The sequence below is a fragment of the Bos mutus genome, chromosome 12, assembly GCF_027580195.1.
Source record: "Bos mutus isolate GX-2022 chromosome 12, NWIPB_WYAK_1.1, whole genome shotgun sequence".
Lineage (NCBI taxonomy): Eukaryota > Metazoa > Chordata > Mammalia > Artiodactyla > Bovidae > Bos > Bos mutus.
Window position 1 is genome coordinate 45,563,980 of NC_091628.1, and position 72,089 is coordinate 45,636,068.

Below are 72,089 nucleotides of genomic sequence, written 5' to 3' on the forward strand. Positions count from 1 at the left end.
TTTGGTTAGCCAGTAGTTATCAGAAGGAAAAGAAAAGCTTGTATGAGATTTGTTTCTTTTGGAAACAAAATAATAAAGGTATAATAGAGATCAGATTTTTGCAATTTTTCAGGAATGGGGGAAAAATGCTTCCAGATGCTAAACAATGAAATATTAAGTTGTATCTTAGTCCTTTCAGGTGACTATAACAGAAAACCACACACTGGGCATCTCTTGAAGAGCAGAAATTCATCTCTCACAGTTCTGAGGCTGGGACGTCCAATACTAAGGTGCCAGCAGATTCAGTGTCTGGTGAGGACCTTCTTCCTGGTTTGTTGATGGTTCTCTTCTCATTATAGCCTTACATGGAAGAAGTAAGGAAGCTCTCTGGGATCTCTTTTATATTGGCACTCCATCCATGGGGGATCCATGGATGGGGCTCCATTCTCATGATCTAATCACCTCTTGAAAGCCCTACTTCCTAATACAATTAGACTGAGAGTAGGATTTCAACTGGTCTCATCACTTCATGGGAAATAGATGGGGAAACAGTGGAAACAGTGTCAGACTTTATTTTTCTGGGCTCCAAAATCACTGCAGATGGTGATTGCAGCCATGAAAGTAAAAGACGCTTACTCCTTGGAAGAAAAGTTATGACCAACCTAGATAGCATATTCAAAAGCAGAGACATTACTTTGCCAACAAAGGTCCATCTAGTCAAGGCTATGGTTTTTCCAGTGGTCATGTGTGGATGTGAGAGTTGGACTGTGAAGAAGAGTCCGGCTGAGTGCCGAAGAATTGATGCTTTTGAACTGTGGTGTTGGAGAAGACTCTTGAGAGTCCCTCGGACTGCAAGGAGATCCAACCAGTCCATTCTGAAGGAGATCAGCCTTGGGTGTTCCTTGGAGGGAATGATGCTAAAGCTGAAGCTCCAGTACTTTGGCCAGTTCATGCGAAGAGTTGACTCATTGGAAAAGACTCTGACGCTGGGAGGGATTGGGGGCAAGAGGAGAAGGGGACGACAGAGGATGAGATGGCTGGATGGCATCACCGACTCGATGGACGTGAGATTGAATGAACTCCAGGAGTTGGTGATGGACAGGGAGGCCTGGCGTGCTGCAATTCACGGGGTCGCAAAGAGTCGGACACGACTGAGCGACTGAACTGAACTGAACTGAGGATTTCAACACATGAATTTCAGAGAAACATAACATTTAGTAGACCCCATCAAATTTATGTTATTCTCACATGCAAGACACATTCAGTGCATGCCAATAGCCTGCAAAGAACTCTAAAGCCTAAAATCCAAAGTCTCACTGAAATATCATCCAAATCAAAAATGTGTGAGACTCGAGGTAGGGGTCATCTTGAGGCAAATTGCTCTCCAGCTATGAACCTATGAAATCAAACAAGTTGTGTGCTTTGAAACTACAATAGTCAGACAGGCATAAGATAGACATTCTCATTTCAAAAGAGGATATAAGAAAGAAATAAGGGGACCAGGTCCCAAGTAAGTTCAAGCTACAGGGCAAACTCCACATGAGATCTTAAGGCACCTAAATAATTCTCTTTGGCTTAATACTCTACCCTACCACCTAGGTCAAGATCCTGCTTGTGGGACACACTGGAGGAGATTGGAGGAGATTTTCTCCCATTCTGGACCTAGTGGGTTAGGTATCTTTCTCCTTCAGTTTTCAAGCAAGGATTGCCAACCAAGGCCCTGAGCTGCCTCACCCCTATGGCTTAGGGCAGAACGCATCTAACCTATTGAAAAAAAGGCAATCATCCTCCCATTTTAAAACTGAAGTGGTAGTCCCAGTCACTTTTGGGTCATTCTTCCCTTATCTGGAATGGAACTTGGCTTCTGTTGAAATGGCTGTTTGGGACTGTGATTCACACCCACATTAATATTCTTAACAAATGGTTGCCTGGCTGTACCCAACTCTTCAGCACAGAATACCATAGATTGGGTGACTTATAAACAACACAAGTTTATTTCTCATACTTCTGGAGGCTGGGAAGTCTAAGACAAAGGAACAAGCAGATCTTGTGTCTGGTGAGAGTCCACTTCCTGGTTAATAAATAACTATCCTCTTGTTGTATATTCAAATGACAGAAGGAGCAAGGAAGCTCTCTGCTGCTGCTTTTATAAGATAACTAATTCTATCATGTGAGATTTGTAACTACTAACTTAATTTATTTACTTGTTACAAATGTATTCAGATTTTCAATTTCTTCTTGAGTCAGTTTTGGAAGTTGGTTCTTTCTAGTAATTTTTATGTTTCATCTAAATTGTCTAATTTATTGACAAAAACTTTTTCTTATCATTTCCCTATAATTATTTTCATGTCTTTAGAGTTAATAGTGATGACCCTTCTTTCAATCTTGATTTTCATATTTTGTGTCTTCATTTTAGATATTTCTGGTGTGTTTTTTTCAATATTTGTACTTTTAATACCAGAATTCCCACTGGCTTCTTTTCTAAAATTTCTTTTTATTGATATTCACTCTTTGATGAGTCATTGTTATATTCCCTTTAATTCTTTAAATGCTTTCCTTTAGTTCCCTGAATATATTATAGTAGCTTCCCTAACATCTTTGTGAAGTCTAATATCTGGACTTGTATAAATAATAGTTAATATTGATTTTTTTTTCGTATGTATGTGTCACATATCCCTGTTTCTTCACATGCCTCACAATCTATTGTTGAAGGCTCAACATTTTAATATGTTGTAGCAACTCTGGATTCTGGTGCTCCTCCCTACTGAATCTGTAGTTTCTTGTTATTTGTTTATATTTGTATCCACTTTCCTCAACTAATTCTATAGAATTTGCCTGTTCTGAAGTGTGTAGTCAATGATCTCCCTTTTTAGTGTATCTATTTGTTTATTTTTTTATTATTATTGAGATCCTAGTGATCACAAGAAATGACTGGCTAGAGATAGTGCTTAAACACCTTGATTCAGTAAAATTTCCACTCTTTGTGACTCTTTTGTGTAAAGATTAAGTTGTACATTCATATTTCAGGCAGTTTACAAATATGTCCCAGCTTTTACCTTTTGCTGGGTCTTGTCAGGTCTTTTATGCACTTGCACATAGTCTCATGTTCATCCAGAAACATAATAAGGCCCTCTCCAGCTTCTCCTAAGTTTCTGTGTATCCTTGTGAATACATATGCACACCCTTTGAGACCACCTACGATATGTGGTAGCTTATCAAGCCCACTATGACAGTCTCATTCTCCCGAATCTCCTGGATAAACTCCTAGGGTTATCTTACCTGTTGCTTGGTCCAACCAGTATCCCAAATTCAGGTAGGGATTGATGAGTAGCAAGATCAATAAGGCTTTCAGCAATGATCATGGTTATGGAGTTTTTATGTGCTCTGCTACTAATCAAGTTGGTGCTGCCTGGCAATAAAATTGATAGTTTCTATGGCTTTCTCAATTCCAAGAAAGCTATTTCTGATAGTTTAGGAGCAGGGTTAGGATCTGTTTTATGCCAAAACCCCATAGATCACCACTATTCTTACATAAGTTATAGCAATTTTTCTTAATAATTAAATGTTTCACAATTTGTTGTATTTTTTTACTTTGGAGAACTGATGGTTATTGAAGAATTTGTTCTGTTTAATAGCTTTATGGAGAGATATTTTCCAGATCTCCCATTCTATAAATGCTATTTCTCATTTATAGGGTTTATGACAGCATGTCACCTTGCACCAAGGAACTTCCTTCACAATGAAGTTAAAATGGTAGTGTACTTCCAACCATGAGATCCACTGGTCTCACTATCCAGATTATCTTTCAGATACTTTCTAAAGAACAGTAGACTAACCTAAAAAAGATGAAGAAATAAAACAGTGCCAAGAAAGAGGGCTAATCTTCAGAATGAGGTATAATCCTTAAAATAGAAGCATCATGTGTCACTGTAGCCCCCATAGATAGAATATGCATGTGGAACACACATTGTAAAAGCAAATGTGGCCCCATGATAGGGTTGCCATAACAAATACTTCAATTTGGGTGACTTGAATAATGGACAGTTATTTTTCACAGTTCTTGATGCTAGAAACCCAAAATAAAGGTGCTAGTCGGATTGATTTCTTATAAGGTCTCTGTTCTTGGCTTGTAGGTGGCCACCTTCTTGCCAGTTCCTCAAATAGGTGTTTCTTAGGGCATGCACATCCTCAGTATCTCTTTTCGGGTCAGAATTTCCTCTTTTATAAAACTGCTAGTAAGATTAGATTAACACCCCCCCCCATAGCATCAAAATTGCCTTATTAAAGTCTTTATCCTGAAAACAGCCACATTATGAAGCACTGGGTCTTAACACTGCTTGAGTAACACATATGGGTCTTCAGCCCATAAGACCCCACTTACCTATACCATTCACTTGATGAATTCATGAATCTCTTCCTTGAAACTCTAGGATCTGTGAGTCCAGAGGTCTTCATTCTCAGAAGAATGATCCTTCCAACGAGGGATATAGTAAAACTGAATCTGGGATTGATACAGGGTCTCTTTTGGCTTCATATGCCAGTATACAGTCTGTCAGAGATAATTGACCCTGATTCTTATTGAAAGGTAGGACTGTTGCTTTTGCAAATAAGGGAGGAAGAAGTGCATTTGATATTCATATGACAAGTGAGGCAGCTGGTGGTACTCACATGACCAATTTTACCTGTAAATTAGCAATTGCAGCATCTGCATCTGATCATACATGATAACCTGAGGCACAGATAGCAAAAGTCTACAAAATTGGAGTCTGAGTCAACCTATTTTGCCAGTCTCTAGTCCAGCAGAGGTTTTATCCAAGAGCGAGGGGGATCTGGAAGGGGTAGGGGGAAAAAAACAAACGAAGCGAAGGTGTTAGTTACAACCCTGGTACTAACTGCAGTATCCATGCCAGAGGCCGTAATTTTCCCAGTAACTTTACTACTGTCAATTGTCTCAAGAATTTTGGCAAGAAAATTTTAGGAAAGCTGTGCCTGAACAATGTCCCAGCCGATTCCCCTTTCTAATTTGGTGTACATGATTCGTTTTTAGCTGCTTTGTTTTCTGCTACAAAATAGTAGACACCATTCCTTCTATGGAAAATTGTCCTGCCTGATTGGAGTTACCTTACAGCAGAAGTTATACACACCTGGCCAGACTCAGGGGAAACCCACACAGCCAGTGACTTCCTGATTTGGTGTCTTAAATGCTGAACCTCTTTCTTTAAATGTGGAGAGTGCAGCAGAGCTGTTTGTTTTCTGAACATCTCCCTTCCACCAAATAGGTGAGACAAAGATTAGACTTGATCCAAATCCACATTCTTACATGGCACTTTCCCTTCCTTAATCTGGTCTATCCCCTTTCTGAAAATTTTCTTGAAAAGTTCTCCCTCAGTGGATTATGTGCACTCAGACTGCTGTCTCAGGTTTTGCTTCTTAGGAGCTTAATCTAAGACATTTACATTTGAGATGAAGGCAGCAGATCAGGTGAAATAAAGGATTTGTGCTTCTCTGTCCATGGGATTTTCCAGGCAAGAGTACTGGAATGGGTTGCCATTGCCTTCTCCATTAATGATAAGAGGAACATCAAATCATATATGGGCTCAGGTGAATAAAGCTTGTACACACAGAGCCTCAGTCAGGAGATGAGACACTATACAACATGAGTTGAGATGAAATTTACCTGAAATTTGAGGAAAATAAAGTTGGAAAGGTTATTCTTTATTTCCATGATAAGAGATTATGCTAATAGTATAATGAAATATTTTTAAATAGAAAATTCCTTAAGACTTTTCATTATCTAATTTTCCATGAAACTCTATTTAAACAATGTTGTAACCTGTCTATACTTTTTTTTGCTTATTATATCAAATATAATGCTGATCAGAAATCATTAAAGCCACCATCTGGCTGAAAGTAGAACTACTATTAAGGCAAAATATTCAATACCTCTTGATAGTTCTTAAGACTGCATATCTTATCACATCATCTGTATGGATAGAAACTGTCTAATACATATATCAAAGCAGCTAAGAGTGAGTCATATATCTTTATTATGCAGAGTAAAAAGACCAGAGTGTTAGAATGCAGAGCAACAAAATGTGGAGTTGCTAAAGTCCATGAACAATCAGGAAATTAGTAGATGGGCCAATGTTGACACTTCAGCTCTTAATTATCCTAATTAGAGACCATCAGAACAGCAAAATAATGTTTATTGAGTCTGGCAAAGTGAAACATTTTCATTGGGCTTATTGCTTGTTTTGGCAGCCATGTTACGTTGTTGACTCACATGCTGAGTAGTTAACAAAATCTCATAAGCCATTTTATATGAACTGTAGTTAAGTTGGTCTTTCTCTTCCTGTCCTTGGGAAATTGTTGTTTTGAACACAACCATAAGAATTTACATTTCTATCTACTCTTTATCTTATTAATTTTGGCTTGTTTTTAAAGCACATGGTCAAGTTCATCTCTTTCATGTCATTATAATTATAAATAGCATTTCTTCTTTAAATAATAGCACAGGATACATTTCTTGTCTTCAAGGTTTTCACAGCCTAGAGGGAGAAGGTAACATTTAGACAGATTATGATAAAGTCATGTGTTACATAGGTTATAATGAAGTATGGGCAGAATTTTATGGGACAAGGTGATATTTAAACTGAATCTTGAAGGGTGAGAAAAATATCTGTAGAACAAAAGGAAAAAGAAGGAAAAGTCATTTCAGGCTGACAGATTGAGGGAATGAACAGTCTATGTAACGCATTCTAGGACAAAAAAAAAGCATTCTAAAAATCATTGGGGTTTTTTGGTTATTTTCTCTATTTTTAAAAACCAATTCAACTAAATTATTTGCTTCAACATTCCACACTGCATTATGGATTTTTCAGTTTCTTATTACATCAATATGATGATTGAAAAGAAAAAATATAATAAAAAATAACTCATCATTACAACCTTAGTAAGGTATATTAAGAAGTAAAACTTACTCTTTCTTCCCATGGAATAATTGATTAGGTAAACTTTATAGGTAAAGGCAAATGGGTAATGCATTATTTTGGATAAAGATTGTACTTTATAATGACAAAGACTCAAAATAGAGAGACTAAAATACTAAAAGTTTTCTTCCTCTCTCCTCAGGTTTCAGAAATATAATTAGATATGTTCAGAAATATTTCAGAAATATAATTAGATATGTTCATTTTTTTTTCCCCCTTAATCTTGCCTGGAACTATATCTGCACATTTAAGCTAAGAAACAAGAAACCCTTCTTTGGGGGCAACGTTCTTCTTTATTGTGTTGATGTGAAATCTCCAAATTTGTCACCTCTGCTCCCCAAAGTTGATCAGGGACTTAGTTTCCTTTCCAATTCACCTGTGCATTGAGTTTTCCAGGTGAAAGAAGTTTAAGGAAGAGCATGTGATGAACAAAGCACGCATAAACATCTAAGATCACAGACCTTGTACATTTCACATCTGTTCCTATCTCACTGTCAAGAGCCTAGTCATAGGCTTCTGCTAACTGAGTGGTGGGGAAGTATGCTATCACTGAGCAGTCCTGGACCCACACAGAAACTCCATGCCATGGGACAAGCCAGGAGTCTCTACCACAAGTGGGGAGATCCCCTCAGTTGTTTTTTGTTTTCCTTATGAAAACATGCAGTCTTCTAGAAATATAGCTCTTTCTAAATCCATAAACATTGGTCCATGTATTTTAAATGTCAGTTTAAAAGAAATGGCCATGTGGTTCTCATTTTTGGTAGGTAATTTATTTTGTCTGATAATAAGCTTCTAGAATTTTATTTTTATTGCTAGTTCATACATTTATTTATTGTACAGTATTTTTATACTGTTTATTAATTATTTTGTTCTCTAGTCTTTCCCATTGAATTTTTATTATTCAATTGTAAGACTCTGGATTTTTCTTTCATATGTATATATATATATGTATGTATATATTACTCTCAATCATATTAAGTAATCCTTTGGACTTTTGTTTTGACTGGTCAAGTACTCCCTTAGGTTTTATTATTGTTGTTATTATTTTTTTTATTTTTTGAAGGTTTTTCATCATTTATTCATTGGGGTCAGAGGTGCATCATTCCTAGGGACCTCTGTGTTCCCCAAGCTTTTAGGCATACAGTAGCATTGAACAAAAAAGTTCCATCCCACCATAAAGATTCTTTCTTACAATTTATATTACATTATGATACTATAAACAACAAATAAGAAAAATACATTTCATGACAGATAATATTAAGTGCTATGTGCTATGCTTAGTCATGTCTGACTCTTTGTGACCCCATGGACTGTAGTCCCTCGGGCTCCTCTATCTGTGGGGATTCTCCAGGCAAGAATACTGGAGGGGGTTGCTAGGCTGTCCTCCAGGGGATCTTCTCGACCCAGGGATCGAACCCAGGTCTCTTGCCTTGCAGGCAGATTCTTTACTGTCTGAGCCACCAGGGAAGCAGACATATTAATTAAAAGAGGGAAAGAAGTATGGAGAGAGAGCCAGTTGCTACTACAGGGCAGTCAACAAAGGCCTGATTGTAAAGGTGATATTAGATCAAAGACTTGTATTAGGTGAGGGTGCAACTCTTGTGGATTTTGGAAAAGCAAGTAAAGCATTCTCAAGTGGCACAGTGGTAAAGAATCTGCCTGCCAGTGAAGGAGACAGAAGATACTGGTGTCTGATTCCTGGGTCGAGAGTAGGAAATGACAACTCACTCCAATATTCTTACTGGGAAAATTCCATGGACAGAGGAGCTTGGTGGGCTGTATTCCATGGGGTCAAAAAGAGTCAAACACAACTGATCACACACAGAACACACACAAGTAAAAGCAAACACCAAAGACCTAAAGGCAGGAGCAGCCTAAAGCCTCAATCAGAGTAGCTTAAGAACCAGAATAAGCAAGAAGGGAGGGTAGAAGGGTGATGGTTAGATAAGTAATGGGGACCAGGTCGTGAGGGGTCTTGTAGGACTCACTAAGAATTGAATTTACTGAGTGTGGTAAAAGCCACTGAACATTTTGAAGACAGCTGTGATGTGATCTGCTTGATGTTTAAAATGGATCACTCTTAGGTGATGTTGAGAACAGTAGATTGTGGAGAGAACATAAGGGAAAGCAAAGAGGCATATTAGCAGATATGTTAATATCAGATTAAAGAATGTGTTGCCTAGTTCAAGATATTAGCAGTGGATGCAATAGTGAGTGGTTAAACTCTATATATTTGGAAGGCAATGCCAAGTGGATTTGCTGAATAATTGTGTATAAAATGTGAAAGACAAAGAGAAGTACTCAAGCATTAAGATATAGCAACTGGATGTACTCAAGCATTAAGATACAGCAACTGGAAAGTATGGATAGCCAATTGGTAGTTGGGGAAGAATTTAGCCATTCCCCTCCCCCTCCCAGATGGAATCTATTTTATTTTCCATCTTGATTTCTTTATGTTTTGTAATCATACTTTGGATTATCTGACCAACAGATGAGTCAATAAGTGGTGAAGGGTAGGAAGATTTTATTTGTTTTATTTTATTTTATTTTTTTCCTCCAACCTGTCAAATAAGCTAGAATTCTGGTTCTTTTATATTTTGGAGTGATTGCATGTTAGAATTCTGGGTCAGTGTTTTCCAAATTGCAGTTTCTCAATCTCCAGCCTCAATCCAACCTAGGAATTTGCCAAAAAATTCAAATTCAAAGGACTGCTCTCAGGCCTAGTTTATCAGAAAGTCTGGGGATGAAGACCAACAATCTTTATATGATCAACAACAAGTCATTTTGTATTTGCTCAAGTTTGGGAAAATTTTCTCTATCTCTCTGCTACTCAAAGTGTGGTTCATAGAATTGCAACAGCATTACTTGAGAGCTCGCTGGAGAGGCAAAAGTATGCACCACTCCAGACATATTGAATTAGAATACACTTTTCAACAACATCCTTTGGTGATTTGTATGTAGATTAATATTGAAAGGTACTGCCTAGGTTTTCGGTCTTCTCCAGATTTGATCAAATATGCTTCAACAGCTACAGAAAAAAGATAGTACTTCAGTGAATAATGCAGCCTCTGTCAGCAGAAGCAAGGGCTCTTCATTAAAAAAGCTGGCACCATGGTCCTTTCTTTTTTTTTTCCATAACTCAGAGATCAACTGTGGGAGAGGTTGCCTCATTCCTTTAGAAGGCATACGTTTCCATGTTTGATGGTTGAATCACTCAGACAAGGAATTATGTATTAGCCACAGATAGACAGCAAGATAAACAATGTATCCTTTTAGTTCTTATTGCTGAAATTTTCAGCGAATTCTATCATGTACTTGAGAAAATCTACTTGATTCTATAGTTTATCTTGAAAACAAAAGAACTAGTCTAGCCAATACAAGACTAAAAAAATAAAACAGACTGGAGAACCCTCATAAGCTAATTTCAAGACTGACTTTAAACATATTTCAATAAGAACAACATGGCAGCAGTGAAAGGACAAAGATCAATGAAACAGAACAGAGGTCCAGAAAAATATCCACAACAGTCACACAAATATAGTCAACTCAACTTTGACAAAGGAGAAAAGACAGTTAAATGAAGAATGCTTTGTCTTTTCAACAAGTGGTAGTTGCTTTCAATCACTGGAAGCTCACATACAAAAATTAATTTTACAACTTACAAAAAAGTTATTTAAAATGAATCATGGGCTTAACTTTTAAATGAAATATCACCAAACTTCTGGAAGAAAACATAGGAAAACTTCTAGGTGGCCATAAGACTTGTAAAGAGTTTTAGAGCCTGTTACGGGTAAAAAATACACGACCCATGAACTTCCAGATGTTCAAGGTGGTTTCAGAAAAGGCAGAGGAACCAGAGATCAAACTGCCAACATCTGCTGGATTATTGAAAAGCAAGACAGTTCCAGAAAAACATCTATTTTTGCTTTATTGACTATGTCAAAGCCTTTGACTGTGTGGATCACAATACACTGTGGAAAATTCTGAAAGAGATGGGAATACCAGACCACCTGATCTGCCTCTTGAGAAATCTGTATGCAGGTCAGGAAGCAACAGTTAGATCTGGACATGAAACAACAGACTGGTTCCAAATAGAAAAAGGGGTACGTCAAGGCTGTATATTGCCACCCTGCTTATTTAACTTATACGCAGAGTACATCATGAGAAACGCTGGGCTGGAAGAAGCACAAGCTGGAATCAAGATTGCTGGGAGAAATATCAATAACCTTAGATATGCAGATGACAGCACCCTTATGGCAGAAAGCAAAGAAGAACTAAAAAGCCTCTTGTTGAAAGTGAAAGAGGAGAGTGAAAAAGTTGGCTTAAAGCTCAACATTCAGAAAACTAAGATCATGGCATCTGGTCCCATCACTTCATGGCAGATAGATGGGGAAACAGTGGAAACAGTGTCAGACTTTATTTTTTGGGCCTCCAAAATCACGGCAGATGGTGATTGCAGCCATGAAATTAAAAAATGCTTACTCCTGGGAAGGAAAGTTATGTCCAACCTAGATAGCATATTCAAAAGCAGAGACATTACTTTGCCAACAAGGTCTGTCTAGTCAAGGCTACGGTTTTTCCAGTGGTCATGTATAGATGTGAGAGTTGGACTGTGAAGAAAGCTGAGCACCAAAGAATTGATGCTTTTGAACTGTGGTGTTGGAGAAGACTCTTGAGAGTCCCTTGGATTGCAAGGAGATCCAACCAGTCCATTCTGAAGGAGATCAGTCCTGGGTGTTCTTTGGAAGGAATGATGGTAAAGCTGAGACTCCTGTACTTTGGCCACCTCATGCAAAGAGTTGACTCATTGGAAAAGACCTTGATGCTGGGAGGGATTGGGAGCAGGAAGAGAAGGGGATAACAGAGGATGAGACGGCTGGATGGCATCACCAGCTCTATGGACGTAAGTTTGGGTAAACTCTGGGAGTTGGTGATGGAGAGGGACGCCTGGTGTGCTGTGATTCATGGGGTCACAGTTGGACACGACTGAGCGACTGAACTGAACTAAATTAATGGGTAAATAATAATAATAATAGGCTTTCCTGGTAGCACAGAAATAAAGATTTGCCTGCAATGTAGGAGATCTGGGTTCTGTCCATGGGTTGAGAAGATTCACTGGAGAAGGGAATGGCTACCCACTCCAGTATTCTTGCCTGGGAAATCTCATGGACAGAGGATCCTGGTGGGCTACAGTCCATCATGTTGCACAGAGTCAAACATGACTGAGCAACTAACACTTTCACTTTCATGGGTAAAATTGGGTCCCTTAAAATTCATATGTTAAAGTCCTAATACCCAGTACCTCAGAATATGATCTTACTTGGAAATAAGGTTGTGCAAAACGTAATTGTTAAGTAAATGTGAAGCCTTTCTGGAGTAAGGTAGGTCCCTGATTTAATTTGTTGTTTAGATGCTAAGTCATGTCTGAATCTTTTTGATCCCATCACCCACCAGGACTCTCTGGGAGCCTGTCCATGGGATTTTTCCCAAACAAGAATACTGGAATGGTTTACCATTTCCTCCTCCAGGGGCTCTTCCTGATGCAGGGGTCAAACCTGTGTCTCCTGCATTGCCACTGTGTGCCTCTGAGCCACTGGGTGATTCAATATGATTGGTGTCTTTATGTGCTTAGTCATATCTGACTCTTTGCAACCCCTTGGGCTAACTTAGCTTGCCAGGCCCCTCTGTCCATGGGGATTCTCCAAGCAAGAATCCTGGAGTGGGTTGCCAAGCCCTCTTCCAGGGGATCTTCCCAACCCAGGGATCAAACCCAGGTCTCCCACATTGAAGGGCAGATTCTTTATCATTTGAGTCACCAAGGAAGCCCAGAAAGAAAATTTGGACACAGGGAGAATGCCAAGTGAAGACAAGAGTTAAGCCACCAGAAGCTAGGAGAAAGATCTGGACCAGATTGCTCCCCACTAGTTTCTGAGGGACTGTGGCCCTACTGACACATTGATCTTGATTTCTAGTCTCTAGAGCTGTGAGACAATGAATCTATTGTTAAAGTCACACTGGCTATAGTAAATTGTTAGGCAGTCCAAGCAGCATAATACAGATGTAGCACCAAAAGCATCATCTGTGAAAGAAAAAGTGGATCGCTTATATTTACTTAAATTAAAAACTTCTTTTCAGCAAAAGCCCATTAAGAAAAACAAAATACAACAACGGACTGTGAGCAAATATTTTAAAAATACATTTCATAAACGAATGTATGCAAATTATGTAAAGAACTCTTAAAACACAGCAATAAGAAAATATTTTTAAAATGAGCAAATGATCTAACAAATACCTTACCAGAGAAGATACATAGATGGCAAATATATTTATGAAAAATGTGTGATATAATTTATAATAATTGCAAATTAAAATAACAGTGACACACCCCTGTATATCTATTTCAGTGATTGAAGTGAAAGTCCCTTGGTTGTCTCCAACTCTTTGCAACCTCATGGACTATACATTCCATGGAATTCTCCAGGCCAGAATACTGAAGTGGGTAGCCTTTCCCTTCTCCAGGGGATCTTCCCAACCCAGGGACAGAACCTAGGTCTCCAGCATTGCAGGCAGTTTCTTTACCAGCTGAGCCATGAGGGAAGCCCATTTCAGCGATTAAAATCCAAGAAACTGTGACTCCAATGACCGAGAACAACGTGGTGCAAGAGCAACTCTCCTTCATTATTGGTGTCAATATAAAATATACAGCCACTTTAAAAGACAGCTTGTCAGTTTCTGAAAAAAGTAGGTATAGCCTTACCATACACTTCAACAATCACAGTTCTAGATATTTACTCAAGAGATATGATAGCTAATTTCACATGAAAATTTTCATACAAAATATAACAACTTGGTACATAATTGCTCAAAATTTTTACAATATTCAATATGTCTAAGGAGCACAGGAGCCAATCAAGAGAGCATCCTGGAGCAAATGCTGGAAAAATTTGAGCAACAAACTAAAGCAGTGTTAGATTATAAACCAAAATCTAAAATAAATATGCATGAGTCCATACAGATATAAATAAATGGTTGAATAAATAAGTGGAAGAGAAGAGATGCATCTGCCATGTAGAAGAATATCTAATAATTTATGTAGCTATTTTGCCCTCAAGGAGTTAGAGTGTAACTTTTCTATGTTTAATTGTGGGCTGTGCATAGTGAACTTCTTCCAAGATTATAGCATGGAAAAGGGAAAAAAAAAAAAAAGTCGATTTAGAGTTGAGAACTTTGACAAACACAGCCTCAGCCAGGCGATTAAGGTTAACACCAACTGTGATAAATCATGTTTATATTATGTACTCTTGATATGATGTGATTATATTAGCACTTTGCGCCAGTGATCTTCCTTCCCCAAACACATAGCTATCACCTAAGCATGAGAAAAACATGAAGCAAATCCCATTTGGGGGATATTCTACAAATACCTAACCAACATTCTTTCAAACTCTCAACATCATCAAAAACAAGGAAAATCTGAGAAACTGGCACATCCAAGAAGATACTGAATAGACATCACTATTGAATGCAATGTGGTGTCATGAATATAATCCTATAACAGAAAAAGAAAATTTTTACAAACTAAGGAAATCAGACATGACTGAACAACTTCACTTTCACTTTTCACTTCCAAGGAAATCAGAATAAATGATGGACTTTAGTTAACAATAATGTATCAGTACTAATTCATTTATTATAACAATTGCAGCAAAATAACACATGATGTTAATAATAGTGGAAGCAGAGAATGTAGAGGGTGCAGAAAATATGTACTATTTCTCCACTTTTCATGTAAGACTAAAAGGAGATCAGTGTTGGGTGCTCATTGGAAGGACTGATGCTGAAGCTGAAACTCCAACACTTTGGCCACTTCATGCGAAGAGTTGACTCATTGGAAAAGACTCTGATGCTGGGAGGGATTGGGGGCAGGAGGAGAAGGGGACGACAGAGGATGAGATGGCTGGATGGCATCACCGACTCGATGGATGTGAGTTTGAGTGAACTCCGGGAGATGGTGACAGACAGGGAGGCCCGGCGTGCTGCAATTCACGGGGTCGCAAAGAGTCGAACACGACTGAGCGACCGAACTGAACTGAACTGAATAATCCTTTAATATAAAATATTTGTTTTATAATTGCAAAATGTATGAGTCAAGAATTTTTAGAAGCATAATACGTTTTATTATCATAAGTATGGACATTTTTAGGTAAAAAGTCAAAAAGTGAAATAACACGTTTATCTCTTGAGTTTCTCCTCACATTGGTCATTTAAGATGTTCTTGGAATATTCAAAGAAATTAACCTGAAACTCAAAATCTCAAATAAAAATGCACAATAACAATAGTTAAACAGAATGGTGTACACAATGATCAACTGTTTGAGAGATATCAAATTGTGCCTGTATTCATGTTTAACTTCAAGTGCATTAAATTTTTTAATTAATAAAATTCATTTTAAAGCAATTTTAGGTTCACTAAAATAACTTTTAAATATAATTTTTGCAAGTGAAAAGAGTCAATAGCAGTTGCTTAGTTGGTTGATTATATGATAAATATTTTGTTCCCTACCATGTAACACTTACCAATAAATGCCAATAATAATTGCAACAAAATCTTTTGCTTTTAAAGCTGTGTAAAAGGCAGAAATAATCATGTAATCATCTTGTAATTATATGGTACTTACTATGCAATTACATAGTAAATACATTGTAAATTCAAAATAATTACATGGTTATTTGCATTATGCATAGTATCTAATCCAATTTTGACACATAAAACAGTGGTAGCATCCAAAGGGTTACCCAAATTTCTCCCACCTACACCAGAAGACCAGAAATAATGGAAGTAATTAAAGGCAGTCCTTGAACAAATGCATGACAGTATATTATTGGAAACTACACATTCATATTTATGACATAAGTAGAATTATAAATTAGTGTGGAATGGGATTAGCAATTAGACTATAGATTATCAATTAAAATTTACACTCAGAATGATTTTGGTGTTATGACAGCAAATGATATTTTATCAAGAGCAATTAAATGAAGACTCTTTAGAAGAAAAAAATGCTATAATGGCATTATGTGTATTATAATGGTTGATAAAGGATTGTCATTTGGCAATTTTAATTATGAAGATATTAGTTTTAAAAGAAGCATTTCAATATATTTAGTAATATTTACAAAAGCTTGTAATATACTTGAGTCCCTGAAGTGTTTATGTCTCAAATGAAAAATTTTGTTTTTTGATAATAAAAACAAAATCATTACCTTTAAAAGTAAGTTCCTTAAGAGACTGACTTCTGAAATGACAGAAGAAGGAGCACAATAGATGCTTTACTCATCAACCATTTATATACAGAGAATTTTATTTCAAAAAACAATTTAAGTCATTGTAAATTATCCTAAGGGTATACAGCAAATGGAAAAAAAGATTCATTCAACAAAATGTACTAAATCTTAGTAATAACAATGAGAGTGTGTGGCATTTGATCCACAACACATTGTCTTCCCTTACAGAAAAACCTAATCTTACAGGGTTCCCTCTTCTTGTATATCACTACAAGATGGCCAGTCTACTGTTTTTTCTCATTTTCTCCAACTCTACATTGCTGATTTTGAGGAGATACCCCACTTCCAAGGGCAAAGGAGAAGCCCCAACAAGATGGTAGGAGGGGCAAAATCATGTTTAGAATCAAACCCCATACCTGCCAGAGACACTCAGAGGGTCCAAGGTACCTTCTATGCACCAGGACCCAGAGACCCACAGAGACTGAGACAGAACTGTGTTTGAGTGTCTCCTGAGGAGGTATGGATTTTGAAGCTGAAACTCCAATACTTTGGCCACTTGATGTGAAGAGCTGACTCATTTTAAAAGACCCTGATGCTGGGAAAGATTGAAGGCAGAGGGAGAAGGGGACGATGGAGGATGATATGGTTGGATGGCATCACCGACTCAATGGACATGAGTTTGGGCAGACTCTGGGAGTTGGTGATGGACAGAGAGGCCTGGCATGCTGTGGTCCATGGGATCACAGAGTCAGACATGACTGAGCAACTGAACTGAACTGAACTGGACTGAGGAGGTATGGGTCACCAGTGGACTGCTGTAGGGGCAAGGGCTCTGGGTGCAGTAGACCTGGGTATGGCATAAGCCCTTTTGGAGGAGGTCACCATTAACCCCACCCTAGAGCCACCAGAACTTACACAGGACTGGGGAAACAGACTCTTGGAGGACACAGACAAAACCTTGTATGCAGCAAGACCCAGGAGAAAGGAACAGTAACCCCAAAAAGACTGACCCAGACTTGCCCATGAGGAACCAGGAGTCACTGGCAGAGAAGTGGGTCAACAGTGGCCTGCTGCAGGGTTGGGGTCCCTGAGTGTAAAAATGCACGCATGGGACCTCTTGAAGGAGGTCACCATTATCTTTACTACATCCACAATAGTTTGGCCTCAGGTCAAATAACAGGAAGGGAACACAGCACAGATCATCAACAGAAAGTTGGATTAAAGATTTACTATTCATGGTACATCAGAACAAGACCCAGTTTCCCCCTCAGTCAGTCTCTCCCATCGGGAGGCTTTCATAAGCCTCTTCTCCTTTTCCGTCAGACAGCATACAGACTGAAAACCAAAATCACAGAAAACTAACCAATCTGATCACATGGACCATAGCCTTGTCTAACTCAATGAAGTTATGAGCCATATTGTGTAGGGCCACCCAAGATGGATGGGTCATGGTGAAGAGTTCTGACAAAATGTTGTCCACTGGAGAAGGAAATGGCAAACCACTTCAGCATGCTTGCCTTGAGAACTCCATGAACAGTATGAAAAGGCAAAAAGGTATGAAACTGAAGGATGAACTCCCCATGTTGGTAGGTGCACAAAATGCTGCTGGAGATGAGTGGAACAATAACTCCAGGAAGAATGAAGAGATGGAGCCAAAGCAAAAACAACATCCAAATGGGGATGTGATTTGTGATGCAAGTAAAGTCTGATGCTATAAATCAGTATTGCATCAGTTCAGTTCAGTTCAGTTCACTTGCATCAGTTCAGTTCAGTCGCTCAGTCATGTCCAACTCTTTGCAACCCCATGAATCACAGCACGCCAGGCCTCCCTGTCCATCACCATCTCCCAAGTTCACTTAAACTCAAGTCCATTGAGACGGTGATGCCACCCAGCCATCTCATCCTCTGTCATCCCCTTCTCCTCCTGCCCCCAATCCCTCCCAGCATCAGAGTCTTTTCCAGTGAGTCAACTCTTCGCATGAGGTGGCCAAAGTACTGGAGTTTCAGCTTTAGCATCATTCCTTCCAAAGAACACCCAGGGCTGATCTCCTTTAGAATGGACTGGTTGGATCTCCTTGCAGTCAGAGGGTCTCTCAAGACTTCTCCAACACCATAGTTCAAAAGCATCAATTCTTCAGCGCTCAGCTTTCTTCACAGTCCATCTCTCACATCCATACATGACCACTGGAAAACCATAGCCTTGACTAGACGGACCTTTGTTGCATAGGAACCTGGAATGTTAGGTCCATGAATCAAGGCAAATTAGAAGTTGTCAAACAGGAAATGGAAAGAGTGAACATCAACATTTTAGGAATCAATGAACTAAAATGGACTGGAATGGGTGAATTTAACTCAGATGATCATTATATCTACTACTGTGGGCAAGAATCCCTTAGAATAAATGGAGTGGCCATCATAGTCAAAAAAAGGGTCCAAAATGCAGTACTTGGATACAATCTCAAAAATGGCAGTATGATCTCTGTTCATTTTCAAGGCAAACCATTCAATATTACAGTAATCCAAGTCTATGCCTCAATCAATAATGCTGAAGAAGATTAAGTGGAATGGTTCTATGAAGACCTATAATACCTTCTAAAATTAACACCCAAAAAAGATGTCCCCTTCATTATAGGGGACTGGAATGCAAAAGTAAGAAGTCAAGACATACCTGGAGCAACAGGCAAATTTGGCCATGGAGGACAGAATGAAGCAGGGCAAAGGCTAATACAGTTTTGCCAAGAGAATGCACTGGGCATAGGAAACACCCTCTTCCAACAATACAAGAGAAGACTCTTCAGATCAGTCCAGTCGCTCAGTCATGTCCGACTCTTTGCGACCCCATGAACTGCAGCACATCAAGCCTCCCTACACGTGGACAAAACCAGATGGTCTATACCAAAATCAAATTGATTATACTCTTCACAGCGAAAGATGGAGAAGCTCTATGCAGTCAGCAAAAATAAGACCAGAAGCTGAATATGGCTCATAACATGAACTCCTTGTTGCCAAATTCAGACTTAAATTGAAGAAAGTAGGGAAAACTACTAGATCATTCAGGTATGACCTAAATCAAATCCCTTACAATTATACAGTGGAAGTGAGGAATAGATTCAAGGGATTAGATCTGATAGACAGAGTGCCTGAAGAACTATGGATGGAGGTTCGTGACACTGTACAAGAGGGAGTGATCAAGGCCATCCCCAAGAAAAAGTAATGCAAAAAGGCAAAATGGGTGTCTGAGGAGGCCTTGCAAATAGCTGTGAAAAGAAGAGAAGCAAAAGGCAAAGGAGGAAAGGAAAGACATACCCATTTGAATGCAGAGTTCCAAAGACTAGCAAGGAGAGTAAGAAAGCCTTCCTCAGTGATCAGTGCAAAGAAATAGAGGAAAACAACAGAATGGGAAAGACTAGAGATCTCTTCAAGAATATTAGAGATATCAAGGGAATATTTTGTGCAAAGATGGGCACAAAAAAGGACAGAAATGGCACGGACCTAATAGAAGCAGAAGATATTAAGAAGTGGCAAGAATACACAGAAGAACTATACAAAAAAGATCTTCATGACCCAGATAATCATGATAGTGTAATCACTCAACTAGAGCCATCCTGGAAAGGAAAGTCTAGAGGGCCTTAGAAAACATCACTATGAACAAAGCTAGTGGAGGTGATGAAATTCCAGTTGAGTGATTTAAAATCCTAAAAGTTGATGCTGTGAAAGTGCTACACTCAATTCACCAGCAAATTTGGAAAACTCAGCAGTGGCCACAGGACTGAAAAAGGTCAGGTTTCATTCCAGTCCCAAAGAAAGGCGATGCCAAAGCATGCTCAAACCACCACACAACTGCACTCATCTCACATGTTAGTAAAGTAATGCTCAAAATTCTCCAAGCCTGGCTTTAACAGTACGTGAACTTAGAACTTCCAGATGTTCAAGCTGGATTTAAAAAAAGCAGAGGAACCAGAGATCAAATTGCCAACATCTGTTGGATTATCGAAAATGCAAGAGAGTTCCAGAAAAACATCTACTTTTGCTTTATTGACTATGCCAAAGTCTTTGACTGTGTGCATCACAGCAAACTGTGGAAAATTCTGTAAGAGGTGGGAATACCAGACCACCTTACCTGCCTCCTGAAAAATCTGTGTGCAGGTCAAGAAGCAATAATTAGAAATGAACATGGAACAGCAGACTGGTTCCAAATCAGGAAAGGAGTGCATAAAGGCTATATACTGTCAACCCTGCTTATTTAACTTATATGCAGAGTACATTATGTGAATTGCTGGATGAAGAATCGATGAAGTACAAGCTGGAATCAAGATTGCCGGAAGAAATATCAATAACCTCAGATAAGCTTATGATACCATCCTTATGGCAGAAAGTGAGGAACTAAAGAGCCTCTTGTTGAAAGTGAAAGAGGAGAGTGAAAAAGTTGGCTTAAAACTCAACATTCAGAGAACTAACATCATGGCATCTCATCCCATCATTTCATGGCAAATAGATGAGGAATCAATGAAAACAATAGGAGACTTTATTTGGGGGGGCTCTAAAAACACTGCAGATGGTGATTGCAGCCATGAAATTAAAAGACACTTGATCCTTGGAAGAAAAGCTATAACAAATCTAGACAGCATATTAAAAAAGCAGAGACATTACTTTGCCAACAAATGTCCATCTAGTCCAAGCTATGTTTTTTCCAGTAGTCATGTATGGATGTGAGAGTTGGACTATAAAGAAAGCTGAGTGCCTAAAATTGATGCTTTTGAACTGTGGTGTTGGAGAAGACTCTTGAGAGTGCCTTGGACTGCAAGGAGATCCAACCAGTCCATCCTAAAGGAAATCAGTCCTGAATATTCATTGGAAGGACTGATGCTGAAGCTGAAACTCCGATACTTTGGCCACCTAATGTGAAGAGCTGATTCATTGCAAAACACCCTGATGCTGGGCAGGATTGAAGGCAGGAGGAGAAGGGGACAACAAAGGATGAGATGGTTTGATGGCATCACTGATTCAATCAACATGAGTTTGAACGAGCTCTGGGAGTTGGTGATGGAAAGGGAAGCCTGGAGTGCTACAGTCCATAGGGTCACAAAGAGTTGGACATGACTGAGCGATTGAACTGAATGAACTGAAACTACACAAGAGAAATGAAAACATACGACCATGTAAAGGTTTTTTACGTGAAAGATCACAGAAATTACATTTGTAATAGCCCAAAACAATGCATATACCCATCTGCTGGTGAATGTATTAAAAAAAAAAAATGTGGTTATACCTACAATGAAATCAGATCAGATCAGATCAGATCAGTCGCTCAGTCATGTCCGACTCTTTGCGACCCCATGAATTGCAGCACGCCAGGCTTCCCTGTCCATAGCCAACTCCCGGAGTTCACTCAGACTCATGTCCATTGAGTCAGTGATGCCATCTAGCCATCTCATCCTCTGTCATGCCCTTCTCCTCTTGCCCCCAATCCCTCCCAGCATCAGAGTCTTTTCCAATGAGTCAACTCTTCGCATGAGGTGGCCAAAGTACTGGACTTTCAGCTTTAGCATCATTCCTTCCAAAGAAATCCCAGGGCTGATCTCCTTCAGAATGGACTGGATGGATCTCCTTGCAGTCCAAGGGACTCTCAAGAGTCTTCTCCAACACCACAGTTCAAAAGCATAAATTCTTCAGCACTCAGCCTTCTTCACAGTCCAACTCTCACATCCATACATGGCCACTGGAAAAACCATAGCCTTGACTAGATGAACCTTTGTTGGCAAGGTAATGTCTCTGCTTTTGAATATGCTATCTAGGTTGGTCATAACTTTCCTTCCAAGGAGTAAGCATCTTTTAATTTCATGGCTGCAGTCACTATCTGTAGCGATCTTGGAGCCCAGAAAAATAAAGTCTGACACTGTTTCCACTTTTTCCATCTATCCCAAGAAGTGATGGGACCGGATGCCATGATCTTCGTTTTCTGAATGTTGAGGTTTAAGCCAACTTTTTCACTCTCCTCTTTCACTTTCATCAAGAGGCTTTTGAGTTCCTCTTTACTTTCTGCCATAAGGGTAGTGTCATCTGCATATCTGAGGTTATTGATATTTCTCCAGGCAATCTTGATTCCAGCTTGTGCTTCTTCCAGCCCAGTGTTTCTCATGATGTACTCTGTATATAAGTTAAATAAGCAGGGTGACAATATACAGCCTTGATGTACTCCTTTTCCTATTTGGAACCAGTCTGTTGTTCCATGTCCAGTTCTAACTGTTGCTTCCTGACCTGCATACAAATTTCTCAAGAGGCAGTCAGGTGGTCTGGTATTCCCATCTCTTTCAGAATTTTCCACAGTTTATTGTGATCCACACAGTCAAAGGCTTTGCCATAATCAATAAAGCAGAAATTGATGTTTTTCTGGAACTCTCTTGCTTTTTCCATGATCCAGTGGATGATGGCAATTTGATCTCTGGTTCCTCTTCCTTTTCTAAAACCAGCTTGAACATCAGGAAGCTCACGGTTCACATATTGCTGAAGCCTAGCTTGGAGAATTTTGAGCATTACTTTACTAGCGTGTGAGATGAGTGCAATTGTGTGGTAGTTTGAGCATTCTTTGGTACTGCCTTTCTTTGGGATTAGAATGAAAAGTGACCTTTTCCAGTCCTGTGGCCACTGCTGAGTTTTCCAAATTTGCTGGCATATTGAGTGCAACACTTTCACAGTATCATCTTTCAGGATTTGGAATAGCTCAACTGGAATTCCATCACTTCCACTAGCTTTGTTCGTAGTGATGCTTTCTAAGGCCCACTTGACTTCACATTCCAGGATGTCTGGCTCTAGGTGAGTGATCACACCATTGTGATTATCTGGGTCGTGAAGATCTTTTTTGTACAGTTCTTCTGTGCATTCTTGCCATCTCTTCTTAATATCTTCTGCTTCTGTTAGTTCCATACCATTTCTGTCCTTTATCGAGCCCATCTTTGCATGAAATGTTCCTTTGGTCTCTCTGATTTTCTTGAAGAGATCCCTAGTCTTTCCCATTCTACTGTTTTCCTCTATTTCTTTACATTGATCGCTGAAGAAGGCTTTCTTATCTCTTCTTGCTATTCTTTGGAACTTTGCATTCAGATGCTTATATCTTTCCTTTTCTCCTTTGCTTTTGGCTTCTCTTCTTTTCACAGCTATTTGTAAGGCCTCCCCAGACAGCCATTTTGCTTTTTTGCATTTCTTTTCCATGGGGATGGTCTTGATCCCTGTCTCCTTTACAATGTCACGAACCTCATTCCATAGCTCATCAGGCACTCTATCTATCAGATGTAGGCCCTTAAATCTATTTCTCACTTCCACTGTATAATCATAAGGAATTTGATTTAGGTCATACCTGAATGGTCTAGTGGTTTTCCCTACTTTCTTCAATTTAAGTCTGAATTTGGTAATAAGGAGTTCCTGATCTGAGCCACAGTCAGCTCCTGGTCTTGTTTTTGCTGACTGTATAGAGCGTCTCCATCTTTGGCTGCAAAAAATATAATCCATTTGATTTCAGTGTTGACCATCTGGTAATGTCTATGTATAGAGTCTTCTCTTGTCTTGTTGGAAGAGTGTGTTTGTTATGACCAGTGCATTTTCTTGGCAAAACTCTATTAGTCTTTGCCCTGCTTCATTCTATATTCCAAGGCCAAATTTGCCTGTTACCCCAGATGTTTCTTGACTTCCTACTTTTGCATTCCAGTCCCCTATAATGAAAAGGACATCTTTTTTGGGTGTTAGTTCTAAAAGGTCTTGTAGGTCTTCATAGAACCGTTCAACTTCAGTTTCTTCAGCGTTACTGGTTGGGGCATAGACTTGAATTACTGTGATATTGAATGGTTTGCCTTGGAAACAAACAGAGATCATCCTGTGTTTTTGAGATTGCATCCAAGTACTGCATTTCGGACTCTTTTGTTGACCATGATGTCCACTCCATTTCTTCTGAGGGATTCCTGCCCGCAGTAGTAGATATTATGGTCATCTGAGTTAAATTCACCGATTCCAGTCCATTTCAGTTTGCTGATTCCTAGAATGTCGGCATTCACTCTTGCCATCTCTTGTTTGACCACTTCCAATTTGCCTTGATTCACGGACCTGACATTCCAGGTTCCTAGGCAATATTGCTCTGTACAGCATCGAACCTTGCTTCTATCACCAGTCACATCCACAGCTGGGTATTCTTTTTGCTTTGGCTCCGTCCCTTCATTCTTTCTGGAGTTATTTCTCCACTGATCTCCAGTAGCATATTGGGCCCATACTGACCTGGGGAGTTTCTCTTTCCGTATCCTATCATTTTGCCTTTTCATACTGTTCATGGGGTTCTCAAGGCAAGAATACAGAAGTGGTTTGCCATTCCCTTCTCCAGTGGACCACATTCTGTCAGATCTCTCCACCATGACCCACCCATCTTGGATTGCCCCATGGGCATGGCTTAGATTCATTGAGTTAGACAAGGCTGTGGTCCTAGTGTGATTAGATTGACTAGTTTTTTGTGAGTAGGATTTCAGAGTGTTTGCCCTCTGATGCCCTCTTGCAACACCTACTGTCTTACTTGGGTTTCTCTTACCTTGTGCATGGGGTATCTCTTCACGGCTGCTCCAGCAAAGCGCAGCCATTGCTCCTTACCTTGGACGAGGGGTATCTCCTCACCGCCACCCTTCCTGACCTTCAACATGGGATAGCTCCTCTAGGCCCTCCTGCGAATGAGTGAAATGCTGATACATGCTGCAACATGGATGAACTTTTAAAGTAATATGCTGAATGAAAGAAGCCAGCTGCAAAAGACCACGTTATGTATGATTTTATTTACGTAAAAGGGTTTTCCTCATGACTCAGCAATAAAGAATCCGCTTGTAATACAGGAGACGCTGGTTCAGTCCCTGGGTCAAGAAGATCCCTTGAGAGAGTAAATGACAACCCATTCCAGTATTCTTTTTGGGAAAATCACATGGATAGAGGAGCCTGGCAGGCTAATCGTCACAGGGTCTCAAAGAGTCCAATAGCACTGAGCAGGCATGCATGAGCATATGTATGTGAAATATCCAGAAAACCCAAATCTTTACAGATAGTAAGTATATTAGCATTTTTCTGAGACTAGAGTTGGAAATAGGAAGTGACAGCAGTGGCTAACAAGTATGTTTTTGGAATAATAGAATGCACTGAAGTCATAGCACAGAAATGTTTACACAAACAAACAACAAAGAGTAATAAAAATCATTGCTTTGTGCTCTTAAAGCAAGTGAATATATGGTACATATGTGATAATTCAATAAACTTTTTTAGTAGGTTCTTTGGTAAATAACTGTAGCTATCACATATAATTTCTCAAGTCAAAGATAATAATGCTAAATAAAGAGTTACATGGACATATATGCCCCTACTTTGTCTCCCATTTCATAGCATCTTCTCTCAATTATTTGGAGAATACTGTGTATCAGTCACCATAGGAAACTGAAATTAAGAACTGTAGTCCTATGTTCTGACCTATTCTAAGCAATAGGAACAAATCCATTTTAAGCATTAAAATACTCAAATTTTGTATTCTAGATTATTTTTCTCATAGATGTTAGGTATATTTCCAAGTAACTTGAGAACTGCTACCTTCAATTTAAGGTGCTTTTTTTAATTCTTAGAATTCTGCACCTAATTCTAGTAAGCAACGTGATCTAATATTAACTTTTTGTTGAATTTTTGCTACTCTCTCAAAAATACATCTTGTATAATGTATTATAATATGGCTTACATCAAAAGGCATAATGTTAACATCCAACCTTGTTGTTTATTCAAGTCAATCTACTTATACATACAAATCTGATATTTACCTCTTAAAATATTTAACAGGCGTAAGTGCCCATAAATCAGTTATGACAATCATTGTTAAAGCAATCAATAGTAAGGAATATGCATTAATTCAAATGATATTGATAGGCTCATGAACCAGCATCAGTCTTCTGTGAAGTAAGAAAAATGAGACATCTTCCAAAAAATCAATATTTTCCTTTTTATGTCATTCATTTGAAGATTATCAATAATACATTACTTTTTTACCTGATGTGTCAAGGTTCCAATTTTTAAATACAGGTATCTTTACATTTCAGTGTAAAATTATAATCTACAGGGGACTGAAAGGCTAAAATCTTTTAATAGAAATATTTTTGAGGTTTAATTATTGCTTAAAAACACATGTGTATATATATTTACACAGATATATATATATATATATACACTTATACATATACTGTTGATGTATTTTTGTGTGCAGTAGCATAATAAAACTCTGTTTTACTAAAATGTGCCTTCATTTCATTCTAAAGGTAGATTGCATGAAAGAAATAACAGAAATATCAACACCCATCTTTTTTAGCTCCTGTGAACTGATATGTTACACAGGTATGTACTTAGGTAAAAATACAAAATGAGAAATTACAACACCCATTCATCAAAAAAAGAAACATTTTAATTGGTTATAGGTGGAAAATATCCACTTGACAGTCAGTTTCTCACTTTTCATGTAAGTGCTTTGCTGCTTGGATGCCTAATCTTGTTTAGTGTAGGAAAAGTAATTTGACATGAAAGTACCTAGATGGCTGCCGAAAATTAATTGCCAATTAAAAAAGAAAAATGTTTGTGCTACTCTATAAACAAGCCAACATATAAACCTTTCAGTCTTGTTGCTTTATTTATGTCTTTATAGATCTGGTTTCAAGCTATTTGCATACAATTTACAAATTCATATTATAATTCTCCAGTATATTTATGATTTTATAGTTGTATATATTTTATCTCCATGAGAAATATTTATTTCTGTATGCTTCTGTTGCTTATTATTTAACAAAAACATCACATTGCATTTGATAGTTTATGTATCTTCTTTAGAATAAGACATTTTTATTTGTAAAGGGGAAAGAAAATATTTTACCACCACAAAGAGGCACAAATGAGTACATTAGAGTATGCATGCACAACACACCACTCACTCACCATGCACACTCATGCTCATGCGTACACACACACACACACACAAAGCACAGAAACTCAATCTTAGAAAAATGCTCTTTACCCTTCAGCTCTATTCTGGTCTCCAAAATATTGAGGCTAACAATTTTTTAGAGATAAAAGGAAATGCTTTTTCATATGAAGGAAACTTTATTTGAGAAGTTAACGGATTCTGATAACTTTCAGTACTTGAGTCATTATAAATTATTGATCATTTGGAAATCTAAATCCTCAAAAAAGAACATCCTTAAGATTCTTAGCTCTCTTGTCTAAAAGGATAATCTGGCACTGAGGATAAAATGTGGAGCCAAATAATAAGAGAACATAGAGAACATCAAATGAAGAGAGCAAAATACCAATGTTTTAAAAATGTTAGATGGGAAACCAGTAAAATGTTTATGTGTATTTTTATATTTGTATATGAAAGATGGATAAATATTAAAGAAATAAAGGTACTTGAGCCTAGATATGAGTCAGTTAGGTGATCTCAGCAGTATATAATATGAATGTTACATAAATTTAAAAGACAAGGCTCAATCCAGTTTTCTACAACATTGAGTTATGTGATGCACAGGAGTTCAAATTCTGTGCAACCAATTTGCTGCACTGACTTCAGAAGTCCAACTCTATCCTTGCTTGGTAAAGAATTGAAATTTCACTTTTTAAATAATCATCAAATACCATTTTATATTTGTATCATAGTTTTGTAGGACTGTGTGTGTCATTAACACTATCCTACTTACTATCTGGCACATTCTCAAACTTCCTATCTTGAAATTTCAGCAGATTTTGCTGGCTATGTAAAATTACCAGTGAGATGAAAGGGGTCATTTATTCCAGACCAAATATTCATCAAAACTATCACACTGCATCAGAGGTGGAGGATGGATGATGAAAAGAAGATACTTGTTACATTTCTGGCATCTGTCCTGGCTTTTTCTTCCCTAATAAGGTTATAGAGGTTGTGATGACTATGGTAGCTCTAATAATTCTGACTAAGGAAATGATGGCTTTGGTGCTTAAATGAGAGATGGAAGAAGTATGGGAGTTCATGGCTATGGTAGAGCTGCTTGTGTACGTTCAGATTTTCATGGTGGTCATCTTGTACACATGAGAGGATACATGTTCATTCAACTGAAAATGGTATTGTTAATTTCTTCTCAGCACTAAGTCCAATACTACTTCATACTGATATTGGAGTGGATGGCAAAACAACAGGAAAAGCAGATGTAAACTTAATGACACATGAAGTAGCAGTGGCTAGCTGTGTCTAAAGATAAGAATAACACACAGCATTAATATACTGAACTTTTCTTGAATTATAGCCCTGGAAGTGCCTTTGGAATGTGAGGATCTGAAATGGGGTGCTATGGAAGAGATGGAATGGATAAAATGGGAGATGAATGATCTGTTGGGAGAATGGGAATGTGGAATGATTTATAGTAGAGATACGGTATTCCTGATGGCTTAGGTGGCAGTTCAGGAAGTAGAGGTTACTATAGGCAAGATAATGGAAATGAGGTGGATGATCTGTGATGTATCAAAGTATAACCACCAGCATACAGAGTTCTGACCACAGTATCTGATATTGTAAGCTTTCTTCCAGATTTAATTTCTTTTGTGTTTTAGGAAGTTTATAATGACTGAAGGAATATGTTCTCAAAATATTGCTTGATAAAGCAGCAGATTGTGATGAAATGATGTTTTCTGTTTGTTTTATTTGTTGCGTTTGTTGGTGGTGTTCTTGTTCAGTCACTAAGTCAGGTCCAACTCTTTGCAACCTCATGAACTGCAGCACGTCAGGTTTCTCTGTCCTTCATCATCTCCTGGAGCTTGCTCAAATTCATGTCCACTGAGTCAGTGATGCCATTCAACGATCTCATCCTCTATTGCTCCCTTCTTCTCTTGCCTTCAATCTTTCTCAGCATCAGGGTCTTTTCCAATGAGTCAGCTCTTCACATCAGGTGGCCAAAGTATTAGAGCTTAAGCTTCAACATCACTCCTTCCAATGAATATTCAGGGTTTATTTCCTTTAGAATTGACTGGTTGGATCTCCTTGCAGTCCAAGGGACTCTCAAGAGTCTTCTCCAGCACCAAAATTGAAAGCATCAATTCTCTGGCACTCAGGTTTCTTTACAGTCCAACTCTCACATCCATACATTACTACTGGAAAAACCATAGCTTTAAACTTATGGACCTTGTTGGTAAAATGATGTCTCTGCATTTTAATACACTGTCTAGGTTTTTCATAGCTTTTCTTCCAAGGAGCAAGTGTCTTTTAATTTCATGGCTGCAGTCACCATCCACAGTGATTTGGGAGACCTAGAAGATAAAATCTGTCACTATTTCCACTTTTTTCCCATCTATTTGCCATGAATTATGTGAATACCATGATGTTAGCTTTTTGAATATTGAGTGAGTTTTAAGCCAATTTTTTCACTCTCCTCTTTTGCCCTTATCTAGAGGCTTTTTGGAGAAGGCAACGGCACCCCACTCCAGTACTCTTGCCTGGAAAATCCCATGGGCGGAGGAGCCTGGTGGGCTGCAGTCCATGTGGTCGCTAAGAGTCAGACATGACTGAGTGACTTCCCTTTCACTTTCATGCATTGGAGGAGGAAATGGCAACCCACTCCAGTGTTCTTGCCTGGAGAATCCCAGGGACGGGGAAGCCTGGTGGGCTGCCATCTATGGCGTCGCACAGAGTCGAACACGACTGAAGCGACTTAGCAGCAGCAACAGCAGCAGAGGCTTTTTAGTTCCTCTTAACTTTCTGCCATTAGAGTGGTATCATCTGCAAATTTGAGGTTGTTGATATTTCTCCTGGCAATCTTAACTTCAGTTTGTGAGTCATCCAACCCAGCATTTTGCTTGAGGTACTCTGCATATAATTTAAATAAGCTGGGTGACAATATACAGCCTTGACATATTCCTTTCCTGATTTGGAACCAGTCTGTTGTTCCATATCCGGTTCTAACTTTTGCTTCTTGTCCTGCATACAGGTTTCTTAGGAGACAGATAAGGTTGTCTGTTGAGAGTAAAATATTATATTGAAGAAATAAAATAAGTACGTGGTATGATCTGCATTAGGAGAAGGCAATGGCACCCCACTCCAGTACTCTTGCCTGGAAAATCCCATGGATGGAAGAGCCTGGTGGGCTGCAGTCCATCGGGTCTCAAGGAGTCAGACAGGACTGAGCGACTTCACTTTCACTTTTCACTTTCATGCATTGGAGAAGGAAATGGCAACCCACTCTAGCATTCTTGCCTGGAGAATCCCAAGGACGGGGGAGCCTGGTGGGCTGCCATCTATGGGGACGCACAGAGTCGGACACGACTGAAGCAACTTAGCAGTAGCAGGAGCAGCAGCATGATCTGCATTATTTCTAAACTGAACTATTGCAAAAGTAGTCAAGAATATAACTCTTAATATTTAGTATTTATTGATTTTCTAATCATATGTTCTATACTGTGAAAGGTGTCTTTACCTAGATGGCCTCATTACTTTCCTGCAAGGTAGATAGCAATATTTCTAGTAATGTGAAAAATAATGCAATAAGTCCTCTCTAAATAAAACATTACTTTGCTTTTGTATTCATGGGTCTCCAGAACAGTTTCTTATTCTATATCTCTAGTTTTAGTTACTGCAATTTTAAAAACATACTTGAAAATTATGCTGCAGATGAAATAATTGCTTATCATTCCTTAAGTCTCAGTAGAACTCCAATAGTCAATTTCACTTAAAAATTAGAAATAGGTAAATAAAAACTAATGTCTTCATCATAGTACCATATATGAATAATTAATTGTCACTATATGGTATAAAATACATTATATATTATCAGATAATGCAAAATTACATATATTACATGTGCTGTGCTGTGCTTAGTTGCTCAGCTGTGTCTGACTCTTTGCGACCCCAGGGACAGTAGCCTGCCAGGCTCCTCTGTCCATGGGGATTCTCCTGGCAAGAATACTAGAGTGGGCTGCCATTTCCTCCTCCAGGGGATCTTCCCAATCCAGGAATCAAACCCAGGTTTCCTGCATTGCCAGCGGATTCTTTACTGTCTGAGCCACGTGGGAAGCCCAATATATGGTATAAAATATATTATATATTATCAAATAATGCAACATTACATGCATTTTCAAACCAAAGAAACTTCAAATTGTTTTCCACCTTTAGTTAGCATTTTCTAGATAGATGAAGAGTTGGACATGGTTGATTGTTCACAAGACCTCTGCTTTCAGCCAGATGGAGTTGTGTGTTCCAGTTGCAGGATATATGGTATCCCAGCTCTATGACTTCGTATCTGTGCAATGGCACCTGTATTTACACAACCATGTCTGTAGCACTCACTGAGAATAGTTTCTCATCCATAGTGTTCTTTAAATATTAGCTGAATGAATGAATGCATGGATGGAAAATGATTATTTGATTAATATTGGTGTTCCTTACTAGACTAAGATTCTTGAATGGAAGAGAAGAGCTTCTTGTAATGCTAACGGTTTTTCTGCATATCGAGGATTCAGTTGAACTTGGCATATCAGGCATCATGTAAGTATATATACACAAGCACACATTCACAGAGAAACACCTAGGTTTTTATCTCTTTCACTCTGTTCATTTTTTTTGCTTTTAGTACTATTTCTAACATATGTTAAAAGAGAATATTTGTTAAAAGGCTGCACGTTATCTTACTCCCTGTATACGGTTTATCAACCACTAACAAAATTACCATCCAAGTAGGAAGCCTATTGTACATTTGTTTGACCTCACTGTGCCCTGAAGAATAGATATTTGAGGATGCTGATTGATCTAAATGTAAAATAAGCTCATCGTCAATTTGAATTATCTAGAATAATTTTCACATGCTTGGCATTTAACAAAATTATGATATACATTAAATCTTGATGAAATACATGTTCTCAGTCTTTTCACAAGAGCACATGTAAAAGAAAGAAGTCTGTAATTAATACTTAAAACTTTTATCTACATTTTGAATCTATTACCACATACTGTGTGTTCATGTGAGAATCACTAAAATTCTTTCATTCTGCTTCTGCTGTTGAACTTGTAGAATATAATATTTCACCTACCAATGTATCTGTTTTGTTGTGAGGAAGAAATGAGATTATGTGTGGTAAAATGTCTTGTGAATTATAAAGCACAATGTCCATATGCTATTCTGTTACTTGGTGGTTTCTGTCTAGGCATGTTCCAGACAGAAAGCTTGTTGTCAATTATTCTAATAAATTTGAAAAGTTGAGCTTCCGACCAAAGATAGACATCTTTGCATTTAGTCTTTCTAACTATTGACATAATGGCTAATGTAGCAATGTGAGAAAATTTTCCCTTTTTCATTAAATCCAAAATTTTTCATCCCATATAGAAGAGAGAAACTTTCTCCAAGTATGTTCTACAATTCCTACCCATTATTATGCTAGATTAGTTAGCATAGATTCATACTAGCAATCAATTGATCACATGCTCATAAGAGCATGCTCAAATAGGTGTGCTTATATTTGCTGCTGTTCTGTATTTGTTCAAGATTTCTTCTATGAATGAAAATACAACAACAAACTGTCACATATATTTTATTTATTTATTTATTTATTTTTGCTTTTTATTTTTATTTTTTTTCACTTTTTTTTTTTTTCTTTAATAGAAAATTATTTAATTAGTATACATGTGTTCCCCATCCTGAACCCTCCTCCCTCCTCCCTCCCCACACCATCCCTCTGGGTCGTCCCAGTGCACCAGCCCCAAGCATCCAGCATCGTGCAAATCAATAAAATTAGAAACGAAAATGGAGAGATCACAACAGACAACACAGAAATACAAAGGATCATAAGAGACTATTATCAACAATTATATGCCAATAAAATGGACAACGAGGAAGAAATGGACAAATTCTTAGAAAAGTACAACTTTCCAAAACTCGACCAGGAAGAAATAGAAAACCTTAACAGACCCATCACAAGCACGGAAATTGAAACTGTAATCAAAAATCTTCCAGCAAACAAAAGCCCAGGTCCAGACGGCTTCACAGCTGAATTCTACCAAAAATTTAGAGAAGGGCTAACACCTATCCTGCTCAAACTCTTCCAGAAAATTGCAGAGGAAGGTAAACTTCCAAACTCATTCTATGAGGCCACCATCACCCTAATACCAAAACCTGACAAAGATCCACAAAAAAAAACTACAGGCCAATATCACTGATGAACATAGATGCAAAAATCCTAAACAAAATTCTAGCAATCAGAATCCAACAACACATTAAAAAGATCATACACCATGACCAAGTGGGCTTTATCCCAGGGATGCAAGGATTCTTCAATATCTGCAAATCAATCAATGTAATACACCACATTAACAAATTGAAAAACAAAAACCGTATGATTATCTCAATAGATGCAGAGAAAGCCTTTGACAAAATTCAACACCCATTTATGATAAAAACTGTCACATATATTTTAAATAAATTTTTTAAAACAAAAAAATTACTGTTGTGAAGATGGAAGATATTTTTAAGATGCTTACTTCTTAGTTCATTAGAGTGATGCATATACTGGAAACTCAACTTTCTTCGAAAAATTAGAAACTTAAAAATATATAGATGACAATGCTCCATTTTTTAAAATAGCTTTGTGTTTGTACTGTTTCCTGTAATTTTTTACTGTTTTATAATTGATTCTGATGACTCAGTGTCAAATACAGATTTTGTGTGTGTGTGCATGTGTGTTATCTGAAAATTATAAATTTACATAAAACACATTATTTCAACTTTACTATTACAAATTTCCTTTTGTAAAGATTTTTTTCCCCACTTGTGTGCTGTGCTGTGCTTAGTTGCTCAGTTGTGTCCAAGTCTTTGCGACCCCATGGATGTAGCTCACCAGGCTCCTCTGTCCATGGGGAATTTCCAGGCAAGAATACTGGAGTGGGTTGCCATGCTCTCCTCTAGGAGATCTTCCCAACCCTGGGATCAAAACCAGATCTCCCACATTGGAGGCAGATTCTTGACCATCTGAGCCACCAAGAAAGCTCAGAAAAACTTTTAAAAGTTTTTTCTTTTTTTCGACTAAGATGTATTTGGAGAATGAACCATAATACCAAAAGGAATAAACATGTTAAACACACAAAATATGTCATAGGTAACTAAAAATGACACGTTAAATTTTACTTCATAAAGCACAGTAACTTTATTTAGATGTATCAATAATATATTTAAGCCACCATACCTTTTGAAAAGCTGTTGGCCTGAGGTAGCAGCAGACATTTAAATATTTCAAGCACTTTGGTATTTCTCAGGTATCAACCATTAATGAGTGGCTGGATATTTTACATACACTATTTTAACTATCTGAAAGTAGATATTACAATTCAATTTAGAACATTAATACTATCTTTTCCTACTAAATAAACCATAGGTGTACCCTACACTTCTGACACTAATGTAATCATTATTAGGTTGCAATTCTTATCTAAGACAGTTATATAGATAAAGTAAGCCCTAAGTAACATTAAATCGGCCAATTTGACATCCCTCACAGTAATGACCCTTACATGGCTGTTTTGTTGTAGAATACAGCATAATTAAGTAATAGCAGGTGGGACCTTACTGACATTAGTTATTTACAAGTCTCTTATCCTTACTTTATCTGAGCTCTTTAGGTCATAGATAATGAATATATATTAATCTATTGCAAATTCTCAAGATATATGTATATATGTACCTACATATATATCTTAATATATATAAATATCCATAGATTCCAGCCTATCACAAAAGATACTTTATAATAAAATTATTTCAAAAATTGAAATCCTTTATGTAACCACAAATAGCTTTGTTCAGAGACATTTTTCTTAAGCTGTTATTTGAAAATTAGAGTTTTATCTATGGAGAGAGTAGTTTTCTGGGAAAAAAAAAAAGAATTTTCTCATTAAGGAACGTGTCCCATACTCAACATTAGAAAAAACATATTGCTTTCCTTCAGTTGTTCAGTTCAGTTCAGTTGCTCATTCGTGTCTGACTCTTTGCGACCCCATGAATCGCAGCATGCCAGGCCTCCCTGTCCATCACCATCTCCCGGAGTTCACTGAGACTCACGTCCATCGAGTCGGTGATGCCATCCAGCCATCTCATCCTCTGTCGACCCCTTCTCCTCTTGCCCCCAATCCCTCCCAGCATCAGAGTCTTTTCCAGTGAGTCAACTCTTCGCATGAGGTGGCCAAAGTATTGGAGTTTCAGCTTTAGCATCATTCCTTCCAAAGAACACCCAGAGCTGATCTCCTTCAGAATGGACTGGTTGGATCTCCTTGCAGTCCAAGGGACTCTCAAGAGTCTTCTCCAACACCACAGTTCAAAAGCATCAATTCTTTGGTGCTCAGCTTTCTTCACAGTCCAACTCTCACATCCATACATGACCACTGGAAAAACCATAGCCTTGACTAGATGGACCTTTGTTGGCAAAGTAATGTCTCTGCTTTTCAATATGCTATCTAGGTTGGTCATAACTTTTCTTCCAAAGAGTAAACATCTTTTAATTTCATGGCTGCAGTCACCATCTGCAGTGATTTTAGAACCCCCCCAAAATAAAGTCTGACACTGTTTCCACTGTTTCCCCATCTATTTCCCATGTAGTGATGCTTTCCTTATCAGTTTAAAATTTGATCCTTCATTGTTCTTTATATGTAAAATGGAGATAAATGATATACTTTTCCTGATTATTTTATAATATTCTTGTGATAAAACTTAAAAAATAAAGAGGTTATGAAGACCATTTAGAAACAAAATATTTCTACTATAAACTGGAAGATCAGAAGATTTTCATTGTAGAACATAAAGCAATCACCCAGGAACTAGATTAGCAATTTAAAGAGCATCATTTTAATAGATATTGTTAGTAAATTTCCTCTTTTAATTAAGAGGTCTCGAGGTTGGTCTTTAGTTTCCCTCTTTAGGGAGCTACAATTCAGACACAGGTTTTATTTCTCATATAATATGCATATGACTGAAGTGAAGTGAAATGTCACACAGTATTTCAAGTAAAGACCTAGATTTGAGCACTGAAAGTCACACCCAGTTTTTAAGAAACACTTCTGGAAAATTCCTATGAAGCAAAGCAGGAGCTAATTCTTGTGAAAACTCAGGAATCTGCACATAGGTAAATATTTTGGATGTCCAGTGGTCTGAGGCATAACAAAATATTCTTCCTAAGAACAGCTCTAAAATCTCAGTGATCTATCAGACACACATTTCTTTCTTGCACCCACTCTCTGTTTCAGGTTGCAGATCAAGCTCAGATCAGTTCTGTGTATCTTTCATTTCAGGATCGAAGAAACAATTACCACTTAGGATGGTTTTATTTTTCATGGTGCAGAGCAGGATAGCTTGTGAGCTTACTGTGGTGTCTTCAGGACAGAAGAACAAGATAAGCTCAAAGGGCCCTAGAACACAAAACAGAAAGCACCAGAACTTTATCACCCTTGCTGCATGCTGCAACTGTTACAGAATTTTTGGAGCCCTCCTGGGTAGCTGGCCTGTCCATTTCCCATCTCATATAAGGAAAGCTTTTTGTCCTGTTCTCCTTCCCCCTATAAGTTAGACAGTATACATACCTCACCCAATCAGCAAATGACTCGCAATATTTCTATCCCATTCCTTTGATCCCCAGCTATAAAAACAGGCAAATGACCCATGTTAGGGTCAGCTTGTTGCAGCAAAAACAAGCTGCAACAGAAATGAGTAAACAGCCTTTGGCAAAGAAACGGCCAAACAGGCCTACAAGAGTTAAATAAATGACTTTCTTTAGCTTTTACTACTAACAAACACTTGTAGCCAGACTTATCCTTCGTGAAGCTAATTACGCTCTGAAACCATACAGATTATACTCTGCACCTGGCATACTTTTTCCCCTATACTCTATTGTAACATTCTGCATTTCAGAAAGAAGGTCATGGGACGATAACTTCAGGGACACAAGACCTGGCTGCTGAGTTGTCTGATGCCAGCTGTGGCCATTTTGAAACTTTGCAAGAGAAAAAGAAGGGAAAAAAAAAAAAAAGCAAGACCTTCAAGAGGATAAAAAACCTCTCCCTATTCCTGAGAATGAGGGGCACAGTTCTTGAGGCACTAACTGTGTTTCCATTTTGCCTGGCAAAAATAATAAAGTCGTTCTTTTCTATTCCCTCCAAACTCTGTCTCCATATTTATATTTGGCACTGGTGGGCAGGAAGCTGAGATTTTGGCAACAAGTGTTACCTGACTATCAGGATGCAGGCCCATTCTCTGCCAGTGAACCCCACTCCAATAAACTTTATACTGGGTATTCTTTTCCAACCCACACATAGACCATGACACTTACCTTCTGCTGGACAAAACAAGTTATGTAGCCAAACCCAAAGTCAGAGAACCTGGCAATTATACTGCTCCTGCTGTGAATTTTGGCAAGGGGAAAGGTAAAGAAAGAATGCTAAACATTGCTGTAGTTTCACCGTCTGCTCAAAGGTGAAAGACAAGCTGGTGCCCTTGTATACTCCTAAGAACAAAAAAGGGCTTCCCCAGCAGCACTAGTGGTAAAAAACCGCCTGCCAATGCAGAAGACTCAAGAGATGTGTGTTCAGTCCCTGGGTTGGGAAGATCCCCTGGAAGAGGGCATGGCAATCCACTCTGGTACTCTTGCCTGGAGAATCCATGGACAGGGAAGCCTGGTGGGCTACCGTTCATGGGGTCTCAAAGTGTTGATGCAATTGACCATACTGGCAAGGACAAAGAAGAAGTCAAAATTCTTCTGATAAACCTTTTAGGATCTTAGAGGCAACATACATTACAACTGATGCTTTTACTTTAAAACAATCTGAAACTGCCATCATGCGGAGGGGTCATTGTTGGGAGACAATTCTCTGTGCATCTTTTGGATTTCTTCACATCACAAAAGCAAGGTGCTTACATCTCTTTGTCCAGAATGATTTTTTAAAGGATTTTTGTATAGCAAACAGTGTTGAAAGTTAGAGATATCTCTCAAATACATCTTATATTAACTTAAAATATCTTATGTTTTATTACTTTTCAGGATTATATACATCCAATTAAGCTTGTTGATTATGTTGTTCTTCTAGATGTTTTTGTCTGATTGACCTACCAACTACTGAGGGAGAGAGTAAAATTATGCATTCTGATGATATGTATGTCTATTTTTCCTTGTAAATTGTAATATCTTCCTGTTGAAATAAAAGATTTTGCTATTTCATGACTTGCTTTATAATAATGCTATTTTTATTAGCCTTGTTGTTTCTTCTTGTTCTTGATAATACTATGCCCAAATTTCTGTAGCAAATGCTAACAAATTGACTCGTCCGGTTTTCTAAGTTTCCTGTTGTTGGAAAGTGGTATAAAACAAACACTGCAGATGGCTTACAAAACCTCAGGCAGATATTTCTTTTCTAACTTAGGTCACAACAGTGACTATATAATTCAGAAGTCTGAAGTTGCATTAATAGTTTCTTTATTCCCCAAATTTTGGAAATGATAGAGCTTATAGCTCCTTTGCAAATCAATTCAGAGACTTTGTTCTGATAGTCATTCCTGGATTATATATTATATCATCTAACAGCTTAAAGTGCCTAATTCCCTCTGTTAAATTTCTTTTAAAACTATCTAGAGTAGATCCTGTCACTGAAACTTACAAAGTAACTGGTAAGACCACTCTAGTGAGTGGAATCCAGGCTTGATGCCTCGTTGGTCTTGACGGCAGTATATTAATTTATTTCCAAATAGGATGCCAGTAATTGGTACATAAAAAATTGCAAGTAAGTTGCCTAAATTATCCTTCTTTATCCTTCTTGGCAGACCAGATGCATACTGACATACCAAGGCACTAAGAGCGAGGAAGATAGTAAGACCATGAGAGTGAATGACTGTTTCAAACACTGGAAAGTTTAAAGCTGCTATTCAGATAGATTTTAAGTCTCAAGCTCTTAAAGAAAGAAGAAATTTTCTATGACTGCCCTAAAAGACAATCAAATACTCTGAGTTAAGAAATTATAGCATATTCAGAGAGCCTTCCAGTATCTTATATACTAATTACAGCACATATCAGAAAAGAACTGGAGACTGATATAGAGCATATTTATATTTTAAAGGATTTATTTGATTCAATTTACACTCAAACTCCCATTCCCACTAAGCTTCACTTGAAGCAGAATCAGGCCTTGCTCACAGATGCCGGAGGGGAATTAGATCATGTCTACTACCTGTTTGCTGTTTGGAGACCCTTCACCAGAGTCAGATTTCAGCATGCCATGTCCAAGGGGACTAAACATTTACACATCATAGAAATGTAAGACTATGCTAATACAAATTGGCCGAATGTTTTGAAACATTCTACGAAAGTAGTTTATAAAATGGAAGACAAAACAAAACAAATAAACAAACAAAAAACACAAGTACATAGATTTGCATTGGTTGAATTTATTGATGTGAATATATACCAGATCTTCATGCTGTTCAACAACAATATAAAGTGAACTCTATATATGTCACTTTAATTTTCTAGTAGCCACATAAAAAATAAAAAACAATGAATTCTAGCATTATGTTTTATTTATCAAATATATACAAAATACTATCATTTCCAAAAGGAACCAATATAAAATATTACACATGTATTTTACTTTGTTTTTACTACCTCTTCAAAATTCAGTATGATTTTCCATTTATAGTGTATCTCAATTAAGATGGTCAGTTTTCATCAGAATTACTTGATTTGTTTAATATAGTAAAAATTGCAATTAAAAACGCAGAATCATATCCCCCAAGATTTTCCAAATATACTTAAAATTTTCAAATAACAAAATCAAATACAAAAACATTATTTTAACAAAGCTGGTTATCATTATTGTAACAGTTGTTTAACTTTGAAGCAAAAGCATGTAATTGAAATGATGTCTATATAGGTTAAATAAATCATTTTATATCCATATAACATCATTATTTATTTGTACAATGAAAAGTTTTAATTTCAATATAAATATCTGTACCAGCCTACCTAAGATACAAATAAGCTCTTCCTTTTCTTGGAGCTTTAAATTTAGCTTGTTCATGAGCAGTATGATATTGAAAAACATAAATCACACTGCCCTTTTTTCTTCGATCATTGAGTATATGGAAAGCATTCCTTTCATTCTAAGAAGATCATGAGTTGTAATGAATAGTATAATAAATCATAGTACATTTTAATAGCTTTTAAAAGCTCTATTTTTTTCTTCCCCTTTGTTTTCTTTTCCCTAAAGGAAAAAGAAGAAAAAAAAAAGTTTAGATTTGTAGTGCTTGGAAAATGCCTCCATATATTCTTACAACTTTATTTTTATTTTAAAATAAAGTTTTAAAATTAATAAAATAAATTCCTATTTTTAAATTGCAGTGATAATTTTAAGAGTTGTCATGTGAACTCTTCTCCTCAAGTGAAGGGGAAAAAATGAGGTAGAGGATAATCAAGCTATATCAAAATGAAGAGATGGCTCAGTCAAAAACTAATATTACAAGCAATAACTTCTATAAATCTTCAAAATTCTAGCATTTCTTATTTGGAGAGTTGGCATTAATCTAAAAGTCCCAAATCAATCCTTGTATATTAAAAAGAGGTAAAGGGAAGACCTAATGAGTTTAAACTCATAACCACAGAGATAATAGAATGGGATTAGAGAAACAAAGGGAATATTTCATGCAAAGATGGGCACAATAAAGGACAGAAATGGTATGGACCTAACAGAAGCAGAAGATATTAAAAAGAGGTAGCAAGAATACACAAGAGAACTATACAAAAAGATCTTCATGACCCAGATAATCACGATGGTGTGATCACTCACCTAGAGCCAGACATCCTGGAATGTGAAGTCAAGTGGGCCTTAGGAAACATCACTACAAACAAAGCTAGTGGAGGTGATGGCATTCCAGTTGAATGATTTCAAATCCTAAATGATGCTGTGAAAGTGCTGCACTCAATATGCCAGCAAATTTGGAAAACTCAGCAGTGGCCACAGGACTGGAAGAGGTCAGTTTTCATTTCAATCACAAAGAAAGGTGATGCTGAAGAATGCTCAAACTACCGCACAATTGCGGTCATCTCACATGCTACCAAAATAATGCTCAAAATTCTCCAAGCCAGGCTCAAACAGTACATGAGCTGTGAACTTCCAGATGTTCAAGCTGGTTTTAGAAAAGGTAAGGAACCAGAGATCAAATTGGCAACATCCGCTGGATCATCAAAAAAGCAAGAGAGTTTTAGAAAAACATCTATTGCAGGTTTATTGACTATGCCAAAGCCTATCATTGTGTGGATCACCACAAACTGGAAAATTCTTCAAGAAATGGGACTACCAGACCACCTGACCCACCTCTTGAGAAATCTGTGTGAAGGTCAGGAAGCAACAGTTAGAACTGGACATGGAACAACAGACTGGTTCCATATAGGAAATGGGGTATGTCAAGGCTGTATACTGTCACCCTGCTTATTTAACTTATATTCAGAGTACATCATGAGAAACGCTGGGCTGGATGAAGCACAAGCTGGAATCAAGATTGCCAGGAGAAATGTCAATAACCTCAGATATGCAGATGACACCACAATTATGGCAGAAAGTGAAGAACTAAAGAGCCTCTTGATGAAAGTGAAAGAGGAGAGAAAAATTTGGCTTAAAGCTCAACATTCAGAAAAAGAAGATCATAGCATCTGGTCCCATCACTTCATGGCAAATAGGTGGAGAAACAGTGGAAACAGTGACAGACTTTACTTTGTGGTGGGGCTCCAAAGTCACTACAGATGGTGACTGCAGCCATGAAATTAAAAGATGCTTATTCCTTGGAAAGAAAGTTATGACCAACCTAGACAGCTTATTAAAAAGCAGAGACGTTACTTTGCCAACAAAGGTCCATCTAGTCAAAGCTATGGTTTTTCCAGTGGTCATGTATGGATGTGAGAGTTGGACTATAAAGAAAGCTGATAGCTGAAGAATTGATGCTTTTGAACTGTGGTGTTGGAGAAGACTCTTGAGCATCCCTTAGACAGCAAGGAGATCCAACCAGTCCATCCTAAAGGAAATCAGTCCTGAATATTCATTGGAAGGACTGATGCTGAAGCTGAAACTCCAGTACTTTAGCCACCTGATGCGAAGAGCTGACTCATTAGAAAAGACCCTATTCTTGGGAAAGATTGAAGGCAGGAGGAGAAGGGGATGACAGAGGATGAGATGGTTGGATGGCATCACCGACTCGATGGACATGTGTGAATAAACTCCAAGAGTTTGTGATGGACAGGGACGCCTGGCGTGCTGCAGTCCATGGGGTCGCAAAGAGTTGGATACGACTGACTGACTAAACTGAACTGAACTGAACAGAAATAATGAGAGCCAAAGACCTTAGTCTCTAAGCCGCAACTGCCTTTGTTTCTTATTGAATACCCTTATATTGTTATTAGTTCTTTCTCCAGTAATCTGTGAAATAATCAGAGACTGGAGTTTTAAAAGGTGTGTGGCCACAGAAAGTGAGCTAATGCTGAGCCAGTGAAAAGATGAGATAATGAGATTGACATTTCTGACACTGAAAACCTGGTGATAGAAAGATTAGTTTACAATCAAATTACTCTCATATTCACTTATAACCAAATAAATAAAGAGGCCGTCTGTAAGGCATTTCCCCCACAAGTAATGGAACAGAGACTATTATAATAAACACATGCTTTAGGCAGAAAGGCATTCAGTGGAATTTGCTAGACATACAGGTTGTTCAGGCTAGACAAGATTCTCCTAAACGAATGATTCATCCATAGTAACGACACTAATTCATTATTGAGTTTCAGTTTATATCTATTTTCATTTTTTCCAATCTGTTGCAGTGCAATTGCAGTGGTGGTATGTTTTGTTGTTGTTCTAAAATATCATTTTAAGTACATAATTCTACTCCATTTGTGCCAGGAAAATGCCCAAACACCTTCATTAGAAATAAAGCAAATCTGTTCAACAGTACTCTGAACAGCAGGCACTATATGCTTTATTGAACAGAAAAAGCTTTAACAAACCTTATTTTGTACAATGTTCATTCTGCCTAAGCCTGTTTACGTTCTCGAACTTTCTGAAAACGTGGGTGCAACAACAAAGTAGTGTTTAGCAACCCTCCTGTCTTGGCCAGGTGGTTGATTGTCTGGTTTGGCATCTTTTTTGCAGGTGGTATACAAAATCATATACACCAGCTGCTCAGCCCACTGAGTGACACTTTGCTAAATGGCACAGCCCCAGCCATACATAACAACATATAATGATGCTAGACTGATATCTTCACTAGATTCATTTAGCTCTGAAAAGAATTCTCTAAGAAAGACATTTCCGAGCCTTCATTTCTGTTTCATGCTGGGTAATGTTGGCAAGAATTATTCATGGCACATGTGAGCAATTCAAAAAAAAAATATTGTAAAAAAACAACAAGGCAGCTTTGCAGAGGTGCGCTGTCTGCTTGATGACTTGGCATGCTGCCCCCAGTGCTTGGCATAGCACCCTGGTGGCTGGCACCAGGGATGCTCTATATCCTTGCCATTGGGCCTCTGCTATGCTACTTGCTGTGCACGATCAATATCGACCAACTGCATAAACAACCGGATGAACCTTGTATCTGAGGGATAGCAAATAGCATTTGAATTATTTTACATAAATCTGAAAATGTAATCGCTGTTGACATTCCTATTAGTATTATATCTGAGTGTGATGATCATAATTGAGTAACATTAAATTTAGTTTATTGAACAGCAGTCCACTGCCCGCTTTACTGTGACTATGATCTGTGTAATGAAACCAGCAGTACGAAAAACTCTCTCAGTTGGTACACTTCCTGGACAGCAGCCAAAGTATTTATTGCTATTTATGCAATTAATGGCTATATTGATTCTTTTTTTCCCCCCTAGTAAATAGTAGATAAGTCGTGCTATGTTTTCTTAGCTCTTCAAGGTTTGTTTCAGCTGTAATTAATGTGACTAGAAGAATAATATACTCAATTGTTCTTAGTAACTGGTTTGCGTGTCTGTGACATTTGCAACTTACACATTCGTTTCTGGTTTGAGATGATTAAATTGATAGTGGCTCTATTGCCAAAATAGTCCCATATGCTGAAGTATGATTTATTAATGTTCGAAAATCAGAAGGTAAAACTTCACCAGCCAAAAGGCTGTGGTGGTTAATCATCTGTTCTTCCAGCTAATTCCATAATCCTCAATGTGACAATCAATTCATCATGCTGAAATAGCAAATTCATATAAATCATATTTCTAAGTTCTACATGCAGTCAATAAAATATATTACACATTTCCCATAAATTATGTGATATAATGTTAATTTATTTTTCAAATTAAAAACTTTAACTACCCTATGTCTTTATCCATTGTGCCTATAAAGTAATGAGCCTCCTATCGACATATCTAGGAAATCACAGTATGCACAGGAAAGATTTGAAGTCCTTTGACTTAGGAAGAATTCATACAAATAACAGACACTCCAAATCCTCTAAGATAACCAAATGTTTGAATATTGTTTCCTACTTTGTTCGCCTTCCTTACTGGTTAGATTTCAAATATCTTTCTTAGTGTATATTCCAACTTGGAGGAGGTAAGTCTAATAACGAAGATCAGAATTAGCATCATTTAATTTTCTTGCTATTGAAACAATTAGAATAATCTGCATCACAGTGTGTATGCTCTTAATTTTTTTTCTTTCTTTTCTTTCAGTCCTACCCATCACCCTAATATCACAGTGTTAAAGTAAACTCTTTAGCTTTCTTTCTTTTAAAATTTATTCTCTAAAAATCTATTTATTGTCTATAATAATAACTTAAATATGGTAATACAGAGTTCTAAAACACTTCAATGATTCACTTTGATTCATAATCACAGTTTCCTTCTGTAAGTAACAAAATTGCAGAGGTAAGAGACGTTCTACCTTTAGTTAGATACATTCCTTAAATTCCTTAAATATGAAGCTTGGATGAGTCAGTCTAAATTTACTCTATTTTATAAATTGAAATAAATGTATTAAATTATGCAGCATTTCAGGACACTGAGTTCTCCCTAAAGGAAGATATGTCCAAACAATATATTAAAGGCTAGGAAATTCAAGAGGAAGAAAATTACATTTAGTGAAAATAGTCTGAATCCTGAGTTTATTCCCCTTCTTTTTCTGTCTTTTGTCTGCCATTTCTGATAAACTTTTTGTGCTATCATACTTGTTTTTGAATTGTATATCAATTGTCATCATTCTAAACACAGCTTATCACATAAGCAATCTCATCCTAATTCATCCTCTGTTTCAATATCCTGGTGGTCCTTGGGTCTGACACATAGTTCCTCTTCATGGGAGGAGAGACTGTGACTCAGTTTCTGCCAAGTTATTTTATGAAAAGAGCAATGCAGGCACCTGCCATTTGTAGTCTGGTTTTGTAGAAAATTTTTTAAAAAAGAAGAACTTTCAGAGTTATATGTGCAATTGTGAATGCAATTAACATTTTTGTGGCAGTGCATTGCCATTCAACAAACTGTGCCTTTTTTGAAGCTTAATTACTAATATTTATATATGAGAAATAATGTTTTTTTTTTCTGGAAAAGGACATTTGTCTTAAAGATGGATTACCTTTAAGGCTTAAATACATTTTGTTGCAAGAGCAGCATTTAGTTCAGTCAATTTCTACACTGTGTAGAAAAGTTGGCAAAAGAAAACAGTTCAGGGGCAAGAACCAGTCACACAGACTTTTCAGTGCAGAGATGTAGCATTGAAGGGCACATTGTGAAATGAGTTCTAGCTTCATAAGGAAAAGAAGGATGGAGACATTCTACCTTAGCTTGAAATGTAGTAAAACTGATTCATAGTGTCACTGAACTAGAAAATGCCAGAGTCACAAGCTCCTTATCATAGGAGGGACTAGCTGTACAACACTACATGTTTTAAAGCAGTATCAGAACTGGGGTAAAACCATTTCCCTCCATTCACAAATTTCTGCTCTTCTGGGCAGGCAAGGTTTTCATAATTATAATTTCCTATGTCTATGGGTAATACAGGCTAGGTATCCATATCAGAACCTCTTTCTTCTTCACAATATTTTAGGGGTTCCTAAAAACATTAATCCTCAAAAATAGGGACCTGGCATTTCAATCATAGCACAAAGGAAGGGGGAGGGAATGCAGCTACACTGGAGCCAGGGTTCTATATTTTACCAGGAGTAATATTATTCTGAAATAACCTGTGATATAAGATGCATACTGTAATTTCTAAAGCAACCACTAAAATTAAGTCAAAATTATATGTTAAAATAATAAATAGAACAATACAAATCTTTAGTAACAAAATAAGGCAATAGGGAAGCTGAAAGGAGGTTTCAAAAGAAACCAAAAACAAAGAGATTTCTTGGGCAAGGACAGATTGGAGAGCTGCTGCAATTTGATGGTGGGAAAAAAGATACTTTTTGGGTAGAAAGGCAAGAAAGTCTGTGTTTGACTACTTCTCTCTTTCCTGGATGTTCTTTACCTGGATGTACCTTTACCTAGATGTTCCTTTACTATATGTGTTCTATGATAAATATGTCATAAATATTATTGCTACCTTTAGTGTTATTGTTGAGTCCTAGAAGTCCTTACAAGCTAGTGTGATCATGGGACTACTGAGAAAGTAAATTTCATAATTTAATTTATGATCATTTATTATAATTCAGTTCAGTTCAGTTGCTCAGTCGTGTCCGACTCTTTGCAATCCCATGAATTGCAGCACAACGGGCCTCCCTGTCCATCACCAACTCCTGGAGTTCACTCGGACTCTCTTCCATTGAGTCAGTGGTGCCATCCAGCCATCTCATCCTCTGTCGTCCCCTTCTCCTCCTGCCCTCAATCCCTCCCAGCATCAGAGTCTTTTCTAATGAGTCAACTCTTCGCATGAGGTGGCCAAAGTACTGGAGTTTCAGCTTTAGCATCATTCCTTCCAAAGAAATCCCAGGGCTGATCTCCTTCAGAATGGACTGGTTGGATCTCCTTGCAGTCCAAGGGACTCTCAAGAGTCTTCTCCAACACCACAGTTCAAAAGCATCAATTCTTTGGCGCTCAGCCTTCTTCACAGTCCAACTCTCACATCCATACATGACCACAGGAAAAACCATAGCCTTGACTAGATGGACCTTTGTTGGCAAAGTAATGTCTCTGCTTTTGAATATGCTATCTAGGTTGGACATAACTTTCCTTCCAAGGAGTAAGCGTCTTTTAATTTCATGGCTGCAATCACCATCTGCAGTGATTTTGGAGCCCAGAAAAATAAAGTCTGACACTGTTTCCCCATCTATTTCCCATGAAGTGATGGGACCGGATGCCATGATCTTCATTTTCTGAATGTTGAGCTTTAAGCCAACTTTTTCACTCTCCACTTTCACTTTCATCAAGAGGCTTTTTGTTCCTCTTCACTTTCTGCCATAAGGATGGTGTCATCTGCATATCTGAGGTTATTGATATTTCTCCCGGCAATCTTGATTCCAGCTTGTGTTTCTTCCAGTCCAGTGTCTCTCATGATGTACTCTGCACATAAATTAAATTAGCAGGGTGATAATATACAGCCTTGATGTACTCCTTTTCCTATTTGGAACCAGTCTGTTGTCCTTGTCCATTTCTAACTATTGCTTCCTGATCTGCATACAGATTTCTCAAGAGGTGGGTCAGGTGGTCTGGGATTCCCATCTCCTTCAGAATTTTCCACAGTTTATTGTGATCCACACAGTCAAAGGCTTTGGCATAGTCAATAAAGCATAAATAGATGTTTTTCTGGAACTCTCTTGCTTTTTCGATGATCCAGTAGATGTTGGCAATTTGATCTCCACTTCCTCTGCCTTTTCTAAAACCAGCTTGAACATCAGGAAGTTCACGGTTCACGTATTGCTGAAGCCTGGCTTGGAGAATTTTGAGCATTGCTTTACTAGCATATGAGATGCATGCAGTTGTGCAGTAGTTTGAGCATTCTTTGGCATTGCTTTTCTTTGGGATTGAAATGAAAACTGACCTTTTCCAGTCCTGTGGCCACTGCCGAGTTTTCCAAATTTGCTGGCATATTGAGTGCAGCACTTTCACAGCATCATCTTTCAGGATTTGAAATAGCTCAACTGGAATTCCATCACCTCCACTAGCTTTGTTCATAGTGATGCTTTCTAAGGCCCATTTGACTTCACATTCCAGGATGTCTGGCTCTAGGTCAGTGATCACACCATCGTGATTATCTGGGTCGTGAAGATCTCTTTTGTACAGTTCTTCTGTGTATTCTTGCCATCTCTTCTTAATATCTTCTGCTCCTGTTAGGTCCATACCATTTCTGTCCTTTATGGAGCCCATCTTTGTATGAAATGTTCCCTTGCTATCTCTAATTTTCTTGAAGAGATCTCTAGTCTTTCCCATTCTGTTGCTTTCCTCTATTTCTTTGCATTGATCCCTGAGGAAGGCTTTCTTATCTCTTCTTGCTATTCTTTGGAACTCTGCATTCAGATGCTTATATCTTTCCTTTTCTCCTTTGCTTTTGGCTTCTCTTCTTTTCACAGCTATTTGTAAGGCCTCCCCAGACAGCCATTTTGTTTTTTTGCATTTCTTTTCCAAGGGGATGGTCTTGATCCCTGTCTCTTGTACAATATCATGAACCTCATTCTATAGCTCATCATGCACTCTATCTATCAGATGTAGGCCCTTAAATCTATTTCTCACTTCCACTGTATAATCATAAGGGATTTGATTTAGGTCATATCTGAATGATCTAGTGGTTTTCCCTACTTTCTTCAATTTAAGTCTGAATTTGATAATAAGGAGTTCATGATCTGAGCCATAGTCAGCTTCTGGTCTTGTTTTTGTTGACTGTATAGAGCTTCTCTATCTTTGGCTGCAAAGAATATAATCAATCTGATTTCGGTGTTGACCATCTTGTGATGGTGATACAATACATAAATACATGTGTGTGTGTGCTCAATTGCATCTGATTCTTTGCAACCCCACGGACTGTCACTCTCCAACACCCTTTGTCCATTGGATTTTCCTGTCAGGAATACTGGAATGGGTTGCTACTTCCTTCTCCAATATACATATCTACTTCACAGAACTATAAATAAATAATTTTTGTTTCAAAACCATTAAATCATTCATATGACATACTTAGAGTAGCCAAATTCATAGATATCGAAACTAGGATGAGGGTTGCCAGGGACTGAGGACAGGAGCTCCTAGAGAATTGTAAAATGGGTACAGAGCTTCAGTTCACAAGAGAGAAAGTTCCATGGACGAGTGGTGGCAACGGTTGCACAACAGTGTGAATGTACTTAACACCACTGAAATGTATGCTGAAAAATAGTCGTAATGGTAAATTTCATGTAATCTAGATTTTTCACAAATAAAAAATAATTTATAATTTAAAAATGGTAGAATTTCAGTATCATAACATTCAAAATTATTTGGACTCACTCAATAAATACGTTTTGTTTCCTGTATTTAATGTCTTTTTTTTTTTAACTTCACTTTCAATGACTGCTTAGCTAAGGTCCCAGATGTTCACTAAAGTGTTTGAACCATTAAAACTTCCCAAGAAGGAATAGTTCACCCTTTCTCACTCCTACTCTGTCTCTTCTATTTCAGACTTGCACCTTCTCCCTGAGGCTACTTTTTAACTGCATCACATGTCCCTATGAGACCAGAGGCGTCTGGAAAAGTTCATGTCCATTTTTTGTTTAACTCTGTCCTTTGACTCATCAAGGCCAACTGTAATCTCTTTCAATCCCCATAGCCTAGTCTTCAAGAATGTTTATTATCTCGCCTCCTGTTACTATCTTTTTCCTTCTGGGAAATAATTTACTTCCAGTCCTGAACCACTTACTATTACCCAAGCACACCATTCTCAATTCATGCCTCTAAGACTTCCTCTAATCTTTGTAGAGAATTACTTTTTCCCTATTTAATGATATAAGATCAGGGTATATTTGACTGAGTACATTCCTGTTCCAGATTTGCTTCAATTGTCACCTCCTCTAGGAAGCCCTCCCTAGAATAGATTCCTCCATAACTGGCACTGATTTGCACCCTATCTTCCAAAAACATGTGGTCTATCCTTCTTTTACAGTACTATAAAAGGTACATAGTTCTTCTCATTTTTTTTTCCTTGAACCTTACCAAAGGGACATTGTATTTTTCCATTGGCTTGCTGTCAGTCTTGGCCATGTGATTTAGTCTGTCCAATGAAAAATAAGTGGAATTGGTATACGCCCCTTCCAGGAAGGAAATTTAAAATTAAAAATATTCCACAAAGAGGCGTTCCATATTGGAAATGACATGTAGGGGAACCACAGCAAAATCATGATGACAGCCTTAGTTGCTATAAACCACTACAACTTGGGCCTATTTTTTATGATTTAGAAACAAGTCCTATAGAGGCAGAAGATAGATGGGCCCCAGGTGAACAGCTAGTTTGTTCCTTATGGACAAAAAACTCCATAACAATAGGAGCAAGAGTGGATGCTGGGCCCTGCCCAGATGAGAGATAAAAGACCACATATTACTTATTCTCAAAGTCGAGGAGATATTCCCAACTACACATGTGCAGAAAGGTTCCTTGATGGTCACAAGGGAGGGGCCTCATCTCATAGTAGGTGGTATCAACCTACCCTTAGGCCTCTTCACTAGAATTCATCTTCAGTAAGACATGTGGACGCACACGTGGGAGGGTCCTGAGAGTTATCAAACACAAACTCAGAACCAGGCAAATCATAGTGACTGGCCAAGGGAAACCTGGAAGAAATGCCCCCACAAAAGTGATTCAAACAAGGGCACGACCCTCTCTCTGAGCCCGTCCATGTGTCTAGACACACGTACCCTTTTCCTTTCTAATAAACACTTTACCTGTTTCACTACTTTCCCTCTCTATGCAAAAATCCATTTCTACATAACTGACATGCCAAGGTCATGTCACTGGCCACTGCTTCCTGGTGATCTAGAGGCTAGGATTCAGCACTCTCGCTGCAATGGCGACTTTACGTCTCTCGCTGGGCACCAAGATTCTGCTTCAAGCCGCTGCAGGCTGAAGCCACCACAGATCACTATCTATGTTCTATTTTATTAATTTATGTAGCTGGCAAGATCAGAAATTGTTCCTTATTTTGGTTTTTCCAAGGCCTTACTGTTCATTGCTTAGCACTTGTTCATAGATATTAAATACATTTTTTGTATGCACGGACAAATAGTTGAAAGAGGGGATAAAGCTTTAAAGAGACTTCTGTCCGTGTTCTGCACAATTATGTGGGGTTATTTTTCACTGCATCAGAAATGTTGCTTACTCAGTATTCATATATATGAGTGTTTTCATCAACTGGTTTGTTGGGTTAATGATTTGGTCATTCCTTGAAGAGACAGTGATTTAACCTAATAGAGATCAAAGCTACTGATGTTGCCTGAATTTAGATTAGATAAGTATTGCACCTTTCTAGTGTGTGTTTCACCATTTTGTTTATGGAGTGTGAAATATATAGCCTTGTGCTGTTTCTGCACCCTTCAGCCATGCATAGCCAACAATATACTGTACGCCCCATTTCTGCTAACCTTGGCAAATTAGCAGAGGTATTTGGGTAATCAGGCAGTTGAGTGTTTGTGTAGTTTATCACTTTTTATGAAAAGGGAAATGTGTTAAGGAGGATTAAACAGAGGAATAACTATCAGTGGCTTATATCTAGAATATTGCTGCAGTAAAATGGAAAAAAAAAAGTGATGCCAGTTACTTTATTAAAAATACTGAATTTATTTATTACATGATAGGAAAAAAATTATACATTTTTTTGTCATTGAGAGAAAAAAGATATATTTCCCTTTTGTCTTTTTTATTTGAGAGCATTAGTCCACCTTTAACTCTGTGTGAATCGCTATCTGTATTTTTTTTTTAAGCTAAGATTGCAGTCCTTGGAGAACAAAGTTGACAGGTTTGAGATGACAAAGAATCATTATAATCAGTGCTGAAGATATGAAATCACAATGAGAAAGAATTCATGTTTACAGTAGCAGAGACCACACACTGTGATAGTTTGCATTAGAAACTCAGCAGGTATAGTATGCAAAACTGAATCACAGTAGAGGATTTGAAGACCTCAGGATATGAAAAGGTCATTTTTGTTCAAGTACCTGTCTACTGTGTTAACATGAAAATAAAATATTTCTGTCAAACTCTGCAGAAGTTAACAAATTGTGCATACATGAATTCAAAGTCTTTAGGGTTTGTGCAAAATTATATTACTTATTTACTTTAATTTTAACATCATTTAAGTGCTAGATACAAAAGTTGATGAAAAACATTATAGATAACATTATACATGTGCAAGAAAGAAAAGAATAAATTACAAATGGTAGATCTTAAGAATACATAAGAAAAGAAAATCACTCAAGCATCCTTCAGTTGTTAAAGGGTGGACCTAACTGTGGATATAGAGGTGTGACAAAGTTTAGAATAGAGGGTAAAGCCCTTATGTTTGGTAGTTTAGCTGCTCAGTAGAGTCCGACTCCTTGGGACCCCATGGACTGTAGCCCACCAGACTCCTCTGTCCATGAGATTTTCCAGCAAGAATAATGGAGTGGGTACCCATTTTCTTCTCTAAGGGAACTTCCTGACCCAGGGATAGAACCTGGGTTTCCTGCATTGCAGGCAGATTCTGTACTGACTGAGCCATCAGGGATCCCATACTGAACTTAATGGCATTTTTAAATTCTACTCTTCATAGCTGGCATGGGGAAGGTGGTTATGTAACAACATTTAGATTAGCTGTCCCTAAAAAACACAAGTAAATGAATTTTTATTCTGTTTGAACTCTGAGTAATGTTTCTTTTTTAATTTTTATTTTATATTGGAATATAGTTGAATAACAATGTTATGTTAGATTCAGGTATACCACAAAGTGATTCAGTTAGTAATACATATACATGTGTCTATTCTTTTTCAGACTCTTTTCCCATGTAAGTTATTATAGAATATCGAGCAGAGTTCCTTGTGCTATGCAGTAGATTCTTGTTGGTTATCTACATTAAATGCAGCAGTAATATTTATTTTCCTTGTTCACTTATTCATTCTTCATCAATGATTTATAAAACACCTGCTATATCTGATGCTAGAGAATCATGGAGTTCCAAGACATGATCTCGCATTCTAAGGAACTGACAGATGAATGAAAGGGATGAACACATAATCATAACCACAGCAATGTCTTTAGAGAAGCAGGAGTCACAAAGAAGAGATCATCTAACTCTGCCTGAGCCACCGGGTTCGCAAAGGTGCTGGCATTTGAATGGAGGTTTTTTTTTCCCCCTGTGGGGCCTCGCTCACCAGATAAAGAAATGGGTCATTTACAGTGGAAAGAACATTATATAAAATGCACAGAGAAAGAAGTAAGCAGTTTGGCTTTGAGAGTGTGTGTGAGAAATGGCTACATGGAAATACAAGAGTACATGAAATCCAGATGACCATATTTTGAGGATTTGGGTCTTACTCTGTTCAATGAAGAGTCATAGTAGGGTATTAAGCCAGAAAGCAATATTAACAGGTTTTTCATTTTTAATAATTTGAAATATTTTTTCAGAGGAAACTAAAAATTGCAGGTAAAAAGAGCACCAGAAACCTCATACTCTCATTTTCTCCACTGTTAACATTTTCAGCCTTGAAAGGAATTCAAAACTATTTCTTTTAAAGTTCAGTGCCTAACATCTTAAAAGCACTATTATGCTTTCAATAATATATCCTATGCAATAATGATTCAAGCCAAGATAAAGCTAACACTGAAAGTTTCAGTACTAGCCTTTCAGGAAGGTTGGTAATTTCCTGGTTATTAACATACAAACAACTTCCACCCCAGTGTATAGCTTAGGTCATCTGTAAGATAAGTAACAGGCTTCCCTGGTGGTTCAGCAGTAAAGACCCTGCCTGCCAATGCAGGAGATGCAGATTCGATCCCTGGGTCAGGGAAATCCCCTGGGAAATCCCATGGAGAGAGAAGCCTGCCAGGCAACAGTCCACAGGGTCACAAAAGAGTAGGACAGGGCTCAGTAACTCAGCAACAACAAAATATTTAGCATTCTAGTTTTAGTAGGAAGATGAAGAGGTAGCGTGGGATAGGCTATTCTAATTATTTACCTCACTGTCCCTAAAAAACTACATGCCATCCTGTAGTGTTATGCACTCATGGATTTTTGCCTCTTGCACCTGTTGTTTGGATCAGTTTTTCAAACCAAATTGCAAGCTTTTTAAAAAAAAGTTATTGCTAGTTTCTTTTAAAAAGACTCCATAGGCCAAATGATGTCTATAAATATGTGTAAGATTATTCTAGTGTCGCTTTTTGTAAATTGTATGACATAGTGATTTACCTTTTTTATCCATTAGTATGTCCAATTTCTTATTTAGTTGCATTTCTGAAATTTACAATATCTAGTTAGATAGCGAACACTGAACTCTCCTCAGTTCCCCCTCTTGAATAACAGATTATTTACTCTCCTGGGCCAATGAAAGTAAATTCAGTTCTACTTAATGAGAAATTAATATTTTACTTTATTCAAAACTAATTTGAAGTTCTTATAAGGCATATTTTCTAATGTTCAATACCACTTCTATGGTATTCTGCCAGATTCACGAACCTAAATCTAATCAGGTATACATTTAAGACAAACCCACATGAAAGGGCATTCTAACCTGCCTGCAATCTTCAGAAATGTCTAAGGTCATGAAAGTCAGTAGAAGACTAAGTATCTTACAAAATAAATTCAACTAAAGAGATATGGCAGTTAAATGGAGCATGTGGTTTTGAATTTTATTATGTTTAATTTGCTGTCACACAAATGATCACAAACGTGGTGGCTTAGAACACTTTAAATGTATTATCAGAATTCCAACATAGATTCACCCAAGTCAAAGTTGAGGGATTAGCAATACTTTTGCCCTTTCTGAAGATTCTAGAGGAGGATCCAGTCCCTTGCTCATTCAGTTGTTGAAAGAATCTGGTTTTTTTACACACAGCCCCCTCCATCTCAGAATCAGCATCTGTGTGTGAAAGTGAAAGTGTTAGTCTCTCAGTGATGTCCAACTCTTTGCGATTCCATGACTGTAGCCCGCCAAGCTCCTATGTCCATGGAATTCTCCAGGCAAGAATACTGGAGTGGGTTGTCATTCCCTTCTCCAGAGGAACCTCCCAACCCAGGGATCGAACTCAGTCTCCTATATTGCAGGCAGATTCTTTACCGTCTGAGCCACAAGGGAAGCCCCATGTGGTTGAAGTCAAATCTTTCTGCTGCCATCTCTCTCTCCCACCACAGCTAGTAAAGGTTGTCTACTTTTAAGGGTTCATGTGATTAATTTGTGTTGACCTGGGTAATTCAGCTTAATTTTATCACCGGTCCCTAACCTCAGTCACATTTTGCCACATAAGGAAACACACTCACCAATTCTGGGCTTCTCAGATATCTCAGCAGTGAATACTATGCCTGCGAGGTAGGAGATGCAGGAGACACGAGTGCAATCCCTGGGTTAGGAAGATCTCCTGGAGGAGGAAATGGCAACCCACTCCAGTATTCTTAGCTGGAGAATCCCATGGACAGAGGAGCCTGATGGGCTACGGTCTGTGGGGTCTCAAAAGAGTTGGGCGTTACTGAGCCCGGAAGGCATACATACACACACACACACACACACACACACACACACTTTCACTAGGTCTAGCCATTAGGACTGAAGATCTTTGAAGGTAAGGGTGTGTGTATGTGTGCCTGGAAGTTGGGGATGGGGAGTTCTGCTCATTAAATGCATCTTTTTCTCTAAACAACATTATGGAGCAAATTAGCAAGAATATACCTGTGTGCGTGCTAAGTCATTTCAGTCGTGTCTGACTCTGTGCGACCCCATGGACTGCAACCCGCCAGGTTCCTCTGTCCATGGGATTCTCCAGGCAAGAATACTGGAATGGGTTGCTATGTCCTTCTCCAGAGAATCTTCCCAACCCAGGGATGTAACCTGCCCTCTTCTGTCTCCTGCATTGGCAAGCGGGTTCTTTACAACTAGCGACACTTGGGAAGCCCTAGCAAGAATATAAGCAGTTTTAAACTGTGAAGCAAGTACCACTTGCAGAGTGACTTTGGTCTTCATAGCCTTCTTTGGGGTGCACCAAGATGACTTGATCTTTGTAAGGGATGGGAGAGTGCCAGAGATCAGTTTTGCTTTTGCCAATACTTCTGTAGTATGAGCTTAAACAGCATGAGCTAGCTAAGCTGTTTGTTGACGCTAACTGCTGGCTTATATTTTTAGAAATTTTTTATTCATTTTGGCCAATTGTCATGAAATAAACTTTGTAAGGTAAGAAAGACTATCACTGCTCTTTCTTATCTCTCATGCTTAGATTTCAGTTGAAGTTCTGTATCTCAATTAGTGCTGTTTACATAACAAACTTGATATACAAAATTCCTAAAGAAATTAAATTAAATCTTGGAAGAAGTTTTGGTTAGTTTCTTTAACTTACTGTTGTATCTATATTTGAGAACAATAACTCTCTTAGGGTAGATAGAGATTTTTTATATAATTCACTTTATGTATTTACATTCAAAACTTATTTATAGGCAAGAACATTTTCACTAATCCCAATTTTCACTGTATTTTTGCCTCCTGAAATAGAAATCAGGCCCAAAACCCCAGAATAATAAAATAATTAGTATGAATATCACATTGAATCAGTTTTGTTAACATAGGTGCCCTGTAAATAATGCATCATTTCTTTCAAGATATCAAACCAACAATGAATAAGGTACAATATTACTGTTTATAGGCTTATAAGTTGGTAAGTTGGTGGCTCTGTCTGTGAGTGTTTCCATATGACATCTGTGTGCATGTATTTGTCTAAATAGCAAAATTTATAAAAATGTATATGCTGACAAATACTACAAGTGTCTAAATTTCTGGACTGGAAGAGGCTTTTTCATAATTTCTTCAAGTCATTAACCAAGAGATATTGAATAAAACATTTAATATTATAAAAGTAACTTGCTATTCACCAGAAAAAGATAAGATTAGAACAATTTGCTTTCCACATCCTAATTTATATATTAATTTATGCTTAAATATAATAATACATAAGCCACTCATTAATTTTTAATGTGTTGATATATACTTTGTATATTTTAATATTTTGTGAAGTTTTGCTCTAAAAATAATAAATTCAAAGTCATATTAGAATCACTGAAAAATAGAGTAAAACATAAATTTCAAAGAGATGAAGTGATTTACTTGATGTCAGATGGTTAATAAACAACTGAATTGATATGAATATTTTTAGAATTCCAACCCTATATTTTTTCAAATAAATCCAAAATTGTGAAGCAAATACTAAGTACAGAAACTATAACCAAGCCTTTTGTGTAACTAGTAATTAAGCTAAATTAAACAATGTATTTTCTTTCTAAATGATCGACTTGTTGACAAGTTTCGGCTAGAATGATTTCATTGAAATTTTGATTATAGTATATTTTAAGTTTTTAAAAAATTTGCTCTGTTTACTTTTCCTGATGTAAATCGTTAAGAATTGTGAATCACAAGTTTTGTAAAGAAGAAAGAGTGGAAAACTTAGTTATATTTTCCTCATATTTCATGATTCATCAACTGGTGGCACTTAAGTTATTATATTGCTGCTACTAAGAAAAAAATGTCCTTTGAAGGAATTTTGGTCCCAGGTATCATTTAAATCATCTTTATCATATATCCTATTCTCTAGTAGTAAATAACAAAGTTCTGTTGCAACTCAAGTGTCTCAAAAGATTATTGTGCTACTATCTTGGTTCACAATTGACTAATCAGGAAAATACCAATTTTAACAAATATTTACAAAACATAAAGTCAACTAATTACCAAGAAAGTAATTTTAGACTGCACCAATTCATTTTTGCCATTTTCTGCTCAGATATTTTGTGATTCAGAAGTAGGAAAATTGGTAACTTCCTGGCATTCAGTTTCAGGGCTTTGGACACCATGTTTCCACTGCAGGGGACGTGGGTTCAATCCTTGGTCAGGCAACTAAAATCCTGCATGCCACAGGGCATGGCCAAAAAATAGAAAAACAAATGGGAAAAAAAGTAGAAAAATTAGAGGTGAAATTGAGGAAGAAAAAGGAAGGATATATCTAGTGTTATAGATACATAAAAAAAAATCTAGAAATTGTGAGAGAATGATAGAGAAGAAAATATGACTCAATGTGGGGAGGAAAGATCAGCCAAATTAATACGAAAGACCTGGAAAGTATCGGAAGAGATTATGAGAAATATTTACTGCAGGTTATGTCAAATTCCTTAATTTTTAAATGTTACAGGTGCATTGAATTTTCTTTAAGATTAAAAGCTTTCTTAATCATGCTCTATTTCCCAGATCTATTATCATTCTCAATATTCTTTGTGAATCAAACTCATGGATACTAATAGCTCAATGGACCCTTTTGTCTAGTTGACTCCTCCCTAGTTTACACACATGACCTTACTACCAATGTTGGTAATAAGTTTAATATTTTGGTTGTATTTGTCCTTGAAGCTATAACATAATTAAACATTAAGTAAATAAAAACAATATGTAAGAGAATAAGCATTTTTATTATTTTTATGGAAATTATACTGACTGTTGGATTAATTAGCTTAATTAACCCAATTAAATTGGATTAATAACAATAATTTCCTTCACCAGGGGATCTTCGCTAACCAGGCATCAAACCCAGGTCTCCTGCATTGCAGGCAGATTCTTTACCCTCTGAACTACTTGAGCTAGGTGTAAATAAGCTAATTGTGAAAAACTGGAAGTTACTATAAATCTTCTAATTATACTGCCATGTAGCTTTACTTAAGTTATTGATCCATGTGAAAGAAATGGAAACTGAAAATCCAAGGTAATGAATCATGGGTACCTTTTATACCTGAAAGATGACAAGGAAATCAAATTGGCAAAATTATACAAAAATAAAATAGTTTGGTCTTAGGTCAAAGAGGGGCAAAAGGATTAACATTTATGTCTTTTTAATTAAAAGAAAATGCTTAAGTTGTTTTGTACATCTTTTATGATTTTCTGATGTAACCAAATCTGTTGATGAAAGACCCAATGCTGTTTCAATACTAGTTCTAATGACATCCAATACTCTATTAAAAGGCTTATTTTTATTTTACTACTACTTCTATACTGTTTTTGTTTTATTATTTGGTGGCTGGATAAGTGGGAACATTTGCAAAACCTTAGCCAAATAGACACCAATATTAAGGTGGTGTATTTTTAACATTTTATAAATGACTCTTCTGCCATTCTTAATGACAAAAAAATCATAAAGATATATTTCTATCCTTGTAATCAGAGTGACCAACACCACTGTCATCATCTGGGAGTTAGGTTCAAGTCCTGACTTACTGAATCAATATCTGCATTTTAAAAAGACCACCTAGGTGCTTTGTCTTCAATTCAAGTTTGGAAAGTCATAAGTTTTCTGAGTGAGCATAAATAACTGATAGCATTTCAGTTAAAAATGGCCAGTTTTGAATAGATTTGAAGCAAGACTGGAATAATAAATCTGATTCTAAAGGAAAAGGTTAACTTTAAGGTGAAAGGTGATTTACAGAGTTTGTCTTTGAGCTTTTATATATATATATATATACATATATATATATATAATCTCCAAAGATCCTAATTGAGAGTAAATATTGCTAAAGATACAACATTCTTAGTAATTTTCTTGTTTTCTGGAGAATTGATTTGATATACAGTTGGTCACAACATGATATAAACATATTTATTAGTTGAGATAATAGAAGCACAATTGCAATATTTATTTTCAACAACAGAAACATTAATATTTAAAGCCATTGTTTGCCTTTGTCTCCTGCTGATAACTGTTTTCCTTAAAAGCACTACAAAAGACATTTTGAACAGATGGTGACTGGTTTTCTCTATCCTGCATCCCCTCACAACTGCCACCGAGCCTCACCATTCATTAATCTTCCATAGACTTCCAGTAGCAAAGCAACTAAATTACACACATACACACACTGAGGGCCAGCATTTCTGTCAGGCTTAAAATTAAACTGAGGAGCACTGTGCCAAATCTTTTAACCAAACTTCCACTATGGAACAGTTTGAAAAATAAACATTTAACTTGGAGGCTGATCTGGGAATGTCCAATTTTATACGGAAATTTTACCTGATCATTATATCTTAGACATTCTCTACAGTACATCTCAAAAATTTTGGAGTGAAATTACACACTCAAAACATCTGGTTTGAATTCAGCTTGACTCGTAACTGTTCTAAGAGACCTATTTGCTTAATCATTGAAATGAAGAAAAGAACCAAAAGATCACAAACAATAATGATTTTACCAAAATGACCATATGCTGTGATATCATCTGCATGTAAAATAATAATGCATATTCTTAGTTAGTCCTGGAGCATATTATCCAGACTATATTTTCTAACAAATGAGGTCGGTCTGTCAAATATTTAAAATACTCTCTAGATTTGAAATATATATATATATATACTTATATATAAGGGTAAATAACGTACATTTTCCAGGCACTTTTGTTTATAATAATTATACCCAAATTCACCAAATTGTTTACATTCTATTGCAGTTGTTTTATTACTATTTTTCTGTATGTTTTTGACATGCATTTCATTTAATACTGTTTGATTAAGTTGGCAATATGGTGACCTATATCCCTAAATTCTCTCATGTTTATTTTCTAAGACCAAGAATAAATTTTTCATGATTATTAAAATTTTCAAAATTAAGAGATATAACATTGATACTATGCTATACCTAAATTTTACTCCAAATTCAAGATGACAGAATAGAAAGACCTGTGCTCATCTTCTCCTGTGAGAGCTCCAAAACTGCAACTAGCTGTTGAACGACCATTGATGGGAGGACACTGGAACCCAACAAAAAGAGATGCCCAATGTCCAAAGACAAAGAAGAAGCCACGAGATGGTAGGAGGGGTGAAAATATGATAAAATCAAATCCTCTACCTACCTGGAGAACAACCCACAATCTAGAAAACAGTAATATTAAAGGAGCGCTCTCATTGCTGTGAGATTCTGAGCCTCATCGCAGGCTTCCCAGTCTGTGGAACCAGCAAAAGAACTAGGAATCCCCAAAGAATCTGACTTTGAAGGTCAGTGAAATATGATTACAGGACTGATTCCATAGGACTCAGACGAACAGAAACTCCACTCTTGGAAAGTACAAAAAATTTGTGTGCAGGCCAAGACCCAGGGGAAAGGAGCAGTGACCCCAAAGGAGACTGAATGAGGCCTACCAGCTGGTGTTGGAGGATATCCTGTGAGGTGTGGGTCAGCAGTGGCTCTCTGTGGGGATAGGGGCACTGGCAGCAGCAGTCCTGGAAGGGACCCCTTGGCATAAGATCTTCTTGGAAGTCTCCATTAACCCCACTATACAGCTCACAGACCCCAGTCCGGGTCACCACAGTCCAAACAACCATCAGGGATAATTGGATTAAAGCTTCACTGAGCTCAGTTCTGCCCACCAGAGCAAGACCCAGTTTTCCTTATCACCAGTCCCTCACATCAAGTAGCTTACACAAGACTTTAGCCCTCATCCACCAAAGGAAAGACAGAAGAAGCAAAAAGAATCACAGTCCCACAGGGCTAGAACTAAAACCACATCACAGAAAGTTAACCAGGATGTAAAAGCAGAGGGTTTTGCCCCAGATGAAGGGACAAGATAAAACTCCAGAAAAACAACTAACTAAATGAAGTGGAGATAGGCAACCTTCCAGAAAAACGACTTCAGAATAATGATGGTGAAGATGATCCAGGATCTCAGAAAAAGAATGGAGCCAAAGACTGAGAAGATGTAAGACATGCTTAATAAAGACTTAGAAGAATTAAAGAACAAAGAAACAGAGATGAACAACACGCTAAAAGGAATCAATAGCAGAATAACTGATGTAGAAAAACAGATGTTACCTGGAGGACAGAATGGTAGAAATCACTGCTGCAGAACAAAATCTAGAAAACAAAAAGAATGAGAAATGGATGAAAACAGACTAAGAGACATCTGGGATAACATTAAACTCACCGATATTCACATTAAAGGGTCCCATAAGGAGAAGAGAAAAATAAAGGACCTGATAAAATATTTGAAGAAATAATGGCTGAAAACTTCCCTAACGTGGGAAAGGAAATCGTCAACCAAGTCCAAGAAGTGCAGAGTCTCCAGCAGGACAAACCAAAGGAAGAACACACTGAGACACATGGTAATCAAGATGATGAAAGTTAAAGACAAGGATGAGATGTTAAAAGTGACAAGGCAAAACATAACACAATAAATATCGTGCAAGGGAATCCCATAAAGTTACCAGCAAATTTATCAACAGAAACTCCACAAGCCAGGAGGGAATGGCATAATATATTTAAAATGATGAAAAAGAAGAACTACAACTAAGAATACTTTTCCCTGCAAGACTCTCATTCAGATTTGGGAGAGAAATCAAAAACTTCCCAAACAAGCAAAAGTTAAGAGAATTCAGCATCTCTAAATTAGCTTTAAAATATATACAAAAGGAACTTCTCTAGGTAGGAAACACAAGAGATGGAAAAGACTACTCGAGAATCTTCCTGACCCAGGGATCAAATCCAGGTCTCTTGACTGCCAGGAGAAATATCAACAACCTCAGATATGCAGATCACAACACACTTATGGCAGAAAGTAAAGAAGAGCTAAAGAGTCTCTTGATGAAAATGAAAGAGGAGAATGAAAAAGTTGTTTTAAAATTCAACATTCATAAAACTAAGATCATGGCATCTGGTCCCATCACTTCATGGCAAATAGATGGGGAAACAGTGGAAATAGTGACAGAATTTATTTTGGGGGGCTCCAAAATCACTGCAGATGTTGATGGCAGCCATGAAATTAAAGGATGCTTGCTCCTTGGAAGAAAAGTTATGACCAACCTAGACCGCATATTAAAAAGCAGAGACATTACTTTGCCGACAAAAGTCCATCTAGTCAAGGCTATGGTTTTTCCAGTAGTCATGTATGGATGTGAGAGTTGGACTCTAAAGAAAGGTGAGCAGCAAAGAATCTATGGTTTTGAACTGTGTTGGAGAAGACTCAAGTCCCTTGGACTTCCAGGAGATTCAACCAGTCCATCCTAAAGAAAATCAGTCCTGAATATTCATTGGAAGGACTGATGCTGAAGCTGAAACTCCAATACTTTGGCCACCTGATGTGTAGAACTGACTCATTTGAAAAGACCCGGATGCTGGGAAAGATTGAAGGTGGCAGAAGAAGGAGATGACAGAGGATGTGATGGTTGGATAGCATCACCAACTCAATGGACATGAGTTTGAGTAAACTCCAGGAGTTGGTGATGGACAGGGAGGCCTGGGACATTGCAGTCCATGGGTTTGCAAAGAGTCAGACACAACTGAATGACTGAACTGAACTCAACTACCTCTCCTGTATTGGCAGATGGGTTCTTTACCACTAGCATCATCTCAGAAACCCTTAACTGTAAGTAGATTAAATGCACCAACCAAAAGACATAGACTGGCTGGGCGGATGAAAGCATGCACATGTATGCATTTCCACTCATCACATCACTCTGCTTGCCCTAGCTTAAGCTGTATGCAATTATTTTGTATTGCTAGGCTAATCATGTTTCGATTATGGTGGCAATTGTAATCGTTTTTAAATTTTTATCTGTCTTTTGGTTGCTGGAGAGGGTGTGGAGAAAAGGGAACTCTCTTACACTGTTGGTGGGAATGCAAACTAGTACAGCCACTATGGAGAACAGTGTGGAGATTCCTTAAAAAACTGGAAATAGAACTGCCTTATGATCCAGCAATCCCACTGCTGGGCATACACACTGAGGAAACCAGAAGGGAAAGAGACACGTGTACCCCAATGTTCATCACAGCACTGTTTATAATAGCCAGGACATGGAAGCAACCTAGATGCCCATCAGCAGATGAATGGATAAGAAAGCTGTGGTACATATACACAAAGGAGTATCACTCAGCCATTAAAAAGAATACATTTGAATCAGTTCTAATGAGATGGATGAAACTGGAGCCTATTATACAGAGTGCAGTAAGCCAGAAAGAAAAACACCAATACAGTATACTAACGCATATATATGGAATTTAGAAAGATGGTAACAATAACCCTATGTACGAGACAGCAAAAGAGACACTGATGTATAGATCAGTCTTATGGACTCTGTGGGAGAGGGAGAGGGTGGGGAGATTTGGGAGAATGACATTGAAACATGTATAATATCATGTGTGAAACGAGTCGCCAGTCCAGGTTCGATGCACAATACTGGATGCTTGGGGCTGGTGCACTGGGACGACCTAGAGGGAGGGTATGGGGAGGGAGGAGGGAGGAGGGTTCAGGATGGGGAACACAGGTATACCTGTGGCGGATTCATTTCGATATTTGGCAAAACTAATACAATATTGTAAAGTTTAAAAATAAAATAAAATTTAAAAATAAAAATAAATAAATAAATAAATAAATTTTTATCTGGCTTTTGATGGTGAAAACTGATAAACACCTTTTACTATAGTTATTATGTAACTATTGTTCAATTAATACCACTGTATCTTGATTGGTCAACAGAAAATAATAAATTCTATATCACTAAAACTACCTTTTAATAGAAAATTTATAATCACTTTTTAAAATCTATATGCGTAACTGAAATATCTTGGAAGTTTTTGAAAATTACAAATGGCCAGGTATTGCTTTCCTTATCCAAAGCTCCAGATGTGTTTCTGATGAGAAGCCATGCCTAAAAACAATTGGATTATATGATGATCTTTCATTTTTGCCTAGTTTATTTTTCTATTTCATATTCAGTGTTTCTATTTCACTTATTTTTGTGTTTTCCAATTTTTCTGTTTTTGTGGTTTTTCTTTCTCAAGTCTTTATCAAGCACAAGAGAAAAGTTTTGCATACCTATGTGTATATATATTATACATATATATATAGTATGTATAATATATATTTTAGAAAACTCACAAACTTTTGCCTAGCTAAAAAAGTATGACATTTTGATTTCACTTGTTTGACTTAATAGGCATAGAATGCTAGATTTCTAATTTATGTTCACTCAAAACTCTTATATTATTCCATGTATTTTGGCATCTAGTATTACTGCTAAAATTCTAGAAAATTTATTTTCTTAGTAATTAAAAAAAATTTAAATGAGACTTGAAACTTCTAATCCAATTCTGAGAATATTAACAAATACTGTATTGTTAGAAAGAAAAAACAAAAACAGGAAATCAAAAAGTGATACACTGTTATTAACTAAAGTACAAATTTGGTTTAAATTTCACAAAAATTTATGCTAGTGTCTATTATTTGTTTTTGCACCTTTTTCAAGACTCTACATTGTATTTATTGCACTGAGCAGCTTTAACTGCATGCAGCAAATTCTGGTAAATTAGCTTTTCATTTTTATTTTGTTACAAATATTTTCTAATTTTCTTTACTAAGGCTTCTCACATACAGCCATCATCTAGAAGTGGATGCTTAATTTTCAAATATATGGGAATTTGGCTAAGGTATCTCTACTTATTTTGATACTAATTTTTTATTTAAATGCTTTCTTCTCTAAAGTCACCCTCTGTGTTTTTTTTTTTTTCTCTCTCCCAGTCTAACTTGATTGAGGCTTTTGATGACTAAGTTGAAGATCTCTCTTGGTAAATGTCACACCGCACTTGAAAATATATGGGTTATTTTCAAATATCTTTTGATATTGATTTCTAACATAATTCTACAATGATAAGAGAACAGACTCTTTATGATTTCAATACCTTTAGGCCACGAAATTTTTGCACTTTGCTTTATGCCCCTGGATATGTTCCAATGTCTCCTAGTTTACAATCTATTGGAAACTTGAATAGAATTTGTATCCTACTGTTGTGTGAAAATTGTATAAATCTTAATTACGTTGAATTGGTTCACAGTGCTTTTCAGGTCTACTATGTCCTTCTATTTCTCTATATATTCAATTTATTAATTTTTGAAAGTTTGATATTGAAATTCCAATTAAAAATTTTAATTTATCTATTTAAAATATAATGGTAGCATCTTGTTTGGTATTTTCAAAGTCTCCTGTAGATGTGTCATCAAACTTTCATAATTAAAAAAAATTAAAGTAAAAAAAATTAATATCATTAGCTTGTCAAAAATAATACAATTGAGAGATATTTTTCTTTCCTAGTGTAAGATTAGATTTTCCACACCTCAGAGTGCATTTAGTTGACATGTCTCTGGGTTCTTTTACTCTGGAAAAGTTGCTCAGTTGTGCTTCAACAGTCCTGACCTTTACATTTTTGAAGAATGCAGGAAGGTTTTCATAGAATGACACTCAATTTAGGTATATAATATTTCCTCAAAGGAGAAAGGGAAAGTGTTCCCAACTGAATGTAGAGTTCCAGAGAACAGCAAGGAGAGATAAGAAAGCCTTGGAAAACAATAGAATGGGAAGGACTAGAGATCTTTTCAAGAAAATTGGAGATACAAAGGGAATATTTCATGCAAAGATGGGAACAATAAAAGACAGAAACAACAAGGACTTAACCGAAGCAGAAGAGATTAAGAAGAGATGGTAAGAATACACAGAGGAACAATACAAAAAGGTCTTAATGACCCAGGTAACCATGATGATGTGGGCACTCACCTAGAGCCAGACATCCTAGAGTGTGAAGTCAAGTGGGCCTTAGGAAACTTAACAAAGAGCAAAGCGAGTGGAGGTGATGGAATTCCAGCTAAGCTATTTCAAATTCTAAAAGATGATGCTGCACTCAATATGTCAGCAAATTTGGAAAACTCAGCAGCGGCCTCAGGACTGGAAACGACCAGTTTTCATTCCAATTCCAAAGAAAGGTAATGTGAAAGAATGTACAAATTACCATACTAATGCCCTCATTTTACATGCTAGCAAGATTATGCTCAAAATCCTTCAAGTTAGGCTTCAGCAGAATGTGAAACGAGAAATTCCAGAATACAAGCTGGATTTAGAAAAGGCAGAGAAACCAAAGATAAAAGTGCTAACACTCTTTGGATCATAGGAAAAACAAGGGAATTCAAAAAAAAAAAATCTACTTCTGCTTCATTGAATATGCTAAAGCCTTTGACTGTATGGATCACAATAAACTTTGGAAAATTCTTAGAGATGGGAATCAGACCACCTCCTGAGAAGCCTGTATTCAGGACAAGAAACAGCAGTTAGAACCAGACATGGAACAAAGGACTGGTTCAAAAATGATAAAGGAGTATGTAAAGGCTGTATGTTGTCACCCTGATTATTTGACTTATATGCAGAATACATCGTGCAAAACGTAAGGCTGGATGATCACAAGCCAGAATCTGATTTCTAGGAAAAATATCAACAACCTCAGATGTGCAAGATTTAATGGCAAAAAGTGAAGAGCAACTGAAGTGCCTCTTGGTGAGAGTGAAGGAAGGAGAAGTGCAAAAGTTGGCTTAAAATTCAACATTCAAAAACTAAGATCATGGCATCTGGTCCCGTCACTTCATGGCAAATAAATGCAGAAAAAGTGGAAACAGTGACAGATTTTATTTTCTTGGGCTCCAAAATTACTGCAGATGGTGACTGTAGCCATGAAATTAAAAGATGTTTGCTCCTTGGAAGAAAAGCTATGACAAACTATGTCATAGCTTTAGACAAAGCTATATCTAAACAGCATATTAAAAAGCAGAGACATCACTTCAGTGACAAAGGTCCGTCTAATACAAGCTACGGTTTCTCAAGTAGGCATGTATGGCTGTGAGTTGGATCATAAAGAAGGCTGAGTGCCGAAGAAGTAATGCTTTTGAACTGTGGTGCTAGAGAATGCTAGAGAAGACCCTTGAGAGTCCCTTGGACAGCAAAGAGATTAAATCAGTCCATCATAAAGGAAATCAACCCTGGATGTTCATTGGGAGGACTGATGCTGAAGCTGAAGCTCTAGTACTTGGCCACCTGAAACAAAGAGCCAACTCACTGAAAAATACCCCAATGTGTGGAAATATTAAGGAGAGGAGGAGAAGAGGGCAACAAAGAATGAGGTGGTTGCATGGCATCACTAACCCAATGGACAAGAGCTTAAGCAAACTCCAAAAGATAATAAGAGGCAGAGAACCTGGCCTGCTGCAGTTCATGGGGCCACAAAGAGTTGGGACTTTCTGACTGGAAAACAAGGTTCAGGTTATGAATTTGGGGTATTTCTCAGCGTATCACATCCAGATGCACATAGTGTTGATTTTCCTGTTAGTGATGATACTAAATGCGGTTACTTATTGAAGGTGGTGTCCCTTTCTTCACAGAAAAGTTACTACTTTTTCTGCCATGATTAATACTAGGAATCTTTTGAAACAGATTTAAATGTCATTAAAATACTGGAAAAATTACAATCTTACTTTCCACACATTAAGTTTTGACGTTTATAGTGTATAGGTTATCAGTTTTTTGTTTTTACAAAAAATATGCTTAATCACACTAAAGTATAAAAAGATCAAGTGCTATATAGGGCAACATCTTTTTAATTGCAAGGGTTTCCTTAAAGTCAAATAACAAACTACAGAAGTAATAGTTTGAAATTAAAGTTTCCTTTATATATTTTTATATTTTGGGTTTACTTCTTCAAAATCATAATACTTTTGATTTAAATTAAAAAGAAATTAAATGTGTTCAAATTAGAAAGGAAGTATAACTCTCACTGTTTGCAGATGACATGATACTATGCATAGAAAATCCTAAAGATGTGACCGAAATGAAAAAAAAACAAAAACAAAAATAATTAGAAATCATCAATGAATTCATTAAGCTTCAGATGCATTTCCATACACTAACAGCAACCATAAGAAAGAGAAATTAGAAATCAGCCTTATTTACAATGACATCAAAAAGAATAAAACACCTAGAAATAAATCTAACTAACAATCTAAAAAATTGTACTTGAAAATTTAACACACTAATGAAAGGAATTGAGGACAACAAAAAAAAAATGGAAACTGTATTGTGCTCTTATCTTGGAAGAATCAGTATTGTTAAAATGACCATATTACTCAGGGCAATCTACAGATTCAATATGCTGCTGCTGCTGCGTCGTTTCAGTCATGTCCGACTCTGTGCGACCCCACAGACGGCAGCCCACCAGGCTCCCCTGTCCCTGGGATTCTCCAGGCAAGAACACTGGAGTGGGTTGCCATTTCCTTCTCCAATGCATGAAAGTGAAAAGTGAAAGTGAAGTCGCTCAATCGTGTCCGACTCTCAGCGACCCCACCGACTGCAGCCTACTAGGCTCCTCCGGCCATGGGATTTTCCAGGCAAGTGTACCGGAGTCGGGTGCCACTGCCTTCTCTGACAGATTCAATGTGACCCTTATCATATCGCTAAAGGCATTTTTCATAGAATTAGAACAATATATATATTTTTTATTTATATGGAAACCTGCTGTTGCTGCTGCTGCTAAGTTACTTCAGTCATGTCCGATTCTGTGTGACTCCATAGATGGCAGCCCACCAGGCTCCCTCATCCCTAGGATTCTCCAGGCAAGAACACTGGAGTGGGTTGCTATTTCCTTCTCCAATGCATGAAAGTGGAAAGTGAAAGTGAAGTCACTCAGTCCTGTCAGACTCTTCGTAACCCCATGCACTGCAGCCCCAGGCTCCTCAGCCCATGGGATTTTCCAGGCAAGAGTACTGGAGTGCGGTGCCATTGCCCTCTCCAATATAGAAACCTAAAAGACCCTAAATAGCCAAAACAATCTTGATGAAGAATGGAGCTAAGGTAATCAAGCTCTTTGACTTCAGAAAACATAGAACACACTTTGACATAGATCACAGAAAAAAAAAAAAAACCTTTTGGATCTGTATCCTAGAAATAAAAATAACACTATAGAAATGTGGCAACTGCCTGGTAGCACAGATGGTAAAGAATCTGCCTGCAGTGAGGGACACCTGGGTTCGATCCCTGGGTTGGGAAGATCCCCTGGAGGAGGGCATGGCAACCCACTCCAGTATTCTTGCCTGGATAATCCCCATGGACAGAGGAGCCTGGTGGACTACAGTCCACGGGGTCACCAAGAGTCAGACTCAGTTAAACGACTAAGCACAGCAAGCAAAGTAGACCACAAACAAAATGAAAAGACAACATTTGGACTGGGAGAAAGATGTCTGCAAATAAAATACCTATAGGGATTTATTTCAAGAATATACAAGTAGCTCATACAACTTAATATTAAAAAAAATTTTTTTTTAATGCACAGATAATCCAAATAGGCATTTCATGGCCAAAAGCTTGTATGAAGATGCTCACTATCGCTGATCATTATTCAGTTCAGTCCAGTCACTCAGTCATGTTCGACTATTTGCAACCCCAGGAATCGCAGCACGCCAGGCCTCCCTGTCCATCACCAGCTCCCAGAGTTCACCCAAACTCATGTCCATTGAGTTGGTGATGCCATCCAGCCATCTCATCCTCTGTTATCCCTTCTCCTTCTGCCCCCAATCCCTCCCAGCATCAGGGTCTTTTCCAATGAGTCAACTCTTCGCATGAGGTGGCCAAAGTACTGGAGTTTCAGCTTTAGCATCAGTCCTTCCTAAAGAACACTCCAGACTGATCTCCTTTAGAATGGACTGGTTGGATCTCCTTGCAGTCCGAGGGACTCTCAAGAGTCTTCTCCAACACCACAGTTCAAAAGCATCAATTCTTCGGCGCTCAGCTTTTTTCACAGTCCAACTCTCACATCCATACATAACCACTGGAAAAACCATAGAGAAATGCAAATCAAAACTACAATGAAGTATCACCTCACACCAGTCAGAGTGGCATTATTAAAATGTCTATGAATAATAAATGCTAGAGAGAGTGTGGAGAAAAAGGAACTCTGGTACACTGTTGGTAGAAATGCAAATTGGTGCAGCCACTATGGAGAACTGTATTTAGGTTCTTTAAAAAACTAAAAATAGAATTACCATATGATCCTTCATAACCACTTCTGGTCATATATGTGGAGAAAACTCTAATTTGGAAAGATACATGCACCTCAGTGTTCATAGTAGCACTATGTACAATAGCCAAGCCATAGAAGCAAACTAAATGTCCATCAACAGATGAATGGATAAAGAAGATGTGGTACATATAGTAAAATACTACTCAGCCACAAAAGAGAATGAAATAATGCTGTTACTGAACATATGGTATCATTTATATGGGGAATCTAAAAACTGATACCTATGAACTGATAGTAGACTTTGAAATAGACAAACAGAAATAGACTCTTGGACATAGAAAACAAACTTACAATTACCGAAGAGGCTAGGGAGGTAGAAGGGGAGAGAAATTAGGGTTTGGGGATTAACATATACAAAAAATAAAATAGATAAAGATAAGGTATAAAATAAATAAAGTATAATAGATAAGTATAAAATAGATAAAGATTAAGGATCTACTGCATAGCACAGGGAAATATATTCAAAATCTTGTAATAATCTATAATGGCAAAACATTTGAAGAAGAAGATGATACATAGATAGATAAATAGATGATATATTAATCACTCTCCTGTATACCTAAAACAAATACAACATTGTACATTAGCTATACTTCAATAAAAAGTGGTTCAAAACAAGATCAAATCCTCAATCAAATTGTATTATCTTTTTCTTGAAGAAATAGTTTAAATATGGATCAGAGAAATTTTGAGTAATTTAATTGTTAGCATCAAATGCAAATAT

General features: G+C 37.4%; 1 pseudogene; it reads left to right on the top strand.

The window, feature by feature from the left end:
* Positions 1-18,945: 18,945 nt before the first annotated feature.
* Positions 18,946-28,784, top strand: LOC138990240 (heterogeneous nuclear ribonucleoprotein H3-like; annotated as a pseudogene).
* The last annotated feature ends 43,305 nt before the right edge of the window (positions 28,785-72,089 follow it).